Genomic DNA, 72,089 nt, shown 5'->3' on the forward strand with positions numbered 1-72,089 from the left:
ATAATATATATATATATATATATTATATATATTATATATATATATATATATATATATATATATATATATATATATATATATATATATATGTTTCAGATGCAATGCTGTTTGTTACAATTTGTAAATCAATATCATCTTAATAATTTTCTTGTAATATCATCTTGTTGCAAACATCATGAATCAGTTCAATATCATCATGAATCTTGTTCAATATCATCTTGTTGCAAACAGCATGAATCAGTTTTGTTGGAACAGATTGAACCTTGTAACAAGGTATAACAAAATGAAATTGTTCCAGAATTGTTGAAAACTTGTCACAAGTCAATAAAACCCTCATGCAAGTCTGTGACATTCGTGGTTGTGTAGGTTTCATCAGGCACCCATTAGATACTAAATTAAGTTACATCAGGGAGCTTTGCCAGTTAACAAGTTCATTTATGGCAAATATATGTTAATTTATATAAGTATTAATAGGAAGAATTTAGCCCAACTGATGCTGGGAGGCTTTCCATATTACACAGCCAAAACATGCAGACTAATTTTTCTGTCAATGAAATTTATAGCTGGCATAATGTAAAACCTATTACCAAAACTTCTCAAAACATTCTAGCCTTATCAAACAAGGTAGAGTGTGACAAAAGCCTGCACATTTTAGAATGTTCACTTGATGGTAATTTATATTAAAATTTAGTGCCCTTGTGTTGATATAAAATATTGGTCAATTGAACCAGTATTTAATAATTTTAATATTGCAATGAAATTGTACATTTTGCATAATTTTTATGTGTAAATAAAATGCATTTACTCAAGATTTTAATACAATTTCTGTTAAAAAGTCTGAACAATCAACATCATGTATTTGACAATTACTGGATCGATAGTTCATACCTTGACAGTTATAAAAAAATAGTCCAATTATACCACTTTATATGCCATTGATTTATACCTATGAACAAATACGGAATCGGAAAGTCAGCATGGTTGGAACTTGGAATCTGCTTTCACTTTTGATCTCTGTTGAAATGGAGAGCACATGGTCATGGAAAGTGAAAACCGCTACAACACTTCACACGATAATTCGCGTATCGAATATTGCTATTTATATTGATCTTTATGCCACAGAGTGAGACAGTCCCTTACCTTTGTTGGCTATATACAACCTTTCCGGGTATCAACTAAGGCGAAGGAATAATATTCAATGAATAGACAGAATTTCTTCAAAAGGCACCAGACCGCTTCATATTTTACATAACAGTTCAAAATGCTCAATAACAGTGATGTAACTTTGTAACGATTTCAGTATAAACCGATATAAACTGAAAAGTATTGTAAAATTGGCGATCATACACATTTCTTTGTATTCTAATATTTTGAGGTTTTATTTCAGATATTTTTTCAAGATTGTATCGAATTTTCCAATTGTCGTTGTTGTGCATGGCTTGTGCCACCAATTGCGTATTATTAAGGATATTCATTATTCATATGTTTTAATACTGTAACTATTTAAAACAAAGCCTCTGATTAGTTCCCGGACTTAAGAGGTAGTCAATCAAGTACAATTTTACATGAAAAAACTATAATAAATCGTTCGACTTGAACTTATTTCAAAGTTTGATTGATTGAAAAAAACGTAATATCACAACACGGAATGTGACACACATGACAGTGCTTTACAATTTTTTTAGTTTTTTGTTTTTTGACACTAAGAATTTTGAAGCAATTTTAAAGACGCAAAGCGGCAAAAAGAGATGTTTACAAAAAAACAAGTTCATCAATTTTCACGGACTTGCTGCAAGTTGTTATCAAACTCGTCAGGACTTGTTAGCCACAACCATGTTGCAAATTGTTTGAACAACTTGCAGCAAGCCTGTAGATAACAACTTGCCGCGAGTCTGATTTTTTCAACTTGCATCAACATTGATGTGCTCACAGACTTGTTGCAAGTTGTTCCATCAGACTTGTTAAAACTTGATATCAACAGACTTGATGCAGGTTGATAAAACAAGTTGCATCAAGTCTGCAAGTGACAGATTGCATCAGCATTGATGCGTTCATCAGACTTGATGCAAGTTGTTCCATCAGGCTTGCTGCGAGTTGACATTTGCAAACTTGATGCAACTTGTTTTATCAACCTGCATCAAGTCTGCAAATTTCAACTTGCAGCAAGCCTGATTTTACCGGCTTGCTGCAAGTTGATGATGTCAACAAGCTTGCTGCAACTTGTCTACAACTTGCAGCAGGCCGGTAAAACCTGCAACTTGCAGCATGTCTGTGGCATTTCTGGCTGTGTATCATGATTTTAAAAAGGGCTACAAAGCAAGCTACAAACGTTTACAAAAGTTCAATAATGCCTCGAAAAACTGTGGAGTTGAAGCTCGAAGTAATATGGTTGCACAGAGAGCGACTTTGCTTATGTGATATTTTAACCTTGTTAAAAGAACAAGACAATTTTTCAATGGGGAGACGTCATCTTGCTGCGTTTATTTGCAGACACAAAACAACGGGTGATGTTGTGAATACACAGCCACAAAGCAGATCAAAAAAAGTATCTGTCGAAATTTTAGACTGCATTGATAGAGCAATGGACAGTAAAGACGAAATCACCGAAAATGATTTTGGAACATTATGGCATCAAAATATCAGAGCAAACAGTGCATTGTGTTTGTCGTAAACTTGGATGGTTGTCAACAGGAACAAAATATTGCCAGTTGGTCAGATAAGTAAATCGTCGAGTTCTGCCAAAGTTTAGAAGCAACAAAAATGAGTGTTTTTTGTTGAAGGTGTCCTAAGACTTCATCTGCTACCTCTCATCACGAATGTTTTTCCTGAAGGACATAGATTTGTTCAGGATAACGATCCGAAGCACACTAGTCGCTTCGCAAAAACATTTTACGAAGAGGCAGGGATAAATTGGTGGCCAACTGCGCCCGAGAGCCCTGATTTAAATCCAATTGAACTTGTGTGACATGAGCTTAAACATTACTTGCGAAAAACATGTAAGCCTGCAAAAAAGGAAGAGCTTGTTGATGGTATCAAAGAGTTTCGGGCAAACCTAAATGCAATCGCTATATTGATCATTTAAAGAAAGTTATACCGTAAGTGATTGAGAGAAACAGCCGCGCATCTGGTTACTAACTAAATAAAATAATCATATATGTATATTGTAATCATGTGTTAGATCATTCAAGAAAAAAACAAGATATGTTTCATGCATGTATTCAAATAAAAATTAATAATATGCTTTTATTGATACAAATGTTTTGTTCTTGTATTTTTGAATATATTTCTAATAGATGTTCTTACAATGAAAATATACTCACATAAAATAAACCATATATGATAAAAATATTTATCATTTTGCCAGTATAGATTGTTAAAAATGAAGTTCAAAAAAATGATAAAGTTGCTTAGTGAAAGGTATTTAAAGCACATTCTGAGTCATACAGTTAAGCTTAAATATGCAATGCTAATAGGTTCCATAAAAATTTATATGATAGAAGGTTCGTCCATCTCAAAGCCTAGCTCCAAAGTCAACCAAGAAAATTTCGAGAGTTTATTTTTAAGATTTGTTACCGATACACTGTCACCCCTTTCCATTGTGGAACAAACAAGTTTTATGGAGCTTCTTGTTTCCCTCAACCTTTCAATCATGATTTCCTTGTGTTACATGGTTACCACCCACCTAGAGAAAACAAAGACAGCGTGATGGCTTGTGTTATGACTGCAATGGGACAAGTTGATTTTGTTGCTACAACTACTGACTGCTGGACAGCCCACCATCGATTCGCGAATCTGCTGCCCTGGCTTGCCGTCATCTTACTGGTAAACATGATTTATTAACTACTAGGAAAGGAATTTCGCAAGATCTATGATCAATTTGAAAGAACTGAAAAGATCATTGGTACAACTACAGACAATCGGTTCAATTTTGTCAAAGCGTTTTCAGTGTTTAGTCCTTCAGAAGATGAAAATGACAAGTTGTTCCACATTTGCGAAATTCCAAGCTTTGTGAAAGAAGTTTGGTACAAACGACAGCAGTAAATGAGATTGTCTCCAAGGAAGCTGGGCTTCAGTTTGTCCGATAATGTGCTACCCATTGGAATTCTGTGTTTAAATCAGTTGCTCGCTTAAATTAAGTTCGCCACAAAAAGGGAAATTCTAGCCTGCGGTGCAGACGCTTCGAATTACAAAGGAACACATGCATAAGCGTCTGCGCATTGGAGAGCCGAACCTTGTTCAGTCATGTGGACACTTTCAGAAGTTAATATTCGCGTAAATATCATAATTAACAATGATTATTCATGGCGTTTGCTTCCCTTTCGTGCATTCTGTGTTTCTCGATTTTAACAAAACCTTATGATCGAAATTTAGTTAAGGGGCAATCAAGAAAAAGTGGGAAGATTGAACCTTTTTTTTGTCCTTCACTCGACCTCTCAGCATATATGCTGTGCATGCCTGAGAACTTTGCAGCAAAGACAAAACTGTAAGAAGAAGCTCAAAGATATCAACAACAATCTTTTGCGTCAATACCGTGAAAAAGCTGGACAAAGGGGACTTATGGTTAAAACAAAGGTGACCGCCAAACCAACGCTGTTGTTTGATGAAAATGAAGATCCAGTAACTCCACCTATTGCTCGTCAAGGCGAAAGTGTGCACTGTTCTCCTGTTGAACATTTTAAAATAAATTCATTTTTAATGTGAGGTAGAAAGATGTGGTTATGTGGCGGATTTTCCAAGATTTTGCTCTAAATTTTATTGATGTCCATTCTATGTACTTTTTTATTTTACATTCTTTAATTTATTTAAGGCAATTTTGTATCGATTGAAAGTTTTACGGCTTGTTGTGTCCCATACATTCCTCTAGAAGAAATTGGACCTGTTTGGTCTTGACCACAATGCAAAGATCATGGAGAAGGTGAGAAATGAAAGTGCGCAAATGTTATCCCTTTGGAATAATGAGGCAGGTGATGGTGGTGCTGACAAGGTTTTGGGCAATCACATTGATCATGGAAGGAAGATTGTTTTTGATAATTTGATTTTAACCAGAAAGTTCATCATATGAAAAACATCAGAAACCCATCAGAACATTGACAAACATTGGGTAGCACATATGTGTACCGAAAACTGGGTATCGGGAAATCATCTCAGCACAAAGGAAAGATCTACGAAGACTATTTTGGATATGGATAATGGCAAATGTATACCAGAGAGTGCAGAACATGTTTCTCAAAGAGAAAACTATGCCAATTTAGTTTCCCGCATTGTGGTAGAGAAAATTGAATGCCTTGCATTTCTCAAGGAACACGCAGTTCGTCATATCAAGCATATGCACTCAAGGGAAATGGCTAAACCAACTGAAACTGTAAGTGCTGCATATATTAAATTGCAAATGTTGTGTTTTTTATAATATATACATTTAAATACTTATTAATTTCAATGTCATAACTTCTTAAATGTTCCTGGGCATGATTTATCACAATAAAAGTTTAATATTGTATATAAATATTATACAGTTTCATATAATATATTTTGTGACTATAGTTCCATATCATTAGCATTGCTTGAAGAACATGCAATGTTTCTAATCTCAATACTAGTATTTAATAACTTCCTGCTGACCTTTTAAGCTCACTCATTTCCTGGCTGACTTCAAAAAAGCTGTCATCTTGAAAAAATGGCATATTTGCTGAGGAATCATCCCTAATATCTAACCAGTCTGAATCCACTGTTGCATCCAAATCACTGTCACCTAAATCAGACATAAATTCCTCTGCCCCAATGTCACCAAAAATTTCTGAAATGATATTTAAAACACCAGATGCATGCTCACCACGCCAAATTTCAACACAATTCATAATGTCAGGAAGAGAAACAGCTTACTTGAATTGTTTATAACTTGCAAAATCTGCAGAGTTCCAAACTCTATAAAACATTTGGATGCAGCAACACTTGCTTTGGGGCTTTGCTCCTTAAAACATCCCGATAATCGTATAATTTGGATTCCAGTGATGCTTTCTGTTGCTCTGTGACAGTTCTATGCTTTCCATGCTGATATGTAATCTGCTCATGTGAAAAAACTGGTAACATTTTTTTGGCACATTCACCTTTTAAGCCCAAGCATGAACAAGCCTGAGCACAAACATAACAGCACTGGCAGCCTTGCATTAAAATTTCATGATTGCCAGGAAAATGCTTAAGGATATCTCTTCTGTAGCATTTTTGTTTGTTTATCAGCTCCTTCATGTGATCAGCGCAGCAAAATGTTAACAAGCCATTATAGAGAAGAATACCACCATCTCTGCCAACACGCCCGCATTCTTGCAAATAGCATTCAGTTGTTTGAGAGGGACCAAAATGAATCACCTTGCGTGCACCTTTTATGTCTATCCCCATGCCGAATGCAATCTTACAAATAAGAACCCTAACATAACCATCAGGAAGGCACACAGATTTTAGAATATGCTTCTTAGAAGACTCTGGTGTTCCAGCATGGTACATTTCAACAATGCAGTCTCTCAGCATCATGGTTTCACCAGCATACATGCTTTTCCCCAGTTCCACCTTGAATGTTCTCCATATGACAGCAGCTTGTTTCCTTGTTTGGCAGTATATTAAAGTTTTTGAACATTTGACATTTTTTTCCTTAACTTCTAGTATAACCCCATGGAATACGTCTGGAGAGCTCTGAAACAAAAGTAAAATGTCGCTTCGCGTGAAAAATATTGCTAGTGGAAAACCGGCTTAAGTTCCAAATCATTTTCAATGTATTGAAAAGAATAGCTAAGGTTTGGATGCTCGGGACTTTTCAAAACTTACTGTTTCTTCCATCTTGAGTTCTAAAACGTTGAAAATCTTTGATTTAGTTGATTTTGTTGCTGTGGCAGTACATACTATGAGATTCACGTCTTTCATTAGGCCCCTGATTACTCCATGATTTCCATACCAAGATCTAAAGGCAGCTTTTTGCCCTGCCAATCCCCTACAACACAAAGTAATATAATATAATATTCTGTTACAAACATACGTAACAAACACTATAGATATATTAATAACATACACTATAGAATATAGATACATGATTAAAATATATCATGCGCAAATGGATAAACTTACCACTGACTGACGCAATGAGCTTCATCAACAGCAATACAGACACAATTGTCCACAAAGCTTTCTGATTTCCATATTTTCTCCCAGCGTTTAGTCGCCAACATGGACTCAGGCGACGTGAAAACAAGTGAATATACACCGTCTTCGATATCTGGTAAAATGGATTCATCTTGGCCTTTAAACACAGCAGCAGAGCTAATTCCCAATTCATTCATTTTATTAACTTGATCGAGCACGATTGACTTTCCGTACCCAGTACTCGCACAGAAGTAAACGTTATTTTCTTCAAGGAAAGCTTTAATGGCTTTGACCTGATCCTCGAAAAGGTTTTTGATTTGAAAAAAATAACAAACTTGTCTTACAGTATCTTCGAAACATTTACCTTGTAACTTTGCTCCCTCGATAAACCCCATCTTTACGACAATTCAAATAAAATAATCACAATTTGTGCATAAACCAATCACAGCGAACCAATCACACACGATTCCTATTTTTTTGGGAATATCCATGTGACTGAACAAGGTTCAGCTCTCCAATGCTGCGCAGATGCTTATGTGTGTGTTCCTTTGTAATTTGAAGCATCTGCACCACAGGCTAGGGAAATTCAGCAATCAGCAACATCTGTCATAGTTTAGACCTACCACGGTAAGGAAAGATTTCAGGTACATGCATGCTTTAATTTATCTATATTTGAAACATATGTGAGAAGTTAATGATTTTAAGTCTTCAGGTAAATTTCTTAAACATTCATACATTGACACAACTTTTTCTTTGTTTGGCTTCAAGGATACTGAATATGAGTTTCTTGAAACATACAAATAAATAATGAAGCCTGTTGCAAAAACACTGGACATCCTTCAGGGTGACAAAACACTAAATTCGGATTTTTAGTACCAACTCTAGAAGAGCTCAGAAGACGATTGGGAAAAGAAAAGTCCAAACTTACTCAAAATAACAGTGTTTGCCTTCCACTTGTAAATGCAGTTCTTGATGCAATCAGTAGAAGATTTTCTGTGTTGCTCGAAGATCCTGAAGCAATTGCTGCGGCAATTCTTATTCCTTCAATGAAGGACATGTGGACAGACGACAAGGCACTGCTTGAATTAGGTTGGAAACTTATAAAACCACACAATCTTTAGAATGTTGTGATAAATAACTGTATAACTATAGTGCAGTCATGTTCTATTTTGACTATTTAACAGAATATTTCTTTTTTTCATGTCCGGGATTGGAATTTATCCGATTGCATCTTGTCATAGACACTGACATTGATACACATCAACCTCGGACTAAACTGACAAGGATGATGACAATGATTTTTTCAAGTCTAAGAAGAAGACAGCTAAATCACCTTTATATACCTACTTAGCTTCAGACATCATTGGTGCTATAGTTTACAATGGACAATGTACTGCACCTTTGAAGCAAATGGCTTTGAAACTAACAGTGTATTGCCTGCAAGTGCAGCTGTTAAAAGTCTTTTCAGCTGTGGAGGCTTGATCATGTGCCCACACCAAAATCGGTTGACTGATGACCATTTCGAGTTGGCACTACTTTTAAAACTAAACTCCAAATTTAGTACTGTTGCATAGCTAAATCTTAACTTTTAACTTGGGACTACCTTTTGAATTTCTATTTTGTTGTTCTCTAATTAAGTCTCTTTGACCTTTCATGGGAAACTAATTGAAGGACAATTCACCTGTGTAAAAAGGTGGTATAAAAAGCGCTTTGTTTTATCGTACAAAAGACCTTTGGTCCTAGATTTCCTGACATTAGCTTTGCTTGCATTTTGCATGAAATGTTTATTGGCTTATAATATGGTTTTGGAAGGTGGACCTTCTAATCAATTTTCGGCCCAGTTACATGATACCAGATTCGCTCATAACAAGATCCTTGTTTGCCGTTATACAGTAGAGCAATGTTTAGTATCAAACGCTTACTAATTTGATAGATTTGCATTGGTATATTTACTTAGGTCTCTGACATTCAAAATATTTACTGGCTGTTAATACCTAAAATATTCGTTCCGATAGCAATTCGAAACATGTAACTGGGCCATAGTGTTACTCCACTGTTCCTACCACTTCAGAATTCTTACTTTATCATAACAGATTTAATCTTTCCACTGAGTGGCTGTGCACCCGAGAAAATGTGTTGTAGTTTGCATCATAAATCATAACCAGCATAATAAATAAAAGCGGGGATGCAAAATAAACTTAAAATTATGCAGCTGGCCGAGGACTAAATACGTTGTCATACATCCTCGTTTCAACCTTGTTCCCTGCACATTTCTCTATTGTGGTTGATCATCATTTGTCACCATTTGAGAACGTAAATATTCAAATTAACCATCTTGCAACATCCACAATAGGTTGTATGAAAAATCCTCAGTACGTAATATTGATAAATATCACAATGTTCAGAAATACATGTACAATAGATTAAGTTATTGGCATTTTGGAATTTAAAATGCTTCTAATCGTGCAGTTATGTGGTGCAGGCAAACAGCTAAGTGGCTACTGCATCATCATATCAGTTAACTGATATTGGTGCAGTTCACACTGATGCATACCTAGATTATAATATTTTCATAAGACTTCGCCTCCTTAAATAAAACATTCCGTCTTTCACTGAATGAAGATATATCAGTTCTTTCCATTGCACGATTCTTATATGTATATATAAAGCCCGGTTCAGAAGCCGTGCTTCTCAGTGGCGATAATTGGACACATATTCATATATTCATGTTGTGCAAGATTAATTTATTTTCAAATCCATTGTCTTTACAAGTCTGTTAACATGAATATATGAATATAACATTTATCGTCTCACGTACGCCACTGGTGCTTCTCATGAGTCAAACTTAATATATGAGAACTTAATATACTGAATTAGATTAGACCACAGTTAATGGAGAGAGAGGTTATGGTTAGGGTAGGGTAACTGTTGATTAGACGCATGAGAATTACGGCGTCTGAATCAAATAAGTACTGACTGCACTGTACTTAATGTTCAGCAGGGCTAAATTAAAAAGTTCGCCTATTTTAGTCGACGAAGATATCAATCAATATCGGCGTCTGAACTGGGCCTGAGAATCGTGCAAAACTAACGTTTTTGGTTAAATCAATTAAAGATTTGTTATCGTTTATGTTTCAAATTTCAAAAAGTAGATAATGTTGGAAGGCACTTGTTATATTTTTATATCCAGGCGATGAAGTAGAGATAATGAGCGTGGATGGTGCTAAACTTGGCCGTGGATTGATTACAGATCAGAAATCTGTTCACTCCCACGAAATCACTTATGGCTGGATTCCAATATTGGTGCATGATATTTGCCCGGGTGTGAAGCCCTGGAAAGATTATCCAACACATTCTGAGACAGTGGAAAAAGGCAGTTTTGTTGCTTGGCCGAAGACCTACGTTGAACCTGTAAATAAAATTTAATATTTATGACCTAGCAATTTAATTAATATCAGTTTTGTTTATACAATGTCAATAAAATTAGCTTGTATCTAACAAGTATCTTCAAATTTCTTTGTTCATATTATTTGTTCATTCTGTTGATTTGTTCTTTTCCATAAAAAACGTTTATATTGTGAGAATCGTCAACTGTGTCAGGTCGACTTTGTGTTGGTTCGAGTCCAACTCGCAGTAAATCACCTCACAATTTTGATAAAATAATTTTACAATCATGTATAGTTGGCAGCCTAGAAAATATACTTAAAGTTAACATAACATAAATTATCCAGTGACAGCTTGCACGGACATTTAATGGGTTTTTTTTCATAAAGAAGCGACTCAATTGTCTTTGATTTGCATCGAAATTACGCGTCACATGTCATTGAACAGTGATCAAAATTTCTATGTCATATCAATGAGCGTGAGTATGAGTGAACTTTCTGAATATAGGCGATAGAATCCAATATATTAATCAGCTATTCTTACGATGACGAATATGCGCAACAGGGGAACTGGGAAAAAACGGCAGTAAAATTAAAACTACTGATGAAATTTAGGGTAATTTAGGGTAGTAAACCAGTTTCAGGCAAATTCGTTAATAGATAATTACTAAGGCCAACAGGGTTAGTCGATATACAGGGTAGTCCAAAAAAACTGACACCTTTGAAATTCAAATTAGCTGCAATGTGTCTGTAATCGGCTGTAATGTGACAGAAGTTGCCTAAAATATCTTATGGGTATACGAAGCATATCAAATATGTGAACCCATTAATTAACCTTGAACATAAAGTTTGTTCCCTTTGGGAGTTAAAATGCATTCTAGGCTCTGAAATAAAAAGGAACGTTGAATGAGTTCAATTGGTTTAAACACTTTCGCATTAAAGGTAAAGTAAAGTAAAGTAAAGGTGTCGATTTGTTTTACTCACCCGGCACGGGGTGTCCCAAAAAAACGCCAAAAGCATTGAAATCATCCATACAATGTAATGGCTGGAGTTTGACTGCCTGAGCACCCGGTTGGGACCCACAAATGTACAAATGGAGAAGTCATGCAATAATGTATAAATTATTATTTTGCTAAACAAGCTTGCATTGTTTTTACGCAGCCATGGTTGAGAACATCTAAAACTAAAACAATGAAATAATTGTTTAAAAAGTACTATTCTCAAGTTGAGAAGGGTGGTTCGGATATGTAGTGCCGGTAAGGTGTGTCTGACAAGATTTTATCTCGATGAGAATCTACATATAGCATGGAGAATCCAAGAAGCAGCAGATGATTTACCTGTGGCACTAGATAAAGTCGACTTTGATGATGTGTAGATGAGGAACAGAGAGGTGAGAATGGAGATGTGTACAAGATTGCTTTATGAAAATATGTGTTTTAATCTATGTATATATACTTGTTGTTGAGATAATTAGTTGATGTCTTTTAATAAGATTGTTCTCTTCAGGGGCAGTTGAAGCACGATTCTGAACTCCAATCAACACGGGTGATTGTGAAAAAATTCAAGAAAGCTGGATATCAGATTCAGTGTACAGGTAAAAATAACATAAAGAGTTATTTCTAATAATGGTGTTAGATAAGTATAGTCCGGCTGCATTATTTTGAAAAGGGAGCATTTTTTTCTTAATAATGTTATAAAATTTGCCAAAGACATTCGATGATATAACGCAGAGAGAGAACAATAGGCTTGACGATGGTCAGTATTTTTGTAAATCTAACCGCGCGCGGTTATACTGTGTTGGGATATGCCGTTTCACCGTTATTGGGTCACGTGACGTTAAAATGTTCCCCATGATAGAAAACGTATATAAGCATGAAATTTTGCACAGCTTATTAGTCCACTGAAATATGTTAAAATATAAAGTTTCAGAAAAATTCGTTAAATCTAACCACGCGCGCTTATGCTTGTTGGGATTATAGGGTGCTGTAGATGGTAATATAAGCTGTTATATATAATATAAGGTGGCAACAGGTGAAGTTAAAATGTTCCCCATGATAGAAAACGTATATAAGCATGAAATTTTGCACAGCTTATTAGTCCACTGAAATATGTTATAATATAAAGTTTCGGACAAATTCGTTAAATCTAACCACGCGCGCTTATGCTTGTTGGCATTATAGGGTGCTGTAGATAGTAATATAAGCTGTTATATATAATATAAGGTGGCAACAGGTGACGTTAAAATGTTCCCCATGATAGAAAACGTATATAAGCATGAAATTTTGCACAGCTTATTAGTCCACTGAAATATGTTATAATATAAAGTTTCAGAAAAATTCGTTAAATCTAACCACGCGCACTTATGCTTGTTGGGATTATAGGGTGCTGTAGATAGTAATATAAGCTGTTATATATAATATAAGGTGGCAACAGGTGACGTTAAAATGTTCCCCATGATAGAAAACGTATATAAGCATGAAATTTTGCACAGCTTATTAGTCCACTGAAATATGTTATAATATAAAGTTTCGGACAAATTCGTTAAATCTAACCACGCGCGCTTATGCTTGTTGGCATTATAGGGTGCTGTAGATAGTAATATAAGCTGTTATATATAATATAAGGTGGCAACAGGTGACGTTAAAATGTTCCCCATGATAGAAAACGTATATAAGCATGAAATTTTGCACAGCTTATTAGTCCACTGAAATATGTTATAATATAAAGTTTCAGAAAAATTCGTTAAATCTAACCACGCGCACTTATGCTTGTTGGGATTATAGGGTGCTGTAGATAGTAATATAAGCTGTTATATATAATATAAGGTGGCAACAGGTGACGTTAAAATGTTCCCCATGATAGAAAACGTATATAAGCATGAAATTTTGCACAGCTTATTAGTCCACTGAAATATGTTATAATATAAAGTTTCGGACAAATTCGTTAAATCTAACCACGCGCGCTTATGCTTGTTGGCATTATAGGGTGCTGTAGATGGTAATATAAGCTCTTATATATAATATAAGGTGGCAACAGGTGACGTTAAAATGTTCCCCATGATAGAAAACGTATATAAGCATGAAATTTTGCACAGCTTATTAGTTGACTGAAATATGTTATAATATAAAGTTTCAGAAAAATTCGTTAAATCTAACCACACGCACTTATGCTTGTTGGGATTATAGGGTGCTGTAGATGGTAATATAAGCTGTTATATATAATATAAGGTGGCAACAGGTGACGTTAAAATGTTCCCCATGATAGAAAACGTATATAAGCATGAAATTTTGCACAGCTTATTAGTCCACTGAAATATGTTATAATATAAAGTTTCAGAAAAATTCGTTAAATCTAACCACACGCGCTTATGCTTGTTGGCATTATAGGGTGCTGTAGATGGTAATATAAGCTGTTATATATATATAAGGTGGCAACAGGTGACGTTAAAATGTTCCCCATGATAGAAAACGTATATAAGCATGAAATTTTGCACAGCTTATTAGTCCACTGAAATATGTTATAATATAAAGTTTCAGAAAAATTCGTTAAATCTAACCACGCGCGCTTATGCTTGTTGGCATTATAGGGTGCTGTAGATAGTAATATAAGCTGTTATATAATATAAGGTGGCAACAGGTGACGTTAAAATGTTCCCCATGATAGAAAACGTATATAAGCATGAAATTTTGCACAGCTTATTAGTCCACTGAAATATGTTATAATATAAAGTTTCAGAAAAATTCGTTAAATCTAACCACGCGCACTTATGCTTGTTGGGATTATAGGGTGCTGTAGATAGTAATATAAGCTGTTATATATAATATAAGGTGGCAACAGGTGACGTTAAAATGTTCCCCATGATAGAAAACGTATATAAGCATGAAATTTTGCACAGCTTATTAGTCCACTGAAATATGTTATAATATAAAGTTTCGGACAAATTCGTTAAATCTAACCACGCGCGCTTATGCTTGTTGGCATTATAGGGTGCTGTAGATGGTAATATAAGCTCTTATATATAATATAAGGTGGCAACAGGTGACGTTAAAATGTTCCCCATGATAGAAAACGTATATAAGCATGAAATTTTGCACAGCTTATTAGTTGACTGAAATATGTTATAATATAAAGTTTCAGAAAAATTCGTTAAATCTAACCACACGCACTTATGCTTGTTGGGATTATAGGGTGCTGTAGATGGTAATATAAGCTGTTATATATAATATAAGGTGGCAACAGGTGACGTTAAAATGTTCCCCATGAAATTTTGCACAGCTTATTAGTCCACTGAAATATGTTATAATATAAAGTTTCAGAAAAATTCGTTAAATCTAACCACACGCGCTTATGCTTGTTGGCATTATAGGGTGCTGTAGATGGTAATATAAGCTGTTATATATAATATAAGGTGGCAACAGGTGACGTTAAAATGTTCCGTATGATAGAAAACGTATATAAGCATGAAATTTTGCACAGCTTATTAGTCCACTGAAATATGTTATAATATAAAGTTTCAGAAAAATTCGTTAAATCTAACCACACGCACTTATGCTTGTTGGGATTATAGGGTGCTGTAGATGGATAATATAAGCTGTTATATATAATATGAGGTGGCAACAGGTGACGTTAAAATGTTCCCCATGATAGAAAACGTATGCTTGTGAGGTTCCGTAGTTTGGCCAGTGGATTACCCCACCCCCCACCCCCGCCATATGACATAATCTATATGACAGTGTAAACAGCCTCGTACATGATTTTTTACATTCGTATAATGAGCTGGTGTCCATCAGCTTTCTTCTTTACATTCTAACAAGCATTAGTTAAAATAGTTATACTTTTTTATAAATAATGATGGCCTCCTAAATCACTAATGATACCACGAGCTGGAATTGAACCAGCTGTTAACGTCCAGTCATTGTTTATGTCATAAAGTGAAGTTATCGGTCATCAATCGTGCAGATGTATTATACATTAATCAAAAAGACTTTTGCTGCAATTTTGCAAATGTCTATGCAGTGATGCAGTCTACTCTACATGTGACATTTCTTTCACCAAAATTCAAATTTACAGTTACACTTCAAAACCCTTTTTTGAAGTTAAAGCGATAGTGTGATAGCTTTTCTTTCATAGTCGGTTATGTCTTTGCAGAACGATATACCAAAATACCATCATTAAAATTGAAATACAAACTTTGCAGAGAAGCAATATAGAATATAGTCAACTGCTTAAGGTTAATCTCAGAATCAAAATGCTGCAAATACTGTCTCTTACCCAGGCTTAACGAAGGCCTAAATTATATTCCTTATCGATATTAATATATATGTAATAATAATTTTTATTTACAATAGTTTTAGAAAAGTATATCAAACTTCATCGTATTCCCAATATACTCTTATGTCATGCTATCACCATCTCCAGCATCATCCTCAACATCATCCTCAACATCATCCTCGCTATCTACAGTCTCTTCAACATCATTATCAGTTTGAAAAAGCTGTTCGACGTAACCGTCTACATCCTCTGGTATGAGAATGAACTCTTTGAAAAGATTACAGGCAACACTCAAGTTGATACGATCTTCATGAAGCTCGTTCTTTTGAATTGAGTACAATCCTTTCTTAATTTCATCATCTTCAAAATCATCATTTATTCGTAAATAGTTAATCTTTTCTTCCCGTTCCACGCACGCTCCAAAAAATGCACTAACACAGTTCTCCATTTCGTTCACCAAGTGTTGCTCTTCTTCTGTTAATCTCTTTATCAAGTTAACTGCGTCGACTGCTGTTCGTTTAATGGAAAGTGGGATATCATCTTCATTAGGAATGTTAACACTGTAAATGCTCCCGCTGACGTCGCTTACCTGTTTCCAAGTTAAGTCGCCAAATTCCTCGTAACCATTTTGACGTAAGATCTCAACCGACGAATTATATTTCTTCAACAATTTCTGCAAATTTGCACTCTCCTTAGTTATACTCTTCGCCAGTCGTTTCGCTTGTTTTTGCCCATCTTCAAAACAGAATCCATTATAAAATTAGTGGTGGATGGGAATGCACAATTAGGTTAAACCAGTAGCCAAACTGCATGCGGTAGGCATGTATGCACAGTACTGTGATGTACCTGAATACTTTTTTTTTAAAGATAAAAGAAACCATCTTCTGCGACCCGAAACCAAGAGCATGTCTTTAGCTTGCTTTGCTTTTACAGCTTCCTGTGTATTCAAAGATGAAATGAACTGCTGGTCCGTTGGATTCCACCTTTTTTTTATCTGATGTTCTTTCTCCATTTTAATAAAACGCTGATTAAGGCTAAAATGGTAACCCTTTGTTTATGAAAAATAATATCACCAGTAGTGTTTATGTAATAAGTAAACAATACTAGCTCACAACAGCAGCAATAACACAAGCAACCATATGTAAGTTTGCCAAACAAATATCTACTTAGATTTGTTGCATATATATACTGTCGATACCTGTTCATAAGAATTTCAAGGTGAGCTGATTGGTTCTCCCCAGTTCCATCAGCTAGCTGGTTCCTTCAAAAAAACTCATCTTAAGTACATACATCTTAAGATCCTGCATGGTATACTGTATATATTAATGTAAATATAACAGTACGTTTAAAGGCAACTTTTACATGATACATTGTAATTGGACATCTAAATAACATCTGGTTTGCACATTTTTTCATATCATAAATTGTTGCGTTACCTTGCGGAGTAATACTAACGCAATAGTGAGAAATAAGGCAGTATCCAGCCATGGGCTCCAAGATCGACTGAACAAAGAAAAAAGAAATACAACATCGAAATAATTTGTGAGATAAAATTTTTCTTATCATTCACGTAATAAATTAGTGGTTCAATGCATAATTCTAAAACCTGGGCCAAGTTGCTCAAAGCTAGGTTAGCGTTAACCTGGGTTAAATTTTAACCCAGTGTTTTCTTTAATGTGCTTCTGGACCACTATTCGTTTCAAAACCTTAGAAAATATGACTTTATTCAGACTATGAAGTTATTCAACTTCGTAAACAGGTGATTAAAAAAATTAATTTAAAGATTTAATTTGCTTTAACCCAGGGTGAAGCTAACCGGCTTTTGAACAACCGGCCCCCGAGGTTTAATTTTTGATTATTATAAAGCGACCAATTTAAAGACAATATAATTAGCCATGATAGTAACCTTCGGCAGGCTTTGATTTTCTTAATAGTTCGTTTTCCTGATCTCTCCACTGCTCCACTATTGTGTCGGTAATTGGTGCTAAAAAGGCAATTTAATTTCACTAAAAACAGTTCACACCTTAGTCTGTATGCTTACACTAAGACTACATTATATAATGTTATTATTAGCTACTGTACCTGGCGAGTTTTTTCGCAACTCATCTATTTCTGCATTGGCAGATATAAGCAGTTCTTTACACTGCTCTTTTTGTGCCTTTAACAACAGTACTGTTTAAAAGAAAAATAATTGAAAATGTTACGGCAACAAAACTTCGATTGTATAATATACAGATCTGATGATTTACTGTTTATACCCAAGCTACAGTATGCATGTTTCACCTGTTTTTGATCTTTGTTTCTTGGCATAAAAATACAAGGCATCAGACAGTATGTCTTCTCGATGGCAGGCAGTCATTTCTTTTGTCATCTTTCTGAACAGACGCAAGTAAGACCACAGTCTTTCCATGACTTTTCCATCAACCATTCCCCATCCTTCTAGTCATCTTGGACTGTACAACAACTGAAAATTCATGAAAGCTTATGAGCATTATAAGGTATGTTCTTATGCAATAATACAATAACTTAATGAATACGTAGTAATTAAGCACCTGACAAGTCGCACCATGACCGTATACATGAAATTGAGGACAGGCCAGTTGAATGCTGCTCAAAAGATCAGTCATATTTTGCTTCTAAGACAGGGATAAAACAGCAAGATATTTAAATACATGGTTAAATAAAACTCCAACAGTGCTTTTAAACATTGGTAGACATATCAAAGATACATGAGTGCAAGAATATAAATATGCCAAAGATCTATGGTAATAATTAAATTTGGCAACAAATTACAATATGTTGATTTTGTTTCTCCTTCAGTTTCCATAAAACACTTTACATATGACAGTATGTAGTATATATTGGATACCAATCGTACTTTAAGATGCTCTTTGAACAAGCAACAAATGTCGTACATAAAGTGGACATCAACGTTATTTCCTTTCTTTTCTACTAAATCTTTTAGCATGTAAACTGCATAACCAAGCCTAAAATGAGAGAAAAATATCATAAAAAAACATGCAACACCACTATTGCTAAACCCAAAAGCTTTAGCTAACCAGCTGCCTTGTGACGTGATTTGCTACTTTTTTTGGTTTCAACTAACACAAAGACACGGTACTGTAACGCTTTCAACTAGGTAAGACAAAAACCCCCAAATAATTCATGCTTATATATATCTCTACATATTTCTCCTTGAATTTTTTATATATAGAAGCTAGTATATATGTATATGTATACTGTATGCATACCACTAGTAAGTATGCATACCACATAGTACCTCTCTCCCCCTTTTAAATTCAAAAACCTGATAGGCATCCCATGTTTACAGCTTAATCCGCAAACAGCAGTTTCATCTAAAGCATCATAGCGTCCTTTCGACCTGATTTCTGACCCTGCTTGAAAGTCGCTACAATCCTTAAAATATAGTACAAAATTGTGGCTTGTATCTCAACTAAATAGGATAATAAATACATGATTGTTTTTAGTGAAAGCCCTAAAATATAAGCTCAAACATTGTGCTTATATGGTTTAGGCAGTTAAATGGTTTAGTGCAATTCACATTGTTGGGAGCCTCTGAAGAGAATTACATAGTGAAGTTTTAATGTTCTTGTGTTAGTGGTTAATCTGTTATCACATTATGTTTACTAGTAAAGTATCTAACCTTAGGCAGCTGTGATTCTTTAGCAGACTTCGGGTATGTGGACATAAATTCATCAACATTCTGTTGCTCATAGAAATACACTCGGGCACTCAATGGATCTCTATAGCTTAATCCAGAGGCCTTTTTTCTTGGTAAACCAAAACAAGCATCAGCAGAAACGAAGCATTTGCCATCAGTCTATAAAAATATGATACATATTTGATGCTCAGTTTAGAGAGGTGATCAATGTTATCATGTTCTTAATTGAATTTAAATACTGCCTATATCTGGTGGTTTTTTTTGCAATTTATTCTTGGAACAAAAAATGATGTATAAGTAGACTGCATAAGTATGAAGCATAATTATATTGTTTCATTAAAAAAAAATTCAATGAAATAATATTCAATTAAATAATAAACTCTATTAATTGCTATAGTGTGTTTCAGATTACGAATGCCAACAAGAAGTTTGACTGCCATATCTGACAGAATATTTTTTATGAACCAAGTTGTAATTGCCTATAAGTCATATCTGGGCATAAAGATGCATACTATTGCAAACAAGAGATTAATTAATATATATGACTTGTAACCTTAGGGCAGGCAGGACATTCTATTACAGCACAGGTAACATCTTCTGCATCAACATCATATGCTTTTCTGTTCTTCAAATGATACCTTACATGTAAAACAAGGTATACAATTATGACTCGGGACCTGTCATTTCATCAGTAATATTAAAATACCAAGGATCTATATAGTACAGTATATATGCATAATTAAATTTACCTGTATTCTTCAAAACTCTCAATAAACTGGTCATAAATTTTCTTTTTCTACACAAAAATTACAATGATGCATTCAGGTGGTTAAGCCATTAATGCAAGAACCACATCATTATAAATTGAATAATAAACACCATTACTGTCTCACTGTATTACTGTCATTACTGTAATTCTCCCTTCAAGAGTACACTCCATCCCCGACACAATTATTGTATTTATTTTTTACCTTTACAACTGGATTTTTAAAGAAATCCAAAGTTTTCAGCATATCATGAATTGAAACATGACATTCCATGACAAGCCTCAATGTCATTTCCATCAAATCTAATGTGAATCCCAAATTAGGTTCGACAGGTGTTGCTGGCCAAATACCACAATGAAGCAGACTTTTGGGGACACCAAAACAAGTGCAATATTCAAACAGTATTTCATGAAAACCTAAAAAGCAAGAGCAGACTATTTAAGACCGAAAATCCATATGCGTAGCTTATGCATGACTGGCAACTCACTATTTAATACTTTGGTGTCTGGAAGAGTGATCATGAGATACACATATATAATCCCAAAAAAGCATCATATAATTTTAGGGCCAACATTACTTACATAATGGTCAGGTTTTATTAATAAAATTGATGTGTTATTACTGCAAATTAGGGCAGCTTGAATATAATGTAAATTATCAGGGCTGTAATTAGATAGGGTGTTGTACATTGATATATTCATGCAGTATGTAAACTCATACTGTAGGAACAATTGCTCTCAAAGGAAATCAGTCTGGCAATTAAGATATGGTCACCCAAATTATGCACCCTGCAACCAGCTTCTAGCTACAGCCTTATAAATTATTGAAGTATTTGACTATGCTAACCATTTGTGAAAAGCCAACAAGTCAAGTTCTATATCTAACTTTGCCTGTATACACATTATTTATTACCTTTTAAATCAACAACTGTGATTGGCTTTAAGTGTGTTCCTTCACACTGGTGTCTCTCATTGTGCAGAATTTGACCAGGAATGTTGTATTGTTTCCACAATCCCTCCTTATAATATCATTTTAGAAATTTGTAAGTGTGCATGTTCAGATATTTTATAATACACTACATAGAGGTTTGACAGTCGTTTCTCATTCAATGGCAGAACTGTGCATGAAGGACCACTTCCACAGGGATTCAACTGTTCTACCACCAGGGTGCATATAAATAGGGCACTTCTGCAGACCCAATAGATTGAAAAAATACCAGGCTTGCAGCTTGTTGAGCTGAACATATACTACATGTAGCATTAAAATAGAACACAGCAATGGTATACTAGCTAGCATATTCCTTAATTTCCTTTCATAATTGTATATTAAACACTTACTTCAAATATCTCACAGTAATGGAAATGTAGCTGGTCTCTATGTATATTATCACAGCAATCTTTGCAATAATATTTAGAGAAGCTGCAATCTTTGCAACGAGTTTTTACGGCCTGAGAACAAGTTGACTCGCTACATTTTGACAGAACAAAACCTTCAATTGCTAGTGATGTCCGCAGTAACTGTAGCTTTTTCCCCTCCCAATTTGACGATAACCGTTCTCTGCGCTTCTTGTAGGTGACTCCAGACGGTAACTTGCTTGATTCATCGTCACTATCGTGTTCTGATAAGTCGTCAAAGTCTGTGGTGTCACAAGGCTCGTTCTCAACATCATGGCTTATCCCGTGCAGTTGTACAGTTTCATCGCACGTCTCGGCCTCTTCGGCTGTTTCCAAACAACTTGCAACGGGAAGCCTAACGTTTGTCCTTCTCCTACTCCTCGCATCAACAACTTCGATGCTAGAGTTGGCTTTCCTTTTACCTTTTTGAAAATACATTTTTAAACTTGTGTATTTTCAACTCTTCCATCGTCCGCCATTTTATTACAAAACCTTACTCGCCCTCCCCCTACTAAGAAAAATTTTCGTATTAAACAATTCCCAGTAACTTACTGGATACAATGTGCATATAATATCTATTAGTTTATTGGATACAACGTTCGGATCGGGTGTGCCAGTATATCAGGAAGGTTTAATGGTGTGCAACAGAAGCTCAGTGAAATGTTGGAAAGGAAGATCCCTTACACAAAGTGCACTCCACATGGAGTTAACCTGGTTGTTGAACATGGTTGTTCATCTTCGCCATTAATTGGCAAAGTATTTGCTGTTTTGGAGAAAATTTTCGTCTTCTTTATGGATAGCCCAAAAAGAAATCAACATGTGAAAGAGAAATGTAAAGAAGTTGAAAATTTCTTAGAGCTGCAAAACCTGTCCAAAACAAGATGGACTGCCTGACCAGAATCTGTAGAGGCCATTTGAAGATGCCTAGAGGGTATTTTATCAGCTTTTGACGCAATTACCGAGGCTGGTGACTCAGATGCAAAGACCAAAGCTGCTGGACTGATTAACATGATTTTTAACATTGACTTTATCTGTGGGATAATGTTCCTGAGAAACGTAATGTACAAGACGAAATCACTCGCTGAATATCCCCAATGAGAAGCAGTTGATATTGCTAGCGCACTCATTGCAATCGAGTCAACACATGATTGCCTGCAGAGAATCCAAATGGCTGACAATGAGGTGGAAGCCCAAGTACTAGCTGCAATTGAAGTAGTCAAAAATATTGGAGCTGACCCGATTGCTGATTACTCAAGACTGCACAGAATAAGGAGGCCATCTCGACGCCTTGAGGACCAACCAGAAACAGCTGCAGTAGAGTTATCAAATGTATCCACTTTTTACCGCGCCAAATTTTTCAAGTTTATGGATCAAATGTGCACCACATTAATGGAGAAACCAAGTGATCTTAAGGATACTTTTAATCCCTTCCTAAAGGTATTACATCCAGAAACACCAGGCACAGTTCAGAACATGCAAGATGTAGTAGAGACATTCCCCTCAGTGTTCTCAAAGGAATCAAGCCAAGTATTACACAACAAATTGTCTGTTTTCTTCCAATACGCGTTAAAGAAACATAGAAGGATGAAGGAAGAACGCCAGTCACAAGGTCTTGAGGCGAAACCGATGACATGTAAACTATAAACATGGAAATAAAAGTTAAAGTTTTAGTTCGCAAGTTACCATACAATTTCAGGTTTTTTTGTTGTGTATCATAAAATCAGGCAGATTCCTCTATTACACCCCCAATTAAGAGACATTCGCTATGTCCCTGCACATTTGTTTTGATTTTTGCAATTTGAAAACATTGTGCAATACTTAGTGTTCACAATTCAGGCAAGATGGCCGAAGCGCGGGAGTGAAAAATTTGATTGTGCTCAAAGCTTACATATATTCTCATCAAAATAAGAAATACAGTTGATGAATAATTTTCATATCTATAATAGATGTTTTTGAATTGTGTTTTCGGAAATTTTGCTTTGAGCACATATTTCAAAATTAAGCGTAAATAAAGATTAAAGTGCTACATGTCTTGGGTTCGAATCTTCAATATTATTGGCACACATTTTGACTCCAGTTCGGAACTATTTGTTACACAAAAGGCGCAGTAACTTCATTAAAAACAGAGTGTTATTGGTGCCTTCACAAGTATTTCCAGCACACAATGGTCTGGATGTCCTGAACTGTTCCATGATAATGTCTGACATTAAGATGTAGGTAACTTGCTTAGTGGAACTAAACATAAAGGTTGGGTTGACTATATTTTATTATATATTAGCATTACCTAATACATTGTGCAAGACATTAACTTGCCAATTTAATTTTAACAACCATATATAGGCTATGCCATATAGCATCCATATGGGTCACCTGTCAGACTGCATTAAGCTACACTGTTGAGTGTATTCCATTGCTTTATAATATAAAATTTCACATTTATATGATGGGGAAAATAGTAGTGAGTTGATTTTTTCGTGGAATTTCCATCCTGTGATAGATGGTAATGCCAGGAATAGGTGTGGGTAAATCAATAATGATTTTTGGCACTTCACTCGATGATGCAGGAATATTCTAGTGGTTTAAAAGGTCTTAATTTCCAAAGTGAAGTGCCAAAAATCATTATTGATTTACCCTCACCTATTCCCGGCATTACCATCTATCTATACACATTAACCATGCTTGCTCTTGTCTACTTCTGTAGCTCAGTGGCAAGAGCATTGCACCGGCATCGCAAAAGCGTAGGTTCGATTCCTGCCGGAGGACCCATGGTTGACTCATTTTTCCATCAACTGTTCCTGGCTTGAATTTAAAGTGGGTATAATACTACTCGAAATTAAGACCCTTTAAACCACTAGAATATTTGGTATGTAGACTTTTGGAATTTTTTTGTCCTTTATGAAACTGTTATTCACTGTTCCTTGTTCGGTCTTGAAGTTGAAGGTAAGTTAAATATTTTTCAATAGACGTTAATATGTATTTATGAAAGAATGAAAAGCAATATTAATATGTATAAATAGCGAATATTTGAGGGTAGCGTATAAAGGCACAAGCAAACGAAAGAAGCAATGTGGTAGAGCAACGTGATTTTTGCAAGTTTTTCAGTTCCAAAAGCAAATAAAACATATCCTGTTGTGATATTCTTTAGGATTACTTAAGGACAGTACATTTTAACTTTCGGGATAGAGTTTTTAATATCTGCTTCAAAAAAATAAAAATTTGCGTTGCCGCATCATATCCGGTGTAGTTCGCTATGCTAATAATTCGGTATTAGACTGTAAAAACAAAAAATTCTGAAAAAAATAATAATTATAGCAGCTTCAAATTTGTATAGCTGGATGAAATCGTTAGGCTGGCTACTGAATATTAATATAGATGTATGATATTTACTCCTTATTAAAATTTGAATCAATGAAATATATAGCCTGAAATTTAATAGAAGGAAATTTAAAATAAGTGTAAAATGTTTGCACAGTCTTAAGTATATATCCATGCAATAGTTTACCAAAACAGATAAATACACATACTAAGTGTTTACATAGAAATATCCTTTTTTAACCTAGGCTTGTTTAACATGTTTGTCAGAAAAGGTTGTATGTTAGAGAGCTAAAGCTCTCTGAAATTATACCCCACATTAGTTATTTTGTTTTTTTTGTTTGATGCATGGATATCGCAACAGCATTGTTATATTTGCATTGTTCAACACAATTTGCCAGTAGATGCCGTTTAATTAATTGGTATCGAATATAAGAATTGTCTGAATTGATATATACTATGTGAGTGTTACATAATATGTAAGTGCTTTTCAAGCAGTGGCCTTGGTTAGCTTGTTCCATGTTAGAGACCTAAAGCTTTCAAAAAGTAATCCAGCATTATTTAAATAAAACACAGTATGGTGGTCTAAGAGATTATTTGTTTGTATTATATCTATTGACAAACTTTGTTGGGGGCATGGATATATCCAACAAAATTGATATATTTGCTTTGTTCAACTATCTATCAGTATCGATCGTAATTATTGCTACTCTGGTCCCCGAGTTGGTGCGGAGCACCGTGCAAGGGTACTAATTCCGCCCGGAGATTAGGAATTACACCCGGGACCCGGGAGAACATAGCGGAATCCAAAGTTGCCCAAATGTCATGGACGTTTAATGGTCATGGTGCTTGTGCGCACGCGCAAAATTTGAACGAGTAAAGACTGGTATTTAACCACTTTCTGATTGGCTAAGAGAAGAAGTTTGTATTTAAAAACAAAACGTCAGATATTTAACTGTCTTTTTAAAAAACTTTTTTTAAAAAGATATTTAAAAAAATTCAAGTCACTTTTTAAAACGAAAATAAAAAAACTTTTGATCAAACATTAAATTGATCACTTTAAAATGGCAAATAGAGAAGGCGAGAAACGAAAAGATGGGGAAAAAGCAGGTAATGACGAGGAAAGGTTAGAAAGAAGAAGACTAAACAACAGAGCCCTGTTGAATAAAGAAACGCAAGAGGAAAAGCAGTGTCGATTAGCAAAGCAAAAGGCTGCATACAAGAGAAGAGTTGAGGTAAGTACAAGCGATGAAAGAGAAAAGCAAAGAGAAAAAAGACGACAAATATCAAAACAGGAATCGCCGAAACAGAAGGAATGTTGTTTGGCGAAGCGTAGGGCTGCTTATAAACGTGTAGACTGAAGCAAGCACAAGTGAACAAAGGGATATACAAAGGGAAGCAAATAGGGCTTATGCAAGAGAGAGAAGGCAGCTTCAGAGTGTTCAGAAACGAGCAGAACAACTTGAAATATGAGAGAAATAACGAGAAGATCCTACGAGACAAGAGCAGAACAACAACAGGTACATTCAGATAATGAACAGGAAAGTACAATGTGTGACAATGAGTTAACAAATGTCAATGATGTTGTGAGTAGTTCAGACCAATATTTGCATGAAGGTGGTTGGCAAAATGTTGACAACCTCTGGCATGAGAAGGAGTTTGTTCAGATTGAAGAGCATTTAGAGCATCGGCAGTGTACAATTTGTAAAAAGGCCTGGCCAACAAGGCAAAACTTGGCAGCAGATCCCTCTGTTTGTTACCGGTGCACAAAGAGACAAGAAGTCCCCAAAGAATTTCAGTGCTGGCAATGACATGGACCCAGGTATTGTTCCTGAGCAATTGAGAGGTTTGACACAGGTAGAGGAAATGCTGATTTCAAGGGTTTGCCCCATCATGCAAGTCTACAGAAAACATGGTGGGCAAAGGGGCTATAAAGGCCATGTACTAAACTTACCACAGGATATTCAAAGTTTCTTGAATAGGTTGCCTGCACAAGTAGCTGACTTGCCCATTATGATTGTGCGTAGACAGGGTGCTGATGAAACACATAAAGATTTTACAGTTCGTCGACACAGAGTGCTGGAAGCTATTTTGTGGTTGAAAACAAACAATCCATTTTTCAAAGACATTGAGATTGACAGGGATGTTATCCAAAGCCTACCAGAGAATGGTATCCCTGAAGAGCTAAGGTATGTTATTGATGACAATGAACTTTCAGTTCATGTACTTTCAGTTCATGTTGAAAATGAGGGGCCCCCGCAAGAACCTGTAATGAGTGCTAATGTGACAGTTGAAGAATTTGTTTTAGGAAATGGCAGTACATCATTTATTCCTATGCTTCAAAGACAAAGAAAGGATAGTGCAGCTATCCAAGATGCAGTAAATGAGGTTGACCCTTTGGACTGGCCATCTACAGAAGGTAATGCTGTTAATGAGCTCAGGAGACTGCCCATATGTTACTCAGTTTGCCTTTGGTAGGCTGTACGTATAGTTTTGTTACTGTTTCTTTAGAAAACAGTAGAAAGGTGATCCTTGATGCAGAAAATCCACAAGAGGAAGTACTTCAGAATTCTGTTCTTCAAGATTATGGAGAGCGGACAAAAGTGGAGAGTAGGTACAAGGGGTTATCTTAGTTGAATTTGATGCAGTATGCATCTCAGTTCACCAAAGTCAGAGGTGAGTTGACAAAACGAGTGAATCCTTACATTGTCAGGACATTTCCAAAGGTTACAGCCAATCCTGGCAACCCTACCTTTGGAAAATACTGCAAGTATCAACTCATTAAGTTTAAACCATGGGAAGGTAAGTCATCAAATGCATGGGACAATATGGACGAAACTGATGATATGTTCATTAATACATATGCTTCATTTCTTCAGACAGATTTTGCTAGAGACAATGTATTTGGGTATTCTATTGAAACAGAGATAGTCCATGCTGCACAGACAGATGAGACATATGGAACTGATGAAAGTAGGGATGAAAGCGATGACGAACAGGATCAACCTAATGAGGAAGAGCAAATTGAGGACTGGATGTTGATATGTACACTCAACCAACATTATGAGGATGCGAGAAATCAAATGGCAAATAACGAGGCAGTGGATTGGTTTGAAGCAGCAAGATGTATGCCTGGGGATTTGTTGAGAGAATCTCCTGGATAGATTTCTAAATAGAGAAGGGATACAGAGGAGCAAGGTATGCAGTATCAAATAGGTGACCAACAAGTGGTGGTTGACCCAGGGACCTTGAATGACAAACAGCAACTGGCATTTGACATTATCACTGCATCCATGGCTAATGATGAATGCAATCCACTTCGTATGATTGTAAGTGGTACTGCTGGCACAGGTAAGACATATTTAATTAGTGCCCTAAAGCAAGTATTGCAAGACCAATGTATTGTTACAGCAACCACTGGAATTGTTGCATTCAGTATTAGTGGTCCAACTTTGCATTCCGCAGCTCAACTTCCGATTCAGGAATACAGAGAATTACAGGGCGATTCCTTACAGAGATTGCAGCTCAGATTGGAAGGTAAGAGGTTTCTCATTATTTATGAAATGTCAATGATTGGACATAAGATGCTTTCATGGCTTGACAACAGACTATGTGCAGGTACAGGAAAAGAGGATATCCCATTTGGTGGCATGTCGATTATCCTAATGGGGGATTTCGGCCATTTACCTCCTGTAGGCGATTAACCAATGTACATTGCAAGTGATGGATCTGTAATCAGTGACCATGGTCACAGTATGTATTTAACATTTGATTATGTAGTCATTTTAGAGCAGGTCATGCGACAGATTGGTGAAGACCCAGAAGTAGTAGTAGTAGTCAGGGCGCTATTGATGAGACACCCGATGCACATGAAATCACCAGTATATATACTGACAAAATCATTGGCCGTGTCAGTATATATACTGCGTCATGGGATCCCCTCGAGTCCTCTCATGCATAAAACCGCAAATTATGCCGTTTGCATGTTCGTTGCCTTACGGTAATATTTACATGAATTGCGCTTTATCGAGTTGAAGTATGCCAAAAAGAAAAAAAACCAAAGACTTTTTGGAGGATTTGGGAAGCTTCGAGTTCGACGAGTTAAGCGTTAGTCGCACGGGGAAGATTGTTGAGGAAAACAAGCGTTTAGAGCTAGATTTTACAGGCTTTCTTAGGTGTTGTAGCAGCGAAGATGTGTCAGGAAAATCTAGCGACGCACATGTTCATGAGACAAGCGATCATGAAGCAGATCATTTGTGCAACGATACGAGTATTTTTGGAGAGAAATCAGACGAAGAAGGAGAAAGCCTTTCGTCGCACAACAAAAGAAAGTTGAGACTTCTTTCGTCGTGGAGAAAGGAGCGAGAATATTTGATAAGGGCATTCAGATTGTCAAGCTGTATTCCTCACACAGCATTTTGCAGCATTTGCTTGTCTGAAAATCCAGAATTTCGGTGTAAAGACTGTGGGCCTTACTCTTTCTTTTGCTGCAAGTGCTTGGTCGAAGTTCACAACACGAAAAATTATTTTCATACACCAGAGAAATGGCAGGTAAAGTAGGCCAACTGCAACCCATTTCAGTCATTCATGTTAACTTTATATTGTAATAATAATTGACTTCAAAAGGAATAAATAATGCAGAACACAAATATATGAATATTGCCCTCCAACCAACACCCCCCCCCAACCCCAATTATCATTCTGTCTCTGTCTCTGCATTGTGCACTGATGTGCCTGAGACTTTAGTATAATTCTCTGTTTATAGCAAGGCAATTTTGCTCATCAAGAGTGAATGCTGTAATAATAGGTTAACAGCCCCATCTCTCATGCAATGTGTACCCTACCTTAGTATTATACTCTGTCTAATGCCAGACAGTATTGCTCATCAGAGGGCAAGGGCTGGCACAGTGTCGCTTAACATGGCCCACACATCTAGTTAACACAGAGCTGCTCCCAATTATCATTACTTGCCAATTTATTATTCTTAATTGATTCTTGACAGTGATTAATCAATTATGAAAGTATGATTTTGAGAGTAGTTCTAAGTGATTAAAAATACCTAAAGTTCTTTTTAAGTTTTCAGTAACAAAGTCTTTCCCATAATTAATTTTTTGATATAATTGAAGTAAAGTAGACTATTTTATTGTTTTAATAGGAAAACATGTTTGTTAGTGTTAAAATTAAAACACCAAAGCTAATAAATCCACATCATCATTGCGAATTTCCTGACTTGGAATATTTTAAACCTGTTTTGATCACTGATGAAAAAGGTTGGTTGTGAATCAGGTTTTATATGTTTCATACTGGAAGATGACTAGAACAATAATTACTACTGTATGTATGGTTTCACTAAAAAAATGTGTTTTTATGATACACAGGTTTTCAACACGAGTATCAAGTGAGGTTTTGCAGATGTAAAAGTGAAGCATGTACATTGGTTGAGCTGGGTCTCTGGCCTGCTACTCCTACCAAACCTGTAATGGCTTTTACATTTGGCTTGATGGAACTGGTGGAAAAAATGTTTCTTGTTGCTAAGGTGTCTGTTCAGCAATGTTGTGCATCCCTTCCTGCATTCTCTAATTTTCCTGTAAGTACATATAATGATAGCAAATATATAACTTGTACAGTTGTATGATAATATATTTCTCATTTGCAGTTAATACTCAATAATGTTACTTGAGATGGATTACTACTTGTCATTTTGTATCAATCAATTCTTTTGAAAGTTGAATTTCATTTATTTGTTATCAAATTTTTTTCAGAGACATGAAGTGGTAATTAATTACCACAATGAAGGACAACATTTTGTTCAAGCGATAAATGTATGTATAAAAGATTCAACAATTCTGCTCATGATGCAAGCAAATAATCTGTAATTGTTGTTTAACCAATTAAGCACCAGCACTCTGCATAGGACACAATGCTGCTCAGTAGGGTTAATTTGTTATAGAAAAGGGCATGGCAATTTTTCAGAATGTGGGTTTGGCATGAGATAAATGTATTTTAAAAACTGATGTCCAGACTTTAAATTTTTGAAGCTCCCATTTTCACATTTTTATAATTAGCTAATTGTTGTTTGCGGTTGATTAATATTCACGAATTGTATTGAAGAAATTAAATCTTAAACAGCTACTGTGACATTTTGAAGAGTAAACAATGTGTTTCCAATATTGTTTTCCATTTTGTGTATCTTTTTCATTGTTAGATTGTTCACAAGCCTATTGAAATTTATCGAAATATGTTGGATGCATTTGAGGAGTTTAGGTAAATTAATAAATTATTTTTGTTCATAAATTTCTCAAATATTTTTTTTAATTCTCTGTCTTTTAATTCTCTGTCTAAATATTGTATTTGCAGATAATTTTGATGACCACCTTTTGCAATAAGCTTGCTATATATTTTTATATTTCCAGGCCTGTTAATGCATTTATTACACTAAATAAACTTTGTCTTGTTTTAGAATGAATGCAGAGGGCTTTTCTTTTTATAATTTTAAAACATACAATGTTACCTATTAAATAATTAATTATTTAATTAATTTTGCACTTATTAAATAAACATTTAGGCATTTTAGGTTTGACTTACGTGAACTGAAGGATATATGTCCTGAACGCGATGGAGAAAATGTTTGTCCAGCATGCCCTAAGGTAATTTAAAGTTTTGGCAATACCCTGTATTTGCTGGAGAAACACAAAAAATAGCTACCTTAAATGACATAATGATCTATGGAATCACTGTTTCAAGTGAATTGGATAACGACCGCAATTTAGAGTTACCGTCTTTCGTATTTCCTTATATAATAGGAAGATATTGATTAATTCGTATTGGTTGATGAATTATTTTTAAGGAGAATGGTGTCTCATTTGAGTCTTTTGATGCTCTCTTTGGACTACCGAGAAAGAAATCATCTGGCTCTAGCGTGTTAGATCCTGTACGAACTGGCATTCTGTTTGCTGATCAGCATATAGTGGATAATTTTGTTGCCAATTATCAGGATAAGAGTTCTGAAAGTGTATGCAATATTTCTACTGTTTACAATTACAATTCCTTAGTATTTGAGGAATATTATACATGTATTATATATATTCCAAAACAAATTGAGATATTCTAATACATGATATTTGACTTGAAACAATATTTGTCAAAATTGTAGGATTGCAACAATTTCTTGGCTGGAAATGCATTACGATCGAACCAAAGGTTTGCAGGGTTAGACGAGACGGGGATATTCGGCAGGGCATGCAGACATGAGTTTCCGAAAGCTTTTGTAAATTTAAAACATGGTGAAAGGTACATTATGCACAGTACAATTTATGAATTGCTTGTAAATAAAGTAAACTAAGTTCATGGGTTGTATGTAGGCTCGAAACGTGATAATTTGGGAGTGCATGTAGTTGGTCCATGTATGTTTATGTCGGACACCAATATAAGAAAAATATGACTATTCACCCCTCCCCTTTCTAAATAAGCAGTTTATTTACAGCATATTAATTAATAAAATGCTTCTTGTATTTAGAATTTCGTACGCTGTTTGGCTTATTAAGGAAATGGTGTCAAAAACAAAGGAGGCGAATGTTAGCTACAAAGTCTTGTATGACATTTCTTGTATTCTTCACCGCCATTTGCAGGTAAATTGCATGGAACTTGTCATATATATACTCATTTTTATTTTCCGGAATATTTTTATTAATTTCTCAGAATATACCACATATTTCTAAAATGTATCCAAAGTTTACATAGCATTCAAGAATTGAAATATATTGTGTTGTTTAGAATTCTGCGGAGTTCTCAGACGTTTTAGACCATATCGATTTGGCTATCCCGGTATTTCATGTCTACGGTCATAAAGCTGAATGTCAGGTAGACATTTACACTTCTTTCGTACAGAGCAAGAATCAAAAGAACAACTAACCAAAAACAGTCAACTACATTATACGTATTCTCATTCGTTTAGATTATGTATAGCCCTAGACGCATAGCAGGATTCGGTCTCACTGATGGTGAAGTAATGGAGCGTTTGTGGTCGTATTTGAGGGGATTTGCATCAATTACTAAGGAGATGTCTCCTTCCAGGCGAATTGATGCATTAACTGATTGCTTGTTACATTATGGTCGACAAAGTAAGTCAAAACTTGGAGAAAGGTTGAGGAGACGAATGGTGCGTGCAATGGAACTGCAAAAAACGGCAACGAAGACATTTGATGAAATGGTGGATACTATTCCGGGTAATATATTATTTAACCCTGCAAGAATGAAGATTTATCAAGTTTGTTATTGAAAATACGAAAAATGTCATATTTGTATTGTTGCGTGGCATTTTAGATGTATTTTATTAATTGTTTAGACTTCGACATGTCCCATATTGACACTTGGCTGGCTGAGGAGAAGGAGTATTTCTCTCATAAACACGCTAGAAGTAGAAACGAAGGTATGTGCCTAACAGTAATACCTGGAAACATTCCCTACAAGCGTAACCCTCAGCCCTAAACCATGGGGTAGAAACTTGTTTACAGCATAGCAAATGTGCCATGCTTGTTTTTTTATTGTAGCTGGGCTGGTAGAGCGACTTGAGCCGTGGAAGGAACAATATTTTGGAAAGCTTCAACGATATTATTGTTTAAGGTTGGTTTACTTGCAACTATGTGATTATAATAAACTCAACCCACGACACGGTTTCAATTCTTTAAATTTGGGTGATATAATTTTTAGAGATGAAAGTGTTTTGCGAGAGTCGGGAGATGACAATAGCATCGTGGAAGAAATGTCCAAGTAAGTGATATTAAACATTTTCATTAACATCCACAGCACTTAGTAAGTGAGTAATTTAAAAAAAATTGATAAATAAATGTTGATATTGAAGTCTGCTGCTTCATGATGAATAATAATATATATATATATATCATTCAGATTAGATAAAATGCTTCTGGAAACTGAAAGAAATTTCCAGATAGTTAGATGGAAAAGATCCGATCCCGACTACCTCCACTTCAAGTTGCTATATTACCGTAAGCGCTTGGAAAGTCTCGATTGTGATCTTACCTCGTCTGCTAGAGAATACAAGTTTATGACAGAGTTAAAGAAAAAATATGCAGGTATATTTCAGATGATCAAGCTTCTCATATATTGAAAATCACTTCAAACATAGGGAAACTATGCAGTAGTTGTACGGTTTGAAAAACTGACGTAACGCTTCGTTTTTAGATGGTCAAGCAATAGCAAGCAGAATCGAGAGAGTTGTGAAAAAGCACACAAGGAAAATTAGGCGTTCCTTAAAAGAACGGGAAAATATTTGCAAGACATTACATGAACTAGATGATACGACAGAATACGAAACATATACCTTCAATGACGTTGTCTCTTCACTCATATTTGAACAACGTGGTACTTCCCAAACCGCTGTAGCTTTAGTTTCACAACCATTCAGGCAGCAAATTTTGGACTGTTACCAACTGAGAGAAAGATGTTCGGAGGAAATGGGGCTACTCGAGGCTGAGATGAAAAATGTAGTAAAATTTTATGTTAATGACATAAAAATTTTACAGGAGGTTGATACAGATCTGTATTCCATGGGCGACATTGCTGTTGTAAGACAAGAAGTAGAACAACAGAAAATCCGTCTTGGCGTGCTTATATCACATTTTCAACCGTTTACCAATGTTCGGGAACTTGTTGGTGATGAAATACAAATTTCGTATACAATAACAGAGGAGCTGAATAGTTACGACAGTGATAGCGATAATGTTGGCAACGATAGTGAAGATGAAGTGGTTGGAGCGTGCTAGGAACAAACCCACTCCCAGGGCTGGAGTCCTTGCAGAAAAAATATTCGTTGTGGAATTCCCACCCATAATATATGAATATATGAACGCAGCAGTGTCTTGCAAATTAGGCGATTCACGGATTTAATTGTGCATGTAAGGTTCTGTACATCATTTCAGAAAATAAAATAATCGCACATTGTTTATTTATTGTCATATTCGTAGCTGCAGCTTTTGTCAGTACAGACAATCTAATAAAACGTGTTTGTGTTAAAATATCCCAGGGGGTACTGCATTGTCTTCTAGATCTGACGTATTTATATGATATATTAAATATATTTAAAACACATTTCAAAAAGTTACACCTATTCTTACCAGACATGTCCCATATGCACCCTATATTTTCTAATATTTTCACAAAAATACGTCCTTTTTTGAAACACAGGGTGTATTTTCGAGATATATTACACAAAAACAACATTCATACCATATATTTCCGAAATTTACCCCTGATTTTGTAATATTTTTATAAAAATACGTCATTTGTTGAAACATGGGGTGTATTTTCGAGATATATTACACAAAAACAACATTTGTGCAATATATTTCCGAAATTTACCCCTGATTTTGTAATATTTTTATAAAAATACGTCATTTGTTGAAACATGGGGTGTATTTTCGAGATATATTACATAAAAACAACATTCATACCATATATTTCCGAAATTTACCCCTGATATTGTAATATTTTTACAAAAAACGTCATTTGTTGAAACATGGGGTGTATTTTCGAGATATATTACACAAAAACAACATTCATACCATATATTTCCGAAATTTACCCCTGATTTTGTACTATTTTTACAAAAAACGTCATTTGTTGAAACATGGGGTGTATTTTCGAGATATATTACACAAAAACAACATTTGTGCCATATATTTCCGAAATTTACCCCTGATTTTGTAATATTTTTATAAAAATACGTCATTTGTTGAAACATGGGGTGTATTTTCGAGATATATTACACAAAAACAACATTTGTGCCATATATTTCCGAAATTTACCCCTGATTTTGTAATATTTTTACAAAAATACGTCATTTGTTGAAACACAGGGTGTATTTTCGAGATATATTACATAAAAACAACATTCATACCATATATTTCCGAAATTTACCCCTGATATTGTAATATTTTTAAAAAACGTCATTTGTTGAAACATGGGGTGTATTTTCGAGATATATTACACAAAAACAACATTTGTGCCATATATTTCCGAAATTTACCCCTGATTTTGTAATATTTTTATAAAAATACGTCATTTGTTGAAACATGGGGTGTATTTTCGAGATATATTACACAAAAACAACATTTGTACCATATATTTCCGAAATTTACCCCTGATTTTATTAATATTTTTACAAAAATACGTCATTTGTTGAAACATGGGGTGTATTTTCGAGATATATTACACAAAAACAACGTTTGCCATATTTCCGAAATTTACCCCTGATTTTGTAATATTTTTTACAAAACGTCATTTGTTGAAACACAGGGTGTATTTCGAGATATATTACACAAAAACAACATTGCCATATATTTCCGAAATTTACCCCTGATTTTGTAATATTTTTACAAAAATACGTCATTTGTTGAAACATGGGGTGTATTTTAGATATATTACACAAAAACAACATTTGCCATATATTTCCGAAATTTACCCCTGATTTTGTAATATTTTTACAAAATACGTCATTTGTTGAAACATGGGGTGTATTTCGAGATATATTACACAAAAACAACATTCATACCATATATTTCCGAAATTTACCCCTGATTTTGTACTATTTTTAAAAATACGTCATTTGTTGAAACATGGGGTGTATTTTCGAGATATATTACACAAAAACAACATTTGTACCATATATTTCCGAAATTTACCCCTGATTTTTAATTTTTACAAAAATACGTCATTTGTTGAAACATGGGGTGTATTTTCGAGATATATTACACAAAACAACATTTGTGCCCATATATTTCCGAAATTTACCCCTGATTTTGTAATATTTTTTAAAAATACGTCATTTGTTGAAACATGGGGTGTATTTTCTAGATATATTACAAAAAACAACATTGTGCCATATTTCCGAAATTTACCCCTGATTTTGTAATATTTTTACAAAAATACGTCATTTGTTGAAACATGGGGTGTATTTTCGAGATATATTACACAAAAACAACATTTGTGCCATATATTTCCGAAATTTACCCCTGATTTTGTAATATTTTTACAAAAATACGTCATTTGTTGAAACATGGGGTGTATTTTCGAGATATATTACACAAAAACAACATTGTGCCATATATTTCCGAAATTTACCCCTGATTTGTAATATTTTTACAAAAAACGTCATTTGTTGAAACATGGGGTGTACTTTCGAGATATATTACACAAAAACAACATTCGTGCCATATATTTCCGAAATTTACCCCTGGTTTTGTAATATTTTTACAAAAAACGTCATTTGTTGAAACATGGGGTGTACTTTCGAGATATATTACACAAAACAACATTGTGCCATATATTTCCGAAATTTACCCCTGATTTTGTAATATTTTTACAAAAATACGTCATTTGTTGAAACATGGGGTGTACTTTCGAGATATATATTACAAAAAACAACATTTTGCCATATTTCCGAAATTTACCCCTGATTTTGTAATTTTTTTACAAAAATACGTCATTTGTTGAAACATGGGGTGTATTTTCTAGATATATTACACAAAAACAACATTTGTGCCATATATTCCGAAATTTACCCCTGATTTTGTAATATTTTTATAAAAATACGTCATTTGTTGAAACATGGGGTGTATTTTCGATATATACACAAAAACAACATTCCCATATATTTCCGAAATTTACCCCTGATTTGTAATATTTTTCAAAAATACGTCATTTGTTGAAACAGGGTGTATTTTCGAGATATATTACACAAAAAACAACATTCATGCCATATATTTCCGAAATTTACCCCTGATTTGTAATATTTTTAAAAAACGTCATTTGTTGAAACAGGGGTGTATTTTTGAGATATATTACAAAAAACGACATTTGTGCCATATATTTCCGAAATTTACCCCTGATTTTGTAATATTTTTATAAAAATACGTCATTTGTTGAAACACAGGGTGTATTTTCGAGATATATTACATCAAAACAACATTCATACCATATATTTCCGAAATTTACCCCTGATTTTGTAATATTTTTATAAAAATACGTCATTTGTTGAAACATGGGGTGTATTTTCGAGATATATTACACAAAAACAACATTTGTGCCATATATTTCCGAAATTTACCCCTGATTTTGTAATATTTTTTACAAAAATACGTCATTTGTTGAAACATGGGGTGTATTTTCTAGATATATTACACAAAAACAACATTCATACCATATATTTCCGAAATTTACCCCTGATTTTGTAATATTTTTATAAAAATACGTCATTTGTTGAAACATGGGGTGTATTTTAGATATATTACACAAAAACAACATTCATACCATATTTCCGAAATTTACCCCTGATTTTGTAATATTTCTTACAAAAATACGTCATTTGTTGAAACATGGGGTGTATTTTTGAGATATATTACACAAAAACAACATTCATACCATATATTTCCGACATTTACCCCTGATTTTATTATTTTTACAAAAATACGTCATTTGTTGAAACATGGGGTGTATTTTCGAGATATATTACACAAAAACAACATTTACCATATTTCCGAAATTTACCCCTGATTTTTGTAATTTTTTACAAAATACGTCATTTGTTGAAACATGGGTGTATTTTCGAGATATATTACACAAAAACAACATTTACCATTATTTCCGAAATTTACCCCTGATCTTGTAATATTTTTACAAAAAACGTCATTTGTTGAAACATGGGGTGTACTTTCGAGATATATTACACAAAAACAACATTTGTGCCATATATTTCCGAAATTTACCCCTGTTTGTAATATTTTTACAAAAATACGTCATTTGTTGAAACATGGGTGTACTTTCGAGATATATTACACAAAAACAACATTGTGCCATATATTTCCGAAATTTACCCCTGTTTTGTAATATTTTTTTAAAAATACGTCATTTGTTGAAACATGGGGTGTATTTTCGAGATATATTACACAAAAACGACATTTGTCCCATATATTTCCGAAATTTACCCCTGATTTTGTAATATTTTTATAAAAATACGTCATTTGTTGAAACATGGGGTGTATTTTCGAGATATATTACACAAAAACAACATTTGTGCCATATATTTCCGAAATTTACCCCTGATTTTGTAATATTTTTACAAAAATACGTCATTTGTTGAAACATGGGGTGTATTTTCGAGTATATTACACAAAAACAACATTTGTACCATATATTTCCGAAATTTACCCCTGATTTTGTAATATTTTTACAAAAATACGTCATTTGTTGAAACATGGGGTGTATTTCGAGATATATTACACAAAAACAACTTGTACCATATATTTCCGAAATTTACCCCTGATTTTGTAATATTTTTACAAAATACGTCATTTGTTGAAACATGGGGTGTATTTCGAGATATATTACACAAAAACAACATTTGTGCCATATATTTCCGAAATTTACCCCTGATTTTGTAATATTTTTACAAAAATACGTCATTTGTTGAAACATGGGGTGTATTTTCTAGATATATTACACAAAAACAACATTCATACCATATATTTCCGAAATTTACCCCTGATTTTGTAATATTTTTTAAAAAATACGTCATTTGTTGAAACATGGGGTGTATTTTCGAGATATATTACACAAAAACAACATTCATGCCATATATTTCCGAAATTTACCCCTGAATATTTTTAAAAATACGTCATTTGTTGAAACATGGGGTGTATTTTCGAGATATATTACACAAAAACAACATTGTACCATATATTTCCGAATTTACCCCTGATTTTAATATTTTTAAAAATACGTCATTTGTTGAAACATGGGGTGTATTTTCGAGATATATTACACAAAACAACATTGTACCATTATTTCCGAAATTTACCCCTGATTTGTAATATTTTATAAAAATACGTCATTTGTTGAAACATGGGGTGTATTTTCGAGATATATTACAAAAAACAACATTCATACCATTATTTCCGAAATTTACCCCTGATTTGTAATATTTTTATAAAAATACGTCATTTGTTGAAACATGGGGTGTACTTTCGAGATATATTACACAAAAACAACATTCCTGCCATATATTTCCGAAATTTACCCCTGGTTTTGTAATATTTTTATAAAAATACGTCATTTGTTGAAACAAGGGGTGTACTTTCGAGATATATTACACAAAAACAACATTACCATATATTTCCGAAATTTACCCCTGATTTTGTAATATTTTTAAAAAAATACGTCATTTGTTGAAACATGGGGTGTATTTTCGAGATATATTACACAAAAACAACATTTCATGCCATATATTCCGAAATTTACCCCTGATTTTGTAATATTTTTAAAAATACGTCATTTGTTGAAACATGGGGTGTATTTTCGAGATATATTACACAAAAACAACATTGCCATATATTTCCGAAATTTACCCCTGATTTTGTAATATTTTTTACAAAAATACGTCATTTGTTGAAACATGGGGTGTATTTCGAGATATATTACACAAAAACAACATTCTGTACCATATATTTCCGAAATTTACCCCTGATTTTGTAATATTTTTACAAAAATACGTCATTTGTTGAAACATGGGGTGTATTTTCGAGATATATTACACAAAAACAACATTCATACCATATATTTCCGAAATTTACCCCTGATTTTGTAATATTTTTTACAAAAATACGTCATTTGTTGAAACATGGGGTGTATTTTCGAGATATATTACACAAAAACAACATTCTACCATATATTTCCGAAATTTACCCCTGATTTTGTAATATTTTAAAAATACGTCATTTGTTGAAACATGGGGTGTATTTTCGAGATATATTACACAAAAACAACATTGTACCATATATTTCCGAAATTTACCCCTGATTTGTAATATTTTTACAAAAAACGTCATTTGTTGAAACATGGGGTGTATTTCGAGATATATTACACAAAAACAACATTCTACCATTATTTCCGAAATTTACCCCTGTTTTGTAATATTTTTTACAAAAATACGTCATTTGTTGAAACATGGGGTGTACTTTCGAGATATATTACACAAAAACAACATTGTGCCATATATTCCGAAATTTACCCCTGATTTTGTAATATTTTTTACAAAAATACGTCATTTGTTGAAACATGGGGTGTATTTTCTAGATATATTACACAAAAACAACATTTGTGCCATATATTTCCGAAATTTACCCCTGATTTTGTAATTTTTTACAAAAATACGTCATTTGTTGAAACATGGGGTGTATTTTCGAGATATATTACACAAAAACGACATTTGTGCCATATATTTCCGAAATTTACCCCTGATTTTGTAATATTTTTACAAAAATACGTCATTTGTTGAAACATGGGTGTATTTTCGAGATATATTACACAAAAACAACATTTGTACCATATATTTCCGAAATTTACCCTGATTTGTAATATTTTTACAAAAATACGTCATTTGTTGAAACATGGGGTGTTTTCGAGATATTTACACAAAAACAACATTTGTACCATATATTTCCGAAATTTACCCCTGATTTTTGTAATATTTTTACAAAATACGTCATTTGTTGAAACATGGGGTGTATTTCGAGATATATTACACAAAAACAACATTCTACCATATTTTCCGAAATTTACCCCTGATTTTGTAATATTTTTACAAAAATACGTCATTTGTTGAAACATGGGGTGTATTTTCGAGATATATTACACAAAAAACAACATTTGTGCCATATATTTCCGAAATTTACCCCTGATTTGTAATATTTTTACAAAATACGTCATTTGTTGAAACATGGGGTGTATTTTCTAGATATATTACACAAAAACAACATTCATACCATATATTTCGAAATTTACCCCTGATTTTGTAATATTTTTACAAAAATACGTCATTTGTTGAAACATGGGGTGTATTTTCGAGATATATTACACAAAAACAACATTTACCATATTTTCCGAAATTTACCCCTGATTGTAATTATTTTTAAAAATACGTCATTTGTTGAAACATGGGGTGTATTTCGAGATATATTACACAAAAACAACATTTGTGCCATATATTTCCGAAATTTACCCCTGATTTGTAATATTTTTATAAAAATACGTCATTTGTTGAAACATGGGTGTATTTTCGAGATATATTACACAAAACAACATTGTGCCATGTATTTCCGAAAATTTACCCCTGATTTGTAATATTTTTATAAAAAACGTCATTTGTTGAAACATGGGGTGTATTTTCGAGATATATTACACAAAAACAACATTCGTGCCATTATTTCCGAAATTTACCCCTGATTTTGTAATATTTTTACAAAAACGTCATTTGTTGAAACATGGGGTGTACTTTCGAGATTATATTACACAAAAACAACATTTCGTGCCATATATTTCCGAAATTTACCCCTGTTTTGTAATATTTTTACAAAAATACGTCATTTGTTGAAACATGGGGTGTATTTTCGAGATATATTACACAAAAACACATTCGTGCCATAATTTCCGAAATTTACCCTGATTTGTAATATTTTTACAAAAAACGTCATTTGTTGAAACATGGGGTGTACTTTCGAGATATATTACACAAAAACAACATTCGTGCCATAATATTTCCGAAATTTACCCCTGGTTTTGTAATATTTTTACAAAAAAACGTCCATTTGTTGAAACATGGGGTGTACTTCGAGATATATTTACACAAAAAAACAACATTCGTGCCATATATTTCCGAAATTTACCCCTTGGTTTGTAATATTTTTATAAAAATACGTCATTTGTTGAAACATGGGGTGTATTTTCTACATATATATTACATAAAAACAACATTCATACCATGTATTTCCGAAATTTACCCCTGATCTTGTAATATTTTTACAAAAAACGTCATTTGTTGAAACATGGGGTGTACTTTCGAGATATATTACACAAAAACAACATTCGTGCCATATATTTCCGAAATTTACCCCTGGTTTTGTAATATTTTTATAAAAATACGTCATTTGTTGAAACATGGGGTGTATTTTCTACATATATATTACATAAAAACAACATTCATACCATGTATTTCCGAAATTTACCCCTGATCTTGTAATATTTTTACAAAAAACGTCATTTGTTGAAACATGGGGTGTACTTTCGAGATATATTACACAAAAACAACATTCGTGCCATATATTTCCGAAATTTACCCCTGGTTTTGTAATATTTTTATAAAAATACGTCATTTGTTGAAACAAGGGGTGTACTTTCGAGATATATTAACAAAAACAACATTTGCCATATATTTCCGAAATTTACCCTGATTTGTAATATTTCTTACAAAAATACGTCATTTGTTGAAACACGGGGTGTATTTTTGAGATATATTACACAAAAACAACATTCATACCATATATTTCCGAAATTTACCCCTGATTTTGTAATATTTTTATAAAAATACGTCATTTGTTGAAACATGGGGTGTACTTTCGAGATATATTACACAAAAACAACATTTGTGCCATATATTTCCAAAATTTAGCCCTGATTTTGTAATATTTTTTACAAAAATACGTCATTTGTTGAAACATGGGGTGTATTTTCTAGATATATTACACAAAAACAACATTCATACCATATATTTCCGAAATTTACCCCTGATTTTGTAATATTTCTTACAAAAATACGTCATTTGTTGAAACATGGGGTGTATTTTTGAGATATATTACACAAAACAACCATTCATACCATATTTCCGAAATTTACCCCTGATTTTGTAATATTTTTATAAAAATACGTCATTTGTTGAAACATGGGGTGTATTTTCGAGATATATTACACAAAAACAACATTTGTACCATATATTTCCGAAATTTACCCCTGATTTTATTAATATTTTTACAAAAATACGTCGTTTGTTGAAACATGGGGAGTATTTTCGAGATATATTACACAAAAACAACATTCATACCATGTATTTCCGAAATTTACCCCTGATCTTGTAATATTTTTACAAAAAACGTCATTTGTTGAAACATGGGGTGTACTTTCGAGATATATTACACAAAAACAACATTCGTGCCATATATTTCCGAAATTTACCCCTGGTTTTGTAATATTTTTATAAAAATACGTCATTTGTTGAAACAAGGGGTGTACTTTCGAGATATATTACACAAAAACAACATTTGTGCCATATATTTCCGAAATTTACCCCTGATTTTGTAATATTTCTTACAAAAATACGTCATTTGTTGAAACACGGGGTGTATTTTTGAGATATATTACACAAAAACAACATTCATACCATATATTTCCGAAATTTACCCCTGATTTTGTAATATTTTTATAAAAATACGTCATTTGTTGAAACATGGGGTGTACTTTCGAGATATATTACACAAAAACAACATTTGTGCCATATATTTCCAAAATTTAGCCCTGATTTTGTAATATTTTTTACAAAAATACGTCATTTGTTGAAACATGGGGTGTATTTTCTAGATATATTACACAAAAACAACATTCATACCATATATTTCCGAAATTTACCCCTGATTTTGTAATATTTTTTACAAAAATACGTCATTTGTTGAAACATGGGGTGTATTTTAGAGATATATTACACAAAAACAACATTCATACCATATATTTCCGAAATTTACCCCTGATTTTGTAATATTTCTTACAAAAATACGTCATTTGTTGAAACATGGGGTGTATTTTTGAGATATATTACACAAAAACAACATTCATACCATATATTTCCGAAATTTACCCCTGATTTTGTAATATTTTTATAAAAATACGTCATTTGTTGAAACATGGGGTGTATTTTCGAGATATATTACACAAAAACAACATTTGTACCATATATTTCCGAAATTTACCCCTGATTTTATTAATATTTTTACAAAAATACGTCGTTTGTTGAAACATGGGGAGTATTTTCGAGATATATTACACAAAAACAACATTCATACCATGTATTTCCGAAATTTACCCCTGATCTTGTAATATTTTTACAAAAAACGTCATTTGTTGAAACATGGGGTGTACTTTCGAGATATATTACACAAAAACAACATTTGTGCCATATATTTCCGAAATTTACCCCTGGTTTTGTAATATTTTTATAAAAATACGTCATTTGTTGAAACATGGGGTGTACTTTCGAGATATATTACACAAAAAACAACATTTGTGCCATATATTTCCGAAATTTACCCCTGATTTTGTAATATTTTTTACAAAAATACGTCATTTGTTGAAACATGGGGTGTATTTTCTAGATATATTACACAAAAACAACATTCATACCATATATTTCCGAAATTTACCCCTGATTTTGTAATATTTTTTACAAAAATACGTCATTTGTTGAAACATGGGGTGTATTTTAGAGATATATTACACAAAAACAACATTCATACCATATATTTCCGAAATTTACCCCTGATTTTGTAATATTTTTATAAAAATACGTCATTTGTTGAAACATGGGGTGTATTTTCTACATATATATTACAAAAACAAACATTTACCATGTATTCCGAATTATTTACCCCTATCTTTTGTAATATTTTTACAAAAAACGTCATTTGTTGAAACATGGGGTGTATTTTCGAGATATATTACACACAAAACAACATTCTTGCCATATATTTCCAAATTTACCCCTGATTTTGTAATATTTTTACAAAAATACGTCATTTGTTAAACATGGGGTGTATTTTCGAGATATATTACACAAAAACAACATTTGTACCATATATTTCCGAAATTTACCCCTGATTTTGTAATATTTTTACAAAAATACGTCATTTGTTGAAACATGGGGTGTATTTTCGAGATATATTACACAAAAACAACATTCATACCATGTATTTCCGAAATTTACCCCTGATCTTGTAATATTTTTACAAAAAACGTCATTTGTTGAAACATGGGGTGTACTTTCGAGATATATTACACAAAAACAACATTTGTGCCATACATTTCCGAAATTTACCCCTGATTTTGTAATATTTTTTTAAAAATACGTCATTTGTTGAAACATGGGGTGTATTTTCTAGATATATTACACAAAAACAACATTCATACCATATATTTCCGAAATTTACCCCTGATTTTGTAATATTTGTACAAAAATACATCATTTTTTGAAACATGGGGTGTTTTTTCACGATATTTTACACAAAAACAACATTCCGACCAAATATTTCCGAAATTTAACCCAAGGAGTCAAAATTTAACATCAATTTGTTTCAACCTGTTTAAAAAAGAACCCCATTAGAACTAACAGATCGATAAACAAGTGAAATCATTTCTTTGTTTCAATCTTGTAAACAAGCATGCTACCATATTTCAATTCGCATAATTTTAATACCACACATATGATGTTGATTATTACATATATATTTACAAACTCAATAGCTTCAAATTCAGTGTTGATTATTCCAAAAATATATTTACAAGTTAAAGTGAGGAGCTTATTTGATTTAGTTAATTTTCTGTGAAGGGAAAAGATAGGTTCTAGGCCACTCATAAATCTGTCCAGCTACTACTCTATTTTCCCCATTTTTGTCCTCGTAGAATGGCCTGGCATCATCTGCGCAGGTAATCTTTACCATGGCTATTTTACAAGAATCCTCTCTAATATCTTTAAAGTGCAATTGCTGCCCGGGGAGAACAACAGCAGCACCAAATAATGTAGGTTTTCCAGCAAAAACCCCAATAACAATTACACTCTCGCCTACAAGAAAATACCATTAAAAAATTGCAAAGTGTATTGATTATTCATGTCAACACTCAAAAGCAAAATAATTGCCGGCTTTTGCCGCAAGCTTGGATTAGTTATATTTAAGTTCTATAGTATAAACAATGCCTGATTGCATTATAACAATCATGCTTTTATTTCGCTGACAAGCTACTGTACTAGATTAAACTGTTTACAGCTATTTAATTCTGAAGGTTTGCATAGGTATTTACCTGGAATTGGATTGTAGTCAACATTGGGAATCTGTAGATTCATGACACCATGTGGTTGTTGCTGTTGCCATTGCTGCTGTTGTTGTTGCTGTGGTTGCTGTTGTTGCGATTGCTGCTGCTGCTGTTGTTGTAATTGCTGTTGTTGTGGTTGTTGTTGTGGTTGCTGTTGTTGTGGTTGCTGTTGTTGTGGTTGCTGCTGTTGTTGTTGTGGTTGCTGCTGTTGTTGTTGGTTGCTGCTGTTCTTGCTGCTGCCTCTGTTGTTGTTTTTGCTGTTCTTGCTGCTGCCTATGTTGTTGTTGTTGTTGTTGTTGTGGCTGTTGACCAACAACGGCAAGTTGTTGCTGCTGCTGTTCTTGTTGTTTATTCGGATTTTGGTGCAATGGCTTTTTAATCTATCAGACAAAGTGAAGAACATACATTAGATTATAATATCTACTCTTTACTAGTAAACTTTATCTACTTCTAAGCAAACAAATACATTTTCTATAAAGATGCACGTTAAGATGCCACTTACCACTTTTATAGCTTTTTCACAGGAAACTATAGATCTTAGTTGGTTGGACCCATAGTCTTTTGGATTCCTCAGCTTTAGACCAGCAGGCAATCCATGCCAAAAATGTGGAGATGTCCCTTTAATCATCCGCTTATATGGCATCTTTTGTTCTGGTTTACCGACCGCTAACCCTACAAAATTAAAAGAGAAATATGTACACTATATATATATATCATTCGACAAATATAATTTGTTTAAAATTAAAAAGTAAATTCTAGAGGTTGAAAGGGTCTTAATTTCGAGTGGAATTATCCACACTTCAAACTCAAGCCAGGAACAGTTGACGGAAATTTGAGTCAACTATCGGTCCTCTGCTAATCGAACCTACGCTTTTGCGATGCCGATGCAATGCTCTTGCCACTGAGCTACAGAGGTAACAGACAAGAGCACGCGTGGTTAATTCTAGAGGTTGAAAGGGCTTTAGAATTTAACTTTCAACCTCTAGAATTTACCTATTTCGAGTTAAGTGCCAAAAATCATAATTGTTTAAAAAGTAATCATAAAGTTTAACTTAGAATGAAAGAAACAAGGCTCAAATAGGGGTTCATACTTGAATTGCAAGTTTGAATTACTGCAATCATGTATATGCATGACACTCACCGTACGCTTGATTGAAAATATTTTTTACTTTTGTAACCAATCCATCACGATGTAAATTAGTTTCACCTTAGAAAAATGACAAAATAAAAAATAAGTTTGATGCAATCCATAATTATAGACTTGCAACCACATTGAATCATTGAATGATTCTTGGAGGCATTTTGCAACGTAGTGATTAATGAACTAATCAAAATTTATGTAATAATACATTTGCACGTTGCCATTGGTATCTTAACACATCAGATTAGATGCTTTCACTATGCAGCAGAAAAAGTGATTTTTCTGGCCCATTTGTCTAGTTTCAGGTTTTTCAACCCTAAGGAGTTTAGGCTTTGCATATCAAAGGAGAAACATCATGCAAAGAAAAATAAATTACGCACAACAAGAATAAGGAGAAATTTACTTGCAATGCTTGTGTGTGATGTTTTCAGCATGCTGGTGGCATTGAACCGAGTTGCAAATTATAACATCACCATATTTATTTTATCATCCATGACTTTGACACTTGGTACAGTATATACTGTATAGTGTATACACACGACCAAAAACAATATACTGAGTTGCGTACCAGGAGTTTTTGCCATCTCAGCATATATTTGGTTAAGGATTGCTGGCTTGTTAACAATTCTTTTCCCATTTTCAGACCCAAGGCGCTTTAATTTATTGTCATAAAAAAGCAAGGCACAACATTCCACCCCCAGTGATTCCAAGTAGTCAATCTAAGATATAAGACGTTTGCATTTTAAATGTAAATCACAATAAAAACACCACCAGGTCTGAGGATCTCAAGGGTAAAATATCAGCCTGGCCTTAAATCTAAGTTCCTCTTTTTCTTGGGGGGGGGGGGTGTAATAAAATCGCCAGTATAACTGATAGGTGATATTCCAACAATATGGAAGTAGATTTACATACATGTTCTTGTAGCTTAACCAAGGCATTATTAACCACTTCCATCCTTGACTGCGGTGAAGAAACCTTTTCGTTTTCCTCATTTCTTGCCCTAGTGTTGAATTCTTCTTTTCTATGTACTTCCATTTTTCCATGCCTTAGAAAAAGCTTTGTTTTTCTCCGCAAGGGACTGAACTTTTTTCGATTCTTCTGTGTATTGAGAATTGATACCGTTAATTAGTAATAGTAAGTGTACTAAGTGCACAAATTAACTTTTAACTATAGTTAGTGACAGAATTGACCAATCAGAGTCATGTATTTCTGAGTTAACTAAGATTTAGCTACGCAAAATGTAGTTAAGGGTTTATACAACCGGCCCCAGGATGGTATCAGGCCTAGGGTACAATCAGGGGTGGATTGGAACCACTGCCATGCCCTTGAAATGATTAATGATTAACACAAATGTTCATGCAACAAAGTCTAGCAATACTATGGACATGTTGAAAACATCACACATGACCAAAAGTTTCCTATCCAGTTACTTGACTACAGTATTCATGGATTGATCAAAATTTATACAACCTTCACTCCTCATAAATTCGCGATAAAAAATATTTGCTCCTGACAACTTTCTCCTCTTTCTTGGTGCTCCATCAGCTTTTGGTTGTTGACTCTTTCAACAGATGATGCCTCTTGCTTGCTATGGTGGCCAACAGTTTTTACCTTTCGGTTTTGGTTGCGGATGTAATTCTAAAAAAATAAGGAACGTTTTGTTTATGTGACTAAATGTTATCCCCACTATTGCAGTTGGCACATATTTATTTTGAGATAGTTGAATACTGTAAATAACATACTGTATGATGTAAATACAGTCAATAATATTTATGAAGAATTCATTATAACCAAAAACCCAAAAAGAATAGTTTTCAAAATTACCACATGCATATACATATTCAAAATGATAACATTAACCCCATTAAATGCTAAAGTAGGGCACATCAAGGTACAATGCCACTCAATGAGTTAACTAGACACATTAAAAGATATGCCAGTTAACCAGTGCTCTCCCCATGAGTAAATCATCTGGAAATAGGCAGAATAAAAACTAAAGTGGGGTGCATCATGAAAATTTATGTGATTGGAAAATGCTGATTAGAAAAGCAAACCACTATATACTGTTTGATTTACTCAAGTCAATTAAGCACTACATGAACACATGCACTATGTGAAGCTGAAGAACTGCCCCACCCTAAGTATCACCAATAATATTCAAATTACCTAGAATTATGAATTTATTGCATGGAGTGGTTTTCCACAGAAGTTAAAACTTTATGATCAGCAAAATTATACTCATTCCTCTAGTAAGTAGGTAGAGCGCATTAATTACAATTATTGGGCATTGTCTGCATTGAATAACTCTTTTTACAAGAGCAGTGACTCCAATCAGTCCAATACCGAAAGTAGAACACATGGAGGTGAAAGGCATTAGTTTTCCTGATAATTTAACTTCCCATGACTCCCACTCATTAAACACCAACTCCACAAGCCAGGTCCTACTTCAAAGGAAGTGAAGAGCCTGGCAGACAAGGACAAGGGGTGAGTGATTACAATTTAAAAACAGAAGTATTACAATTCATATATATCCAATCATATTTGATACAGGTATATAAACATTGCACCCTGCATTAGCATTTACCCTGAGCTTAAATATATAATATCACCACAGAAGTATTAAACAATGACTATTGTATGACTATGGCATTGCAAACACACAGGTGACAATTTCAATATTTTCAACTACGCCTACGCAATGACAGAGATGGTATCTTAATATTAATGATACAAACGCCATCTACTGGCATCTACTAGTTAATATAGTTATGACATTCAAAGTATTGCGCTAGAATTTAATCAGTATTCCTGCGAGCACTTGTTTTTATAAATATATTTGGTATTGCGCCAGAATTATTCCAGCGAACACGTGTTTTTACAAATATATTTGATATTTATTGCTGCCGAGCGAAGCGAGGTGGCATTCTATTCTCGACCCATTCCCCCGTGCGGACGTATTTATGTTTGCAGGCAGAATCTCGATTTTGTGAGTATTGTGTCGTGATGTCGGTCAGATTATGACGTAAAATGACGTAACAGTTGCAAATTGGCATACACAGGGATTTGACGAATATAATTAGAGTAGAATCGAATAACTGTGTCAGAACTCGAAAACGCCGTATGAGTGATGCTATTTTGTGGAAACTACGCTGTTTACCGTTCGAGGCTTTGAGCTGTACTTCGGTGTTTGCGATTTATATAAAGCTAGGGAGCGCTTCTCATATGGTTATATTTCGGAGTTTTTTTGAAGAAATAAGCGGTTTGGAGAAGGTATGTTGACTATAGTGTATTAATTTTTCTTTTATTTATGGTTTGGTTATAATTTACGCTGTAGAAAAAGTCACATTATTACTCCATGGGAATGAAAGGTCTGAAAGTCGTAGATTTAATGCGTCCGGAGGTTTGAAAACACGTTCGGCTTTTATTCATTATTTTTAAACCATTTTTAACAACAGAAATTTCAACAATTTTACTTACTTTGAAGTGTTCTACAGTCACTCATGCCAATAGAATTAATATGAAATTGAGCATGCTATTTACTGTATACTGTACTGTTAGTGTAAACAAGTGCTGTATATAAAATTTACATGTTCAATAAACTTAGGCGATATTTTGTATTATTAAACATTTTGTTGTAGTTTATAAATAACCATTTTAGTTACAAAAAATACCAAAACGAAAGACAAAACCAGCACAAAAGTATTGATTTTGAAAATATGAATTGGATTTTATATTGCATACATTTATATTTTAATATCAAAGTGTGATTATAAATTTGTGATACATAATTATAAATAGTGTGATACATAATTATAAATTTAAATTTAACTTAAGTATAATAGTGTGATACATAATTATAAATTTTTAATTAATGCAAAAGTTATACGGTAAAGGTTCTTTCTTTTTTTTACTTTTAGACAGTGAGCGAAGAGACAATCAGTCAGAAACCACTGTATTTGCACTGGTCAATATTTATCAGAGTTATTTCTGATTCGATAAGCAACCATTGTGTTGGTGCTGGTCAATATAAATCAATTACTGATTTGACCAGATATCTATATCCAGTGATTGGATATATCAGTTACAAAATCAAACCAAACGAGTGTGTGATCCTCGTTAAACAACTAAACGAGTGTGTGATCCTCGTTAAACAACTAAACGAGTGTGTTGTCCTCGTTAAACAAACTAAGCAAGCCATTGTGTTTGCTATTAAACTAACAAGACAAAGCCATTGTGCTTGTGAGAAGAACTTAATATCTGGTGCTGAAATACCAAATAACGAAAATGGGAGAGTCAATTGAGCAATATCGTGTTCGAATTGGAGTGCACAACAACATAAGAATGAAAGCTTCTTTACCTTTGCTTGCAGGTAAATATGGTAGTGATGTCATAGTGTTCATACTTTTTTCCTTGCTCTTTACATTAATGATATTATTTTGTCGAGTACTTTTTCTGTACATGAGTTATTTGGCAGCAAATGCAAGATGCATTGAAACAGGAAGTGAAATGATTATATCATTTAATGAAATGTCATGCAACAATGTGTATGTCCCACTGTTATTGAGATTGGCCAATGATGTTGAGGAAAATCCAGGACCAACAATATTTAATGTGGTTGATCCCACAAAAACCATATGTGCCAATTTTAGTCAAGGTGATACAATGAAATTCGGAGAAAATTCTGGTAAACAATGTGTAGCAATGTCTTTAACTGCTATAATTCATAATTATATAACAAATGTTACTTGCTGGGATTCTTCACTTTTGAATAGCATACTTTGTGTTGGAGATAATCTTTATACATTTATAAGTAGGTCTATTAATAAAAGCTTTTTGCTTTTAAAAAGTTTTCAATTTTTGATAGCATGTATCATTTAGAATACAGTGACCCATTAGCCGGTGATTTATTTATGGGAACCACCAATTTTCCTTACTACACTTTAGAAGATGCTCTTGGTAGTCTATTTTCCAATTTACAACTGAATTGTAGGGAATGCCTGTTGACTATAAATGCTAACACTGTTGCAATTTTTAAAACTTCTGAAGAGAATTTCAAAATTTTTGATTCCCATTCAAGAGATTTATATGGTATGCCACACCCATTGGGAAAATGTGTAGTAGTGTCTATTGAAGATATAAAAAGTCTTGTTGTGTATTTTCAAAATACTGTATCTCGAAATCCTGGCATGCATATGATTCCATTTGAAGTCAAAGGGGTTATTGTGAGTGAAACCGAGAAAGAGACTGCTATGTCATCAATGCAGAATAGTGTGGATACAAGTGCACAGCGAATTGCAATAGATAAGCTTAAGCAACTAAAAAAAGACAGAAACTACAGAAGAGCTAAACGAGCTTGTGAAACAGAAAGTGAGACACAGGTTAGACTTGAAAATGCTAGAAAATATCACAACTTGAAACAAGCAGTAGAGACTGAAATTGAAAGGCAAACTAGACTCGAGAAAGATCGAGAGTATAGAAAAAGAAAACGAGCAGAAACCATTGCTGAAAAACGATCTCAATCTGAAAATTCTAAACAGAGCAGGAAAAGCAAAGTTACAATTATGTCTCAGGAAAACTACTTGAAAGAATTTGACATTTATAAGAATGGTGGCATTCAAGAACAGAATTGGGCTCAAGCTAACATAGCTAAATTTCATAAATCTAATGACTTGCACATAAGTCAATGCAAAATTTGTTATGAGGCATGGCCATTGAAGTCTAAAGCTAGGTCATCTAATGATTATGTTTGCTCACGATGCTTCAGAGATAAAAAATCTCCCAAAAAGTTTTCAGTTGAAAATTCAATGATTCCTTCTCCCATACCACAACAGTTACAAGGTTTGACTCAAATTGAGGAAATGTTGATTGCACGAGCTCTTCCAATCATGAGAGTTTATATCAAACCTGGTGGACAACGAGGCTACTCAGGGCATTGCATCAACCTGCCACAAAATGTAAAAGAACTTGCAACAACATTGCCAAGATATCCAAAAGAATTGTCTGCAATTATTGTCAAGGCTAAAGGTAAAAATGACACATTTAAAGATGTTACTGTGAGGAAACAGAAAGTACATGAAGCGTTATTGTGGCTAATGCAAAATAATCCATATTATGCTAACTTACAAGTTAATGAAGATGCATTAAATTTATTACCAGAGAATGGTGTACCACCAGATCTTATGACTGTTGAGACTGATGATGATATAGTCTCAGGTGATAACTGTTCTCCTGATGCAGGACCTCCTACTGATAACCCAACAGAGGATATTGTGTATAATGATTCTACAGAAATGAGTAGTTTTCTACCTGTTGGTGAACAACAACAACAGGAGATACAAGCTGTTAGAAGTCAGCTTACTGAAAATGACCCAATGCAATGGCCGTCAGTTGAAAATGAACCTTTAAACGAGTATCAGATATCACATCTAGCTACAATGGCTTTCCCAACATTATTTCCAGATGGGAAAGGTGATCCTACTAATCAAGGACTTTTGAGAGATGTATCTCTTCAGGAACGGATAAAGCATCTTTTAAAATTTGCTGAAATTATTGATGCTAAATGGGTCTACCGTTTTGCCAAACATCCCAGATTTTCTTACTGGGCATTTAACATGATTCAGAGAAAACGAATCTTACAACAAAGTGGGATATTCCTAAAACAAAACCCAGGTGAAGCACATCTCACCATTGATGAACTGCGCGAAATGGCTGCCAGTAACACTGCTAATGCATTCATGTCTAAAGTGTCCAGATATGTCGGCAACATTGCTGGCACTAATGCTTACTGGAATAAAGTAAAAGACGAACTCAAAGCTATAATAACTACTGTTGGAGCACCAACATTATTTTTTACTTTTTCCTCTGCAGACATGCATTGGCCTGAGTTACATGCTTTGTTTAATGCTGGTTCTGATTGTGGGACTGGTAATACTACCAGTCAAGTCAGGTGACAAAATGTCATTAATAATCCACATCTTGTAGACTGGTTTTTTACCCAGACATTGGAAAGCTTTGTAAAACAATGGCTTTATGAAACACTTGGTGCAAAATGGCACTGGTTTAGATATGAATACCAAGGTAGAGGTAGTATTCATTGTCATGGTACTGCTAAACTAAATAATGACCCAGGGTTGTGTCAACTTACTCAAACTGCTTTGAAAGGTTTCTTAGCTCAAAAATTTAAAGATGAGAATGATTGTTCTGACACAACTGAACTAGATCAGGATATTGAAGCTGGTCAGGAAGCAGCTGACACAGTATGTCAGTATGTTGATTGGTTACTATCAACCGTCAATCCTAATCCACCAGATAAGGATATGTGGATAAGACCTGAGATTCATCCATGTCAAAGAAAGCATCAGGACATTCCTAAACATGAAAAACAATCAGATTATGTAGATCTGTTAAATATGGTTCAACGACACACTCGTTGTAGTACTAGCTATTGTCTAAGAAAAAAGTCAAATGAGACTGAATTGAAATGTAGATTTCATTTCCCATTTGATAATTGTCCACAGACAAAGTTAGAATTTGAAAAAATCCACACTTCAGGTGATAATGAACATTATAGAGCAAAAATTGTGACTAAACGAAATGATGCTAGGTTAAATAACCATCAACGACTTCAACTCCAGGATGGAGAGCAAATTGTGATATTCAAGTTGTTATCGATCACTATGCTTGTGTTGAATATCTCACAAAATGCTGCTAAAGGTGAACCAAGGTCACCTTTATTGAAACAGGCATTTAACTCTATTATGCAAAATGTTGACAGTAATACTGATCCTCGCAGAGCTATTAAGAAGGTAGTTATGAGATCTCTTGGTGAACGAGATTATGCTGCTCAGGAGACAATGCATCATTTGTTGTCTTTAAAACTTCATAGCTCATCATTTAATGTGATACCTGTTAGTTTAAATGGTTCACGTAGAGTACGTGACACTGCAAGTATTGAAGAAGGTGAGTCATGCACCGATTACTCACTTCTCGATGTGTACGCTAATCGTGAGCAATATGACAGTTCACAAAATATCATGAATATGAATTTTGTTCAATTTGCCACAACATATAAAGTTGTTAACAATGAACTGATAAGATTGCCAGATAATGTTATACCGAGAATATTCCCAACTTATTCTCCTAATCCCAAAGGTCCAAATTTTGGACTATATTGTAAATATCAACTCTTAAGGTATAAACCTTGGCAAACAACCCAAAACAATGTGTGGGGTGACCAAGAACCAACTGACGACGTTTAATCAATTCTTGGCAACAATTCTTGCAAACACCTTATGGACAATCTAATGTCCCAGACTGGTTTGACAAATTACAAGCTGTCATCCAAAGTCAAGAACCAGAAGATGAACCTTCTGAAGAAAGGGAGGTAACACGAGAAGAGTGGATGATATTATCAGACCTTCACACTCCTTTTGAGAACTCTGAACAAACACCAGAGTCAACATATGATTGGCATGTTGATAGAGGCAATTATTCCGAACAACAAATCCATGAAATGCCAACCTGGATAAAAACAAACAAAGAGGAATATATATTGATGAGCAATATGATGTTGTTGACCTAAACAGTTTTAGTGAAATGCAAAAACTTGCCTTTGACATTGTTAAGTCTCATTTTGATGATACATCACCTGAAAAAGATCCATTATGTCTAATTATAAATGGTGTTGCAGGGACAGGTAAAAGTTACCTTATTAATGCTCTTAGAAATGTTTTGCAAAGTAAATGTGCGATTGCTGCTACCACAGGTAAAGCAGCTTATAACATTAAGGTGTAACTGTGCACTCCCTGTTAAAGTTACCTATAGGTCAAGAGGCAATAAAGACTTAACAGGACAAAGCTTGTGTAGATTACAGGAGAGTGTTAATAACATTGGTACATCATTATTGATGAATACTCCATGCTTGGCCAAGTTACTTTTGGTTGGATAGACAAGCGTTGCAAACAAGCAACTGGTTATAATGACAAAGTATTTGGTGGAAAATCACTAATTTTAACTGGTGATCCAGGTCAATTGCCACCAGTGCAGATAAGCCTCTTTATCATGCTAAACCATCAAATGCTGTTGGCGAACAAGGTTATCAAGCATATCATATGTTTGACAAAGTTGTTAAGCTCACTGTAAATCAACGTGTGCAAGGTATGACATCTGAACAAATACAGTTCAGAGATTTGTTGTTACGACTTCGCAAAGGTGAGTCGACAGTCGATGACTGGAAATTACTTCTGACACGTCAACCATCAAATGTCACCAACTTATGTGACTTTGAAGATGCTACTAGACTCTTCTATAGTAATGAACAAGTTGCAAATTACAATAATGAACAGCTAACAAAACTTGAGCATCCAATTGCTCATATTAATGCTCGCCATTCCTCTGCATTGGCCAAAAAGATGTCCTCAGATGATATGTCTGGGTTGGAACCTGTTGTATTTCTAGCAAAAGGTGCTAGAGTTATGTTAACCATGAATTTGTGGTCAAGTGTTGGCCTCTGTAATGGAGCTACTGGAACAGTTGTTGATATTGTCTATCAGAACAACCATCAACCACCTGACTTGCCTATTGCGGTCATTATTGAGTTTAGAACTATAGAGGTCCTGTTTTTAATATGAACAAACCATCTTGCGTTCCAATATGTCCAATCACAGTCTCCTCACAGTCGGAAACTGGTTTTCATGAGCGGCAACAGCTGCCTCTGAGACTTGCCTGGGCTCTAACGATACACAAGAGCCAAGGACTTACTCTTCCAAAAGCTTGGATAGATATTGGGAAATCAGAAAGAACTGCTGGAGTTTCATACGTTGCCATAAGCAGAGTGAAGTCCTTTCATCTTGCGTCATTCATGACATATGAACGATTAACAAGTTTGAAATCATCGGCTAATTTACAATACAGGCTTGAGGAAGAAAACCGCCTAGATCGTTTAGCACTGACTACCAATAGCAGTGCATTTTAAATTGACAAACCATGGAGTTTGAAATTAGATATGGAATTCTGTTATAGGTCGCATTACGCTTTATTCTGTATGTTAACTGTGTTCTGTATCTTATATTAATTGTATATTTATTGCCACTGTATGTGTGAAAGTATGTTCATCAACGCGTTATATGGTAAGTTTTTTTTTTACTTCACTCCCCCTTTACGACGTTCATTAGGCTAGGCCTAGGGCTATTGTAGTGTATTCTAAAAATTATGTTCTTTTGTTTTGTAGATTCTTACTTCTGGATAGAAATATGAAAGAGCAACTGGATTAGCAAACACAATGGCATTACTGGACACTGGTTTTTGCCAAAAACATTGGAATTTAACCAGACTGTTCAAACAATTGCATTACAGTAAATAACGAAAACACTATCAAACTGTAGTGTGTTAGTCATCTTATGAAAATGATTTGTGTAAGAAAGTCAAGAAACATGATTTTGCGCGAAACAAGAGTAATACAGGAAGAAACATACGGTCGGTCGGTCGTACGGTATCAGTGGACAACTGAACCAAATTCATGTACCGTCATGGACCTGGTAATTCGAAATAACATCATTTAATTTGTTAAACTGGATTATCAAGCACTATAGCATTACTGGAACACTGGTTTTTGCCGAAAATATTGGAATTACTATTGACTTGTTCAAACTGAAAACACTATGATTCGGCGACACAACTTAAAGAGAACTATTTTTCAAGCATTCGTAGTTTGACTTTGGACAAAATACACACATACAGTGTTATTTGTCGGAATTCTCCATTGTGTTCTGTTGTTGTGTTGTGATGTGTTATGTTAACTAATGTAATGTGATGTGTAATGTTACTAATGAGTAATGTAATGTGATGTGATGTAATGTACTGTATGTGTAATGTTAACTTTCTTTGTCTATCATGTACAATGATACTTTGAAAAACGGAAGGTATCGAAAGGCGAACTTCTAATTTTAATATGTGTCATTGTTGATTTTATGTTTATGATATTGTTATAAAGAATTTTATAATATAAGAAATTTTGGTGAAAAAGACCACGCGTATTATTGTGTTTTATAGACCACTGATCTATATAGGCATACGCTGGCGTCATGTCATGACTGTTTCAAATTCTCAGATCACAGTGAACAGTTCAGTTTCCTATTCGCTCCAACAGAAAAAAATAACGGTATGTTGCATTGTTTGTATTGTAATTTTTTGTGACTTTAACCATGTTACTGCCCGATTCCACTTATACTGGATAGTCGAATTAGTCCTTTGCTAGTGTTCACAGTGCGACCGCACGTGTGTTAAATTGTATTTTATAGACACATTTGATTAGGGCGGGCCATTTATACCAGTGAAAATAAGCCGCGGCTTAAATTGTCATTGCCTTTGCTTTAGGTTTTTACAAGTTTTATGTATTTTTATTGGCTCATAAATATTAAATTATAGTTTACATTTTACCAGATGGATGAGAAAAATCAACAGAACCAAGCTTCAGCAGGTACGTTTACTTTTGGGATTTTTAATACTCTGAGAAGAGGCCTGATCATAAATAGCTTTTCTGTACCGCGATCGCGAATGACGATAGCGAACTTCTTTGATGCGGATAAACACTTGCCAGACAACATGTTTGATAGACACGGAGGACGTACAAGAAAATACTTTAAAAAAACGAAAAGGTTACTACGCTTTCCAGTTGAGTTTAGGTTAGAATGACAATACTAGTTTTGTCCCAGACTCCGAAAAGAATTTATTTTGTGCGAGAAAGGTATTCTTTCTTGATAAAAATGCGTGGATTTTTTGGGGAAAAGTTGAGACCTCTGCCTCTGCCAGCAGGGAAAGGAAAAAGTCACGAAATACACAAGTTTTTACGACATACCGCGGATTTTCTATGCAGAGCCGAACTTTGTGCAGATTATATTAAGAATATTTGCGTGGAAAATTATCTGCAAAGGCAAGAATATTTGCGTAGGAAAATTCCCTGCAAAGGCAAAACGTTTCAGTCTGGGCTTTTTCAAGGCAATTTAGGTCATACCGCCACACCTTTATCTTTAGATTTAGTTGGTCCACCCCATATGTCAGCCTAAAAGCGCTAAAGTGAAATACATTATCAAAACAACAGTGTTGTTTTGATAATGTATTTCACTTTAATTAAGCGCTTTTAGGCTGACATATGGGGTGGGACTAAATCTAAACAAAAAAGGTGTCGCCGTATGGCCTCTAAATTGCCTTGAAAAACAACAGTAAAAATTTGAAACATGCATAGTGTCATAATAAAAATTTTACCAATATAAAAAGGTTATTTTGCGATGAATTTTTAGCTCAGCGGGCTAGACATTCGGCTGAAGCGTTCTAAAACTTTGACGTCGTTCTTAGAATTTTTCTTTAGATCTTTTAAAGTTTTTTTTCCTGACCAATTGTAACTTTCCTAAAGTTTCAAGGGTTAAGCCAACCTCGTTCCGTTTCAAATTTATTCTGCACAAGTAAATTAGTGAAATACGGCGTATGAAACGGGCCTTAGAGATTAGGGGTGAGGTTATGAATGGAATCTGTTTATTGTTTTAATGCATATGTGTTTTTTTAACTATAAATGCCAGACTGCCTGGCATCTAGCATTTTGAAAACACTTCCCGGCTGCGGACATGTGGACACAACATCTAGACAACGATTCAAACGTCTAGACAAGACTCTTTGAATTGTTTTAAACCAGAAATGTTTTGACACTGTAAGAATTTTCAATCATTCTGTAAGAAATATATTAATATTTCACGCTGAATTTTGAAATGTGGGTCGGATGAAACTACAGAAATAAGGTGTAAAACAAATTATGTAAAACAAAAATCTTGTTCCCTCTGCCTCTGGCAGTTAAAATGTATTCTAATCGTGCGTAATTAATAAATCTATAAATTAACATGCCAGAAAAAAAAAATTAACATGAAAAAAAAAAAAAAAAAAAAATTAACATGCCAGTCTAATGACTCTGCGTCCTTTTATTAATTAGTCCTTCCACTTGTTGACAAAAGGCTATACTTTAGTGCTTGCATCCATTATTTCAACGTGAAAATTGGTTAATAAAGTTACATACATTTCTTGTCAAAACAATTCAAACATCCTAATGACCCGCTGATTTCGTCCTAACAACATTTACAACTGACATCACAAACTATTCTATTGCATTGTATAACTAGGAAGGGCAGTAACTAACATTTTAAATTCACACTGTTTTCGTTTTGTTCCTAAATTTCAGAAAAGCAACTGAACAGTTTCAAAAACAAAAAATCTTCACTTAAAAGTTATATATAATATAAATAATAATTTTAAAACAATTAAAATTTTAATCCGATTAAAACAATTATTTAAAATTTATATAGATGATTATGTTGATTGCTATTTGCATAATGTGACAGAAGTTCAAAAGGCAAAGTCTTCCAATAGAAGATACTTCAATTGCATTGTCCAATCTAGTGAAAAATCCATGAAAACAGTATGCTATTCACCTGAAAAAAGAAATGAATTAAAAGCCTTAGCCACCGCAAAAAGTCCAGTCAAGATGTCAAATTTCAAAAAACAACTTGACAATGACCTGATTATCACTAAATATACAAATGTCACTCCATTGAATGAAGTAGCTTTTCCTTACTCAGAAGAGATAGCCACCAGCACAAGTGGAAAGCCTATCCTCTTGTCATCAATTCACTCCCTTGTGGGCGAGCAATTAATTTCTGTTAAAGGTGAAGCAGCCAATATGTCAGGTGTAAAAACAGTCTCAACACAATTTTCAGGAAAAATAAATAAACAAGAAGTAATGATTAGGGATCACACTGCTTCTGTAAAAGTTGTGCTTTGGGGAAAGTATGTCAACACACTTCAACCAAAGAAAACATATATGTTTAAAAATCTTCGCTTAAAAGTCACAAAGTATGAAACTTATCTCAATACTCCACGTAACGAGCTATTTTCAGCCACAGAATGTGAAGGCTTTTCAGTCCCACTGGTCGAATTGGAAGAAGATGTCAACACAACGTCAACTATCACAGGTTCCATTCTTGGAGTCCAGAATGCTTCAAAGTCTTTTGCATGTATTGGATGTAACAAAAGATCAGTTCACATTGATGGGAAAAAAGCTGTTTGCCAATCTTGCAATCTAGTGCAATTTGCAGCCAACTGCAAAAGCTTCTGGTATGCCAAAGTACTAGTCAAACCAAGTGGATCAACGAAAAATCTCCGCCTCATTCTAGCCAATGAAGTCCTTCAGAAATTCCTCACAGTCATTTCATCTGACCTGCTACTCGACAGGGCATCTGAAGAAGAGTTAGTGTTGTCAATATTGGATCACTGTCTAAAAGAATTTGACATCACTTATGACAACATCGGCAATGGAATTACTGACATTTCTCTGAAAACTGTCTAAACAATGTTAAACAATATTCATCTATATTATGTGTTAATTTGCATGTCCCCTGAGAGACAAAGACAGAAATTATGGCCAGAAACCAACCTATGGCCAGGACAACAGATATATATTCAATACTGTTATGTTCAATAATTCTGTTTATGAAGCAAATATGGACTTCAACCTATTTATATTAACATTGTTATTTACCTTGTAGTAATATCATGATCAGCTCGGGTTCTATTGTTTAGAGCGGGCCTTTATTAACTCCTAATTCGCCCGCTTCTGTAAGCATGAGCAAGCATGCAAGCAATGAGATGCACACATATGAATTTTTAACAATACATAAAATTATACGATACGTCACCCTCGCTGATCATGATATTACAAACTAATATCATGACATCAGAGAAATTAGTGATTAAATGCCCCCTCAGGCTCGGGAGGTTTGTGTAATTCCCTCGGGAATCACACAAACCTCCCTCGCCTTCGGGGCATTTAATCACTAATTTCCCTCATGTCATGCTATTACTTATAATAAACATTACATGTACAAGCATGTTTGTATCTTTGTTTTTTTGATATTTTATTATAAAAGTATTCCGATTTTTCTATCTTTGATTCTTTGTCAATATTTTGAAGAACAGTAGTCCCCCGCTAACTCGAACTCACTTAACTCGAACTCCTCGCTATAAACTCAAACTAAATCCAATTCCCCTTGAATTTGACACTCAACTCGAACTCGCTTAACTCGAACTCCTCGCTAATTCGAACAAATTTTGTTTCCCCTTGGTCAAATATATCCGGTTAACTCGAACTTTGGTTTCGAATCATAGATCAGCAAACTTTAAAATGTGAGAAGATAGAAATTTGACAACTGGAAACTATCAAAATAACAACAAATTAATCAGTGTATAATTGTATGTACATGCCTATAAATTTTAAAAGATTTTGTGGAGTGCCGCGGTCGTTATTGATCTAGCTTTTTTAGTTCCTTTTGTATTCTTTCGATCTTTTTAATTTTAAAATGTCGTCGACTCTCGGTGACCATTCATATTGGGAGGCCTGATATCCCTTGAAGAATGATTCGATTGGATTTTATATCTTATCCATTGTATTAGTCGTATTACTTAATATATAATAAATGTAATCTGACACCAACTCCGGTTGTAAATTAACTCGAACCCCCGGTAACTCGAACAATTTTTCTTTTACTTCATGTATGCAGACTTTAACGTCCCAAAAGATAAACTTACTTTTATTACATTGCGACTGGTAACGTTGTTTAAAGGTGGGTTAGCGCAAACCTGGATTAAAATTTAACCTGCTGTTTTAGTTTGTGTATTTCTGCACGTCTGTTTATTTCAAAACTTCAGAGAAGTAAATTCCTATCGATCCAGACAAGATCTCTGAAGAAATATTTCCAAATTTATAGACACGCTGTCAGGAAGTTTGCTTTGTATTTTAGGTTATATCCTAGGCTTAACTGTGGCTTAACCAGCTTTATGAACAACCGAAACTTGGTGACCTCATGTTAGACCCCGAGAGAGAAGTCACCGCATTCTGCAAGGCAGCACTTCACTTGCGATAGTAACTTCTAGTATTTTTTCAAAACTAATATTTGTATTTTATGATTTTTGAGCTTGCCTCAAGTTAAGTACCCTATATGATGCTAGTGACTTTTTTGCTCAATATATTTTTTATGTTGATGGCATATTTATATATACTGTAAAGATCTAAAGGAGATGAAGAAGTAAGATGCAAAATTATTCAACAAAGCACTTTTTTCATGATGTTGGTAGTGAAATTATTGTATTAATACATCTACTTTACGAACTATTTTAGTGGAGAATGAGGATGAACTCATACTTGGTATGTATATAGGCACATATTTATATATCTTTCACTCGGTACTGATTAAAATGTCGTTGATCATTTCCAATGTTCAAAAATCTAATTTAACAATTATTTGTTGGATTTTAGACATTGATATTGATAATGATGATGGTAAAAATGATTAAAAAAACTATTTGAAATATTATTTTTGTCACAGTTAGTTAATTTGTATGTCTTTTCACATAGCACTAAAAGGATAACACATGCAAATTTTCTTTCACTATAGAAATACTTGAAGCAGTCCCTGACCTGGCCGGCCAGGGGCCAGATGAGCAACCCAGTAAGTTTCATGATTGATGTGACTTATTGATGCATACTTTTCCCTGCACAACTGAAATACTTTCATTTAATCTAGTGAATCCTCCACCTCAAGAAAGGCCTGGTATGCGCTTATTGAATATGCACAAAAATTATATGTTCTTTGAAATTTTGTATATACTGCCTATATTGTTTAACATTTATAAATGTATAGTGAAGCAATTGCATGATGATATATATTGAAATGAACTAACTTATATTTTCAATTCTCAAGCCTTGCAAGTTAATGCAAATTTTGATGGTATATATCAGCTACTTTGTTCAATATTATTTAGTTTATGTATTAATTAGTGATGATGATGCATGGTCAAGTTTTTTTGTCAACAATTTAAAACTCTAAAATTAAAAAGGTTGCCTCCTATCATTACATGGATTTATGCAATATGTCAACCAAATATTTTTTATTTTTTTTATTTTAGATAATGACCCACGCCCTGGGCGGTTTCGGGGGGCAGGCAGAGGTACTGTATGATTCATTATATCCACAACAATTGTTTCCAGTTTTTGTCATTGGATGCTACTCAAAAAATATCGCATTATGAGGATGCTCAATATGACATTTTGTCTTTTTAGTGTTACATGGACAAGTTAGAGGTTAGTAAAGTTCAATTGACAATGGTCATGCACCTCAAGAAAGGCCTGCTATGCTGATTGAATATGCACAAAAATGATATGTTCTTTGAAATTTTGTATATACTGCCTATATTGTTTAACATTTTATGATTAGAAAGGTATAGTAAAGCAATTGCATCTTGATATATATTGAAATGAACTATCTTATATTTTCAATTCTCAAGCCTTGCAAGTTAATGCAAACCTTGACAGTATACATTAGCTACTTTGTTCTATATTACTAATTTTATGTATTAAGTGATGATGATGCATGTTCAAGTTTTTGTCATCAATTTAAAACTCTAAAATTAAAAAGGTTGCCTCCTATCATTACATGGATTTATGCAATATGTCAACCAAGTTTGTTTTATTTATTTATTTTAGATAATGACCCATGCCCTGGGCGGGTTCGGGGAGGAGGCAGAGGTACTGTATGATTCATTATATCCACAACAATTGTTTCCGGTTTTTGCCATTGGATGCTATTCAACAAATATTGCATTGTCAGGATGCTCAATATGACATTTTGTCTTTTTACATGGGCAAATGAGAGGTTAGTAAAGTTTAATTGATAATGGTCATGCAGTTAACTCAAGATTTTTGGTAGCCTGCAAACCAATTATTTCTTGATATCATTTCTTGATATTAGGGCGGTGTTACAAATGTGGCCTGCGTGGCCACAGGGCAGCAACATGCGACGCACATATGTATACAGTACCTTATGATTTGTCACGTAATGTATAGTCAGTTGTTACGTCACTGGTTCACAAACAATATAATCATGGCTTCAGGCTATTCTTAGATAGTAGATGGTAGTATACACGCTGCCCATTGCAATATATGACAATAATGTTTTAGGCTATTTCTTAAATTTCTCCAACTCGTGACCCGACTGATTTTCCTGCAGTTCTATCACCAATTCACAGTTAACTCAAAGCTATGTAATAACATTTTTTATTTATAGGGGCTTTGAGAAGTTCAATGCTTGATTTTCTTGAACTTCTCAAATGTGCAGATTAGGCTATGTTGACATAACAGTCTAATTGAAATCTCCATGTTGAACGCCTTGCCCGGTATAAAAATGTTGAATAAGATTTAAAAAAACAATGAGCTATCAGTACATTAAAGACGAGACAATATTGTTTTCAACTAGCTGCTCATAAATCACTGTATGTCAACATAGCCTCATGTTGTTCTCACGTTATACTAGTCCCGTTTACACTACACTTGATTTATTAATGGCACGGCTAAAATGGGTGCCCATTTCATCTGTGCCCGGCCTTTGCTTTCGTAGCCTGAACACTAATAGGGAGCTTTAGCAGTGACTACGAGTACGACTACGAGTACACAATAAATTGACGGTAATAATATGCCAGGCTTCCAAACAACGCCTTTGTCCATAACGATCATTAGTGGTAATCACTTTTGAATCGTTCCACCCAATGTTATGGTTGGTTTAACACACATGTTCCACCAAGGCTGATTTTGAACTGTCTAAGTTCTAAACGGCCTTTTTGATGTTCTTTTAAACGTGTGCCGAACTGGCGTTTTGTTTGACCTAGATATTCTTTCTCGCAATCACCACATGGTATAGAGTATACAGCATGAGTTTTCTGTTTAGTCGCTACGCGATCCTTGGGTTTTGCGAAAATATGTCCCAGTGTCTGAAAGGGTTTTAAGGCAACTTTTATACCACAATTATTCAGGATCCTCCTGATTGGTTCTGCAATTCCCTGAATGTATGGAACTATAGCAAAACCTGTTTTTGAGGAATCACCCTCTGAGGAATTGCATGTAGTCCTGACAGGGGATTTTAGAGAATCATTTACACTGAGGACATAATCACGCTCGTTGTCCCTAGCAACGCAATTGGATGTTAACGATTCAGCTTTTTGCAACAAAGTTTTTGGTACAGACCTTTTATAAGTTTTTGGATGGTGTGAGTAGAAGGATAGATATTTGTCCGTCTGTGTAAATTGACGGTAAACATCAGTTTCTAACTGCCCTTCGATATTTCTATGAACATAAGTATCCAAAAAAGCCAACTTGCTTTCACTCTTGCGCTCTACAGTGAATTGAATTGATGGCTCAATTATCTATCAGTAAGTGCTGTTTACTTCATTAGGATTTAAGCTATCAGATATAAAAATTGATATTTGTTGCACATACTATGTATAGTAAGTGTTCAGTAAGTGTGTGCAGTATCCTTTGTTAACCAAGACTTGTATTATAAGTTTGTGAGGAAATGTCTTATGTGAGAGACTTAAAGCTTTCTCAAAGTACTCTACTGTCTGAAAGATCACTTATTTGCAGTATTGTTTGTTAACTTAGTATGTGAGAGACCTAAAGCTCTCTCAAAATACCCCGGCATTATTTAAGTAAAATTCAGTATAGTGTGCCAAGAGACTACTTATTTATATTATATCTATTGACAAGCTTTGTTGAATGCATGGGTATCCCAGCAGAATTGCTATAATTGCATTGTTCAACTATCTGCTAGTACACTATGCACATGTGCTGTTTAATTCATTAGTATTCTTAGGGTATCGGATATAAGAGTTGATATATACTGTACTATGTGAGTGATACATATTTTTAAGTTTTTTTTGCGGTAACCTTTGTTAACTAAGGCTTGTCTCATATGTTAGAGAAAATGTCATATGTGAGAGTCTTAAAAGCTCTTGCAACTTCAGTACTCCAAGTATTATTTGCATTTTTTTACCATCTATGAGTAGGTGCTTTTTAATTTATTAGTATATAAGCTATCAGATATAAGGGTTTTTCAAACAGTATCTTTTGCTTACTTAGCCTTGTTTCATAAAAAAAGGTTGTATGTTAAGAGACCCAGAGCTAATCTCTCATGTACTCCAGCATTATTTAAGTAAAATACAGTATGATGTAAAGGAGACTGCATGTTTGCAGTAGTTTTTTTAGGGTTTGTACCATTGCCATCGCTCTTTCTTGAATACGAAGCACAACATACAACTTAGGAGTTTTACAGAGGAATATATTCTAATCACACAAATCACTCATATACATACAGAATTATATCTATGTTAACTATTTTGACATATTACATTTCATTACCATACAAGGTTTACAATTTTGGTACATGCAACAACTATTTTTACAATAGTATTTCTGGTAGCCAGAAATTACATTTTTACATACATAACATTACGGTTCAGTTATGTCAACCTTATTTGGAATATTTAGAGCATATCTCAACAGTTTTATTGACAAGCTTTGTTGTATGCATGGATATACCTGCACAGAATTGCTATATTTACATTCATCAACTACCTAGTTGGTGCTATTTAATTTATTTGTATTTAGGTAGCAGATAGTCACGTTCTCCATATTAGTTCCGCAAGATAGAGTGTGATGTCAAAGAGGCTTTGTATTTGCGATATGTTTATTGACAAGCTTTGTTTTACATAACACACCATACTGTACACAATATACAGTTTACTAGGATATACCAACAGAAATGCTATTATCTATCAGTGGATTCTGTTTAATTTATTAATTATCAAGGTATCAGATAAGGGGGTTCAAATTTGATGCAATATCCCTTGTTAACATAGGTTTGTTTCACATGTTTGTCAGAAAAGGTTATATGTGAAGTACTTCCGCATTAGTTTAAGTAAAATACAGTGTGATACCCGCTTGGACTATCTATCCGTAGGTGCAAGCTATTTGATTTATTAATATTCAAGTTATCAGATGTATCAGGATTGATTTTTTATACATACTGTATACTATCTAAATGTTTTCCATAGCAAATCATCCCATGTGAACTTAGGTTTGTTCAAATGTTTGTGTGAAAGGTTAATGTGAGAGACATATTAAAGCTCTTTCAAAGTACTCCAGCATTTGTTCAAGTAAAATACAAGTGCAATGTCTAAAAGACTATTGATTTGCCATATATCTATTGACAAGATATTCATGGGTATCCCGTAATGTTGACAGATTTGCTATATTTGCATTGTTCAACTCTCGATTAGTAGGTGTCAAATACATACATAATGTCCAAGAGACTATTTATTTGCAATATATCTGTTGACAAGCTTTGTTGTACACAATATATACTGTTATCATTTATAAACCTGGAGCAAGGGGAATTCGACAAAATATTACCCCCAAGGGAAGATATATCCCGAGGGATATATCTTCCCGAGGGGGTAATATTTCGTCGAATTCCCCGAGCGGAAGGTCTATAAATTATATATTATATCAAAACAACGTGTAGGCAGTGCAAAAGCTGGGTGAAATGGCTTCTTTTGCCTCCATTTTGAAATTGTTGACAACCTCGAGTTGTGTGCGAGGCATCCACGCACGGTACACGCAAACTCAGAATACCCTGCTGTAGCGGGGTATTCGACTTTCATAGCATAATGTGAAAAAATTCTATGGAACTCCATGATTAATTTACTGATCACATGGTACAAATCGAGCTTTCTGATTGGATGATTTACAGTTGAGATATAATATTACACTATATACAAGGTAATAAGATATACGAACAGAATTGCAACTATCTATCAGGAGGTGCTGTTTAATTTATTCAAGGTATCAGATATTTAAGGTTAACATATGTTTGTGTGAAAAGGTTGTATGCAAAGAGATCTAAAGCCCTCTAAAAGTACCCCAGCATTAGTTAAAGGAAAATTGATTGTTATGTCCAACTAAAACTATTGATTTGCAATTGAAAAGCTTTGTTGGATGCATGGATATATCCAACAGAATTCATATATTTCCATTGTTCAACCCTTTATTAGTAGGTGCTGTTTGATTTATTAGTATTTAACTAATAAACTAAATTAGGTAACAGATACATATACTAAGGTTCTCCATATTAGTTAAGCAAGATAGAGTGTAATAACTAAGAGGCTTTGTACTTAGCTTTGTTGCATGCAACACACCGTACTGAACACAATATACAAGTATACTAGGATATACCAACAGAAATGGTATTATTGCTATTATCTTTCAGTGGATTCCGTTAAATTTATTAATTTTCAAGGCATCAGATAAAAGAGTTCAAATTTGATGCACATGCTGTATAAGTGTTTGATTTATTTCACATGTTTGTCCGAAAAGGTTTTATGTGAAGTACTTCTGCATTAGTTTAAGTAAAATACAGTGTGATACGCTCTTGGACTATTGATTTGACAAATAAATTTCTGATGGTTCTCCAAATTTGTTAAGCATGATAGAGTGTGATGTCCAAGAGGCTATTGACTTGCAATATTTGCAGAATTGATATATTAACTATCTATCAGCGGGTGCTGTTTAATTCGTTAGGATTTAAGCTATCACGTATAAGAATTGATATTTGATGCAACACTATGCAATGTTTTTTATAGCAGTATCCCTTGTTAACCAAGGCTTGTTTGAGTTGTTTCATATGTTTGAGAAAACATTATATGTGAGAGACTTAATTCTCTTGCAAAGTACTCCAGGTATTATTTGTTTGTTTTTTATTAATTATAATAAAAACTGAAATTTAATTTACATTTAGTGATATGGATGGTCCTGAGGACAATGGCAAGGAAGAATTGAGTGTTGGCAAGGAAGTTGTTAATGAGAATACTGCTGGAGACGACGCAACCACTAGTGAGACAAAAAATGGGGGGGGGGGAGATAGTTCAAAAGGAAGTAGGGAAGCATTAAAATGCCCTATTATGTTTTGCAGAAGCAGTTCATCTTCCATGTCACATGGTACAGAGACACAACTGGGAACAGACTGATGCCCGTGGTGTTCTTAATATGTTTGGTGCTCTGTGCCAAAAGATGTGCCCTGTCTATAAGTGCAAAGCTGTGGTGAAGCGGATACACAAACATCTCACTGATAACTATAAGATGAAGCACACTAAGTGCAAAGTTTACAAGCGGTGTTTAGCTGAAGCAGTTCGGTATGACAAAAGATATCTCGTCATCAGAATCAACACATTTAGAGAGCGGTTCATCCAAGGAAGACAATGTGGTTGCAAGTAGGGGTAAACAACGGTGGGTGAAAAAAGCTAAAAAGTCAAAAGGGTTCTTTGAACAAGTGTACCCCTGTAAGGAAGAAAGTGAGACGGAGGAATATATCCCATATCCTGAAATCTTCCATGAGAAAAAGATGAACATATCGTACAATCCGGCCGAGATTGACTGTGATGACCAGTCTGAAAATGAAGGTTGTTTATGCGGTGAGTTCGAAATTAATGAGTCCTGTGGTGAAGAGAATGAGAATTCTGACTGCATTGATAAAAGCAGTGTGGAAGATATTGAAGAAGTTCCAGCTGCTACTGTTTCCCCAACCATTGCAGTAAGATCTTTTTAATAATTTTAAAGTGTGACTCCAAGGACTGAATGGTGGAAGAAAGGAAGAACTAGTTGCTCGCCAGTGCTCTAGGCAAATTCAAATGGTAGTTGAGTATATTGTTAAAGAAAAATGGGACTTAAAAAACATACTTCAAAAGCATATTTTGAGAGACAAATGGCTAACTCAATTTGAAAAGGATAAACGACCGGGCACTGTGAAGTCCTACCTTGCTTCCCTGAACCACTTTTACATATTTCTAAAGTGCGAAAATCTTCTGCAAGTTGATGCAAGTGAAGAAATGTTAAGTTGCTTGTCTTCCCAAGTAAAGTTGTGGAATAAGTCTTTTCAAAGGCTTGTCAAAGATCGGTTTTCGGAAAAGAGACTAGACATGGAGCAACTAAGAACGCCAGAACAAGTTAAGGAGTTTGATGTGTCGAGTGTAGCTAGATCTGCTATTCAAATTCTTAGGGACTATCAAGATATGGCATGTAATGCAGTGCCAAGCCAAGCTGAATACACTTCTGTC

At 34.2% G+C, this 72,089-nt stretch overlaps 3 protein-coding genes across 3 annotated transcripts; 1 reads left to right on the forward strand and 2 right to left on the reverse strand.

The window, feature by feature from the left end:
* Window positions 1-5,922: 5,922 nt before the first annotated feature.
* LOC114539704 (Werner syndrome ATP-dependent helicase homolog) lies at window positions 5,923-7,523 on the reverse strand. Its single transcript, XM_028560318.1, has 3 exons — window positions 7,114-7,523; window positions 6,817-6,979; window positions 5,923-6,684 (listed from the first exon to the last, which is right to left on the reverse strand). The coding sequence occupies exons 1-3, from the start codon at window positions 7,521-7,523 to the stop codon at window positions 5,923-5,925; spliced, it is 1,335 nt and encodes a 444-aa protein (XP_028416119.1).
* Window positions 7,524-16,998: 9,475 nt separating this feature from the next.
* On the reverse strand, window positions 16,999-20,537 carry LOC114539715. The gene is made up of 12 exons (XM_028560330.1): window positions 20,436-20,537; window positions 20,214-20,260; window positions 20,018-20,102; window positions 19,447-19,623; window positions 19,063-19,199; window positions 18,661-18,769; window positions 18,335-18,418; window positions 18,066-18,246; window positions 17,865-17,954; window positions 17,689-17,766; window positions 17,219-17,285; window positions 16,999-17,043 (listed from the first exon to the last, which is right to left on the reverse strand). The coding sequence occupies exons 1-8, from the start codon at window positions 20,526-20,528 to the stop codon at window positions 18,226-18,228; spliced, it is 753 nt and encodes a 250-aa protein (XP_028416131.1). The 5' UTR covers window positions 20,529-20,537; the 3' UTR covers window positions 16,999-17,043; window positions 17,219-17,285; window positions 17,689-17,766; window positions 17,865-17,954; window positions 18,066-18,225.
* An 8,438-nt stretch (window positions 20,538-28,975) lies between these two features.
* LOC114539705 lies at window positions 28,976-34,719 on the forward strand. Its single transcript, XM_028560320.1, has 16 exons — window positions 28,976-29,488; window positions 30,093-30,207; window positions 30,316-30,524; window positions 30,700-30,759; window positions 31,143-31,201; window positions 31,503-31,584; window positions 31,785-31,949; window positions 32,091-32,227; window positions 32,454-32,565; window positions 32,711-32,797; window positions 32,892-33,162; window positions 33,282-33,365; window positions 33,487-33,559; window positions 33,647-33,706; window positions 33,845-34,029; window positions 34,139-34,719. The coding sequence occupies exons 1-16, from the start codon at window positions 28,976-28,978 to the stop codon at window positions 34,717-34,719; spliced, it is 2,793 nt and encodes a 930-aa protein (XP_028416121.1).
* The last annotated feature ends 37,370 nt before the right edge of the window (window positions 34,720-72,089 follow it).

The sequence above is a fragment of the Dendronephthya gigantea genome, unplaced genomic scaffold, assembly GCF_004324835.1.
Source record: "Dendronephthya gigantea isolate DGI-Jeju-01 unplaced genomic scaffold, DenGig_1.0 000214F, whole genome shotgun sequence".
In the NCBI taxonomy this organism is placed as follows: Eukaryota; Metazoa; Cnidaria; class Anthozoa; order Malacalcyonacea; family Nephtheidae; genus Dendronephthya; species Dendronephthya gigantea.

Coding starts and splice junctions, on each gene's coding strand:
- LOC114539704 (XM_028560318.1), bottom strand. CDS start 7,523: ATGGGGTTTATCGAGGGAGCAAAGTTACAAGGTAAATGTTTCGAAGAT. Junction 6,980..7,113: donor GCTCATTGCGTCAGTCAGTG/GTAAGTTTATCC, acceptor TTTGTGTTGTAG/GGGATTGGCAGGGCAAAAAG. Junction 6,685..6,816: donor AACTCAAGATGGAAGAAACA/GTAAGTTTTGAA, acceptor CTTTTGTTTCAG/AGCTCTCCAGACGTATTCCA.
- LOC114539715 (XM_028560330.1), bottom strand. CDS start 20,528: ATGGAAATGACATTGAGGCTTGTCATGGAATGTCATGTTTCAATTCAT. Junction 19,624..20,017: donor AATGTCCTGCCTGCCCTAAG/GTTACAAGTCAT, acceptor ATATTTTTATAG/ACTGATGGCAAATGCTTCGT. Junction 18,770..19,062: donor AATTTAAAAGGGGGAGAGAG/GTACTATGTGGT, acceptor CTCTCATTTTAG/GCTTGGTTATGCAGTTTACA.
- LOC114539705 (XM_028560320.1), top strand. CDS start 28,976: ATGCCAAAAAGAAAAAAAACCAAAGACTTTTTGGAGGATTTGGGAAGC. Junction 30,208..30,315: donor TTTGATCACTGATGAAAAAG/GTTGGTTGTGAA, acceptor TATGATACACAG/GTTTTCAACACGAGTATCAA. Junction 30,760..31,142: donor ATTTTGTTCAAGCGATAAAT/GTATGTATAAAA, acceptor TTTCATTGTTAG/ATTGTTCACAAGCCTATTGA.